The 72,089-nt window shown below is 40.6% G+C and overlaps 2 protein-coding genes across 2 annotated transcripts; both read right to left on the reverse strand.

Moving 5' to 3' along the window:
- Nucleotides 1-8,030: 8,030 nt before the first annotated feature.
- LOC143127858 (uncharacterized) lies at nt 8,031-30,979 on the reverse strand. Its single transcript, XM_076289574.1, has 28 exons — nt 30,976-30,979; nt 30,644-30,916; nt 30,160-30,438; nt 29,734-29,979; nt 29,500-29,616; nt 29,303-29,327; nt 28,948-29,093; nt 28,770-28,823; nt 28,619-28,669; nt 28,303-28,345; nt 20,876-21,479; nt 16,273-16,438; nt 15,608-15,868; nt 15,095-15,361; nt 14,719-14,991; nt 14,199-14,471; nt 13,592-13,714; nt 13,051-13,323; nt 12,681-12,959; nt 12,255-12,500; nt 12,030-12,146; nt 11,860-11,878; nt 11,594-11,643; nt 10,283-10,357; nt 9,777-9,839; nt 9,272-9,346; nt 9,060-9,134; nt 8,031-8,707 (listed from the first exon to the last, which is right to left on the reverse strand). Exons 1-28 carry the CDS (start codon nt 30,977-30,979, stop codon nt 8,634-8,636), a joined length of 4,551 nt encoding a protein of 1,516 aa, XP_076145689.1. The 3' UTR covers nt 8,031-8,633.
- Nucleotides 30,980-31,269: 290 nt separating this feature from the next.
- Nucleotides 31,270-40,420, reverse strand: LOC143127187 (high affinity immunoglobulin gamma Fc receptor I-like). Its single transcript, XM_076288523.1, has 6 exons — nt 40,234-40,420; nt 33,525-33,566; nt 33,069-33,347; nt 32,560-32,838; nt 31,917-32,204; nt 31,270-31,806 (listed from the first exon to the last, which is right to left on the reverse strand). Exons 1-6 carry the CDS (start codon nt 40,262-40,264, stop codon nt 31,337-31,339), a joined length of 1,389 nt encoding a protein of 462 aa, XP_076144638.1. The 5' UTR covers nt 40,265-40,420; the 3' UTR covers nt 31,270-31,336.
- Nucleotides 40,421-72,089: the final 31,669 nt, after the last annotated feature.

Below are 72,089 nucleotides of genomic sequence, written 5' to 3' on the forward strand. Positions count from 1 at the left end.
GGAAAATGTCTTTTTCAGTGAGAAAGTCTTATCATGTAACCATTTTCTTTTCGGTAGCTTACTCCTTGCTACTGTATATTTTGCATTTTGAGCTCATGCAACACCTTTTTGTGCCATCTCAAAAGTAACAAGCCTGTTTTGAAAATGTAAGGAGTAGAAGTAAAAAGTTGTCAGTAAAGTACAAATACTTAAAAATGCTACTTAAGTACAGTACTTAAGTATTTGTACTTAGTTACTTGACACCTCTGCGTGTAAGAATGGCTGTGACACACACAACTTGTAGCCAACTAAAACTACCATCAAAAGGTGCTAATTAGCATAGCACGTTTTATATGCGCCTACACTGTGCTGTGGTGTCTGTTCGTATGGGTGTTTTGTACACATTTAAGGTAGTTTGCTGAGCTCACTAGTTGTAGAGCAAAACTCCTTGCTACAGCTTTAAAGTGTTTCATTAAAACACATCAAATAAGCCTGTCTCCACGGCATGTGTTTCAATGCAGAAAAGAAACCTGGGGTCAATTTTCGCCAGAGTTACACTTTAAGTCATTTAAATTTATTGTAAATGTCTACTTGTAAGTAAGCTTAAATGTTTTCTTACCGTAGCACAGATGATCTCTTGTTGTGGACTGTGTGTCGTGCGTTGGACCCTTTGAAGACCCTCAGCTTTCAAAAATGAACTACAGTATTTTTAGCATTAACCACAGCCCAGCCCAGAAGAAGACGCATTCTAGCTAGTATAGCGAGCTATAAATTACATATGGCCCACATCCACAGGAAGCATGTGTTCATATGAACCAAAGTGTAAATAGTTCAAGTTCAATTTATTTCTTTGTCCCAAAAGGGCAATTTGATTGCAGACAGGATCACATACCACACAACAATAGACACAACACACTACAATACAGACAGATATGCACAAAATAATAATTTAGTTGTGATAAATAGGTCTGACGATGACTAAAAATTGTTGTGCTGTGCTGTGCTATGCTATAATGCTGCACTACTGTTCAATGTAGTGATTTATCCCCTAACACTAAATTGATAGCTTTTTACAGGACTAGTTATCTGGTTTATGGCACAAACCAACATGTAGACAACACACACACACACACACACATTTATATAACAGGACGTGAAAGGACACATGGGGACAGATGATGTTTTTAGTTGATGATGTTATGATGATGTGGTGTGACTGAAAGTAGTCAGTCAGAAGACCACTTCCTGTGTTGAAGAGTCAGCTCTCTCAGATCAGCCCCTCCCACCTTCACCATTATTATGGTATAACATATATTATTATAGTTCCAAATGTCCCAAGCCCAATAAAACATCCTCACAAGCAAATAATACTAATTCACATGCGTAGACACAGCTGTGAGCAAGGGAAAAATAGCTGCAAGTGAGGAAAAAACAGTACACAAAAAAAAACACCTGGGGGAACTCATGCTCTCGAAGGTGAGTTGTATCAGAGACTTTCTAATGAGGAGACACAGCACTCAAAACACCCTCCATAGAAATGCATGGGGCTAGTTTGTAACGCCAATATGGCCATTACTACACATATCACACCCCTTCCTCGGCAAAACGTTGACATGTGAATACATTGAGCCAATCATGTGGTGTGATGTGAATACATTGAGCCAATCATATGGTGTGTTGTGAAGACATCTTCCCAATCATGTGTTGTGAACTCGCCGCTGGAGCAAGATTGGTGTTGTGAAGCCTTGCGCACACGCATTTCTGCTGAATAGGATGCCCGATGAGTGCCCAAAAAGCGTTGCTATATGGCCGCCGAGTGGAGGGACTTGCCTTAAATGACTTTGGTTGTGTTTACCTCGCTTGCGCTAGTCGACCTCTAGCACGTGTTTGTGTTTTGACAGATTGTGAGAGGAAACCAACGCTGGCCCTCTTGTGATTGGCCATTTCCCTTACAGAAATTTGAGGCTTCTGGCGAACAGTTGCAGCAAATTTGCGGCAAGGTCATACTTTCACATGCAAATTAGGTTTCTACCAATACAGCAGAACATTTGGCAATGTTGCAGCAAATTTGCATGTCATATGCAAATTAGTTTTGTCACCAGAACTTTGTTGGAAGTTTGCCTCTAGCAGCCAACATTTGCAAACTTCTGGCAATATTTTCTAGTGAACTCATTAGTTTCCCACAAATCACTCACAAGTTTGCTGAAAATTTGCAGTGCTCCAACATTTCATTTTTTTAATCTTCTTGGCCTTTGATTGACAGCCATTGGGAAAGCCAATGAAGTAATTACATCTTCAGCTTATAGAAATGCACTGGAAGCCATGACTTTTGTCTGGTTTTATGGTTTAATGCAACAACGATACACAGACTAAAGGCTTGTATGCTCTATGTAATTATGTTAAATTAAATTCTCTCCTCCCGGCTTTTCCCTAAGCAAAGGATTTCTCCTTGTACACAGACCATAAGGACACAGCTCCACCACACTCTCCCTGCCCAGCATGTAATCACAATTCCCCTGGGAACATATTTACCACAAATACCAAAATCGGTGCTGCTGTGCATGGAACTGGAGGTCCTCAGTGACTGATCTAAACAAAAAAATTCCTGTCCCTAACCCTGTCGCCGTGCCGTCACTGTGCCCCTGTTCCCAGTCCCGTCCTAGGTTATGCCCATTATTAGATAAGTAAGTATATATACTCTTTTGATCCCGTGAGGGAAATTTGGTCTCTGCATTTATCCCAATCCATGAATTAGTGAAACACACTCAGCACACAGTGAACACACAGTGAGGTGAAGCACACACTAATCCCGACGCAGTGAGCTGCCTGCTACAACAGCGGCGCTCGGGGAGCAGTGAGGGGCTCGAACCGGCAACTCTCCGGTTACAAGTCCGAATCGCTAACCAGTAGGCCACGGCTGTCCAGTCCCCATTCCAGTCCCAGTAACTGTCCCTGTCACCATCCACCTTCCTGTCCCTTCACCTGCCACTAAGCCTGAGTCTTCATCTGCTTGTGGCCTGCCCAACCTAATTTTGACTATTCCCTAAAGTTATCTGCGTGTAGTAGACTGAAGCAACCTGAGGCGCCCACCAAACAGAGGCATAGCCTACTACTCGTTCAGGAAATAGCGGATAGGCTGTTGACCTTAGGCTACAACTGAGCCTGTCGTCATTTATCCTATTCTATCGCTAAAATCAGGTTTGCAAAAGTAATAAGAGCACTAAATTATTTCACATAATCACAATGATAAGGACTTTATGATAAGGACTTTATTTTTCAGGGGGTGCTGATATGAGATTTACTGTAGGGGCTTGAGCACCCCTAAAAATAGCCTAGAGCGGCCTATGGATTGGGTATTGGGTTGCTCTCTACAGTTGTAGGCTACAATGACACATGAGGTATGTTCAAATTTGGCAAACAATGTGTGTTGTGTGACCAGGGAGAAATTGAGCACAGCATTAGTTCTGGCAGGCCACAGAGTCAAGCCAAGCTGTCAGCTGGCAGCTCAGCTGGTTGATCAGCTGGCCTGTCAGCTGAGAGTACCCTTAGCTCGTCATTGGCTGAGAGGCAATTAGGCCCTACTTTTAAGCTGCTCTAACATGGCTGGGATTGCCGTTCCCTTTGCAAGCCACTCTGCTACCCACCTCCACCCCCAACTCCACCTGATTGGTTATTGTCTTTCAATGTTGTTGTCATTGATGCTTGTTCTGTTCTGTATTCCTTATGGGGGGATCTACTTTGCTGCTCTCCCTGCCTTAGGCTTTCTGTGTTGGCACACGGAAGGGTAGGGAGGTCCCAGAACAGAGCCATACCGCCAAATGTAACTTATTACATATCAATAAACAATTTTGACTAAAGTGGTCCTGAGTGAACAGTATTCTGTATATTCTTGTGTGTGTGTTGGGCATCTTTGCTTAAGGTATGTTAGCGTAAGCAGAACTAAACCAAACTAAAGCAGAACTAAACCAAACAGCATGCAAATTTGACTCCTGAGGCCTGCAGCCTCTCTCTCTCTCTCTCACATACACACACACAAACAGGCGCGCACGCACACACACACATAAGATAGATAAGGGGAAGAACACACTGGTAACGCAAACATAAAAGAGTATATGAAGGCAGAGCACCTCATTTGGGCTGAACTAGAGGTCAGACCAACAGACAGACAGACACACTAACAGGTTAAACCTCCTCCTCACCTACATCCAGCTACTGACCACTGGGCTCGTAAGGTGGGCTATATTTTATTTCATATCACATCATTATATCTTTATATGATATGTCAAGTGTCCTATGATTACTATGATTCTGGTCTGGTCCAGGGGTTTAGCTTGCACAGCCAGAAGGACATCTGTCTGGGACACACTGTTGTACTTTTGGAACTTATTTTACGTCTTTATTCCTGTGTGTGTAGAGTCCCATCTTGTGTGTGTGTGTGAACACAGTAGGTACTCCTTGGGGTGTGTGTGTAGAGCCCCATCTCATGTGTGTGTGTGTGTACACAGTAGGTACTCCTTGGGGTGTGTGTAGAGCCCCATCTCGTGTGTGTGTGTGTGTGTGCACAGTAGGTACTCCTTGGGGTGTGTGTAGAGCCCCATCTTGTGTGTGTGTGTACACAGTAGGTACTCCTTGGGGTTTGTGTGTCTCAAGTCTGTCACAACGGGCTCTTTGAACGTGAAAAACACTTTTCAGGATGAGAGCCCAATATTGTTCAATAGTGTAAAATGTTTTTAAAAGGATATCTTTTCAGATGGATCAGGATGTAATAGTTACCATAGTTATAGGAAACACAATGAAGTCTGTGTTGAGGGGGGTAATTTTGCATAAAAAAACACCAGGTCTGTTTATATGTCTTTTGCATAAAGAACACCAGGTCTGTAACTATCAGTAATAGCTGCACTAGTCACACCGGTGTCATTCTCACAGACAAGCAGCGTAACCAGAAGGGGTGATAACAGAGGAGCAACTCCAAAAATGTCTGACAGGTAACACCCCGTTAACTAATATAACTAAACCTTTGTGGGGAAAAGCAATGTCCAGTAATTAACACCGTTCTGTGTCCATGCTTAATTTTGTTGCACCAATTCTTGCTGGTCTTATTGGAATGAACTGTCTACGTCTCGGACAAGTTCCAACACTGTGGAAGACATCATGTCTCACCCCCGTCCCTAAGAAGCAACACCCCAGTGAGCTTAATGACTACAGGCCTGTCGCTCTAACATCACATGTGATGAAGACAATGGAGCAACTGGTCTTAGGTATGCTCAGACCCCAGGTACGCCATGCACTAGACCCGTTACAGTTTGCATACCAGGAGAAAGTGGACGTGGACGATGCTATCACCTACCTTCAACACAGGACACATTCTCACCTAGACAAGGGGAAAAGTGCTGTGAGAATCATGTTCTTTGATTTCTCAAGTGATTTTAACAACCTGATCTCATTAGGGAAACGTTCCCCTGGGAACGCTCGACTTCCGCTCCGAGGGGCAGCTGTTCGCAGGTTCGAATCCGGCTGTGTGCAGGGCCGAGCCGTGCAATTCAAACCAACGCACGAAGACCAGAGGACCAGGCTGCGCAGACTGGGCTTGCGACGAAGACCAGACTCAGCACACAGCCGGATTCGAACCTGCGAACAGCTGCACCTCGGAGCGGAAGTTGAGCGTGTTGACAACTGAGCTAAAATCCCCCGGGTTGCTCGCGAAAAAAAACCCCCACCAAGATGTGGCAGCTAACCATAGACGGCAGTTCAGGGTTTGTGGCCTTATATTTTGTGAAACGTAGCGAGAAATAGGCACTATTAATCCAAAACTTTGGTTTGCTAACCAAAGAATACTGCTGAGCTTGTGTAAGCTACAATTTAGTTCGACCAGACCTAACTGTAGTAAACAACGTCTAAACGTCTCTCTTTAGCACCCCCGCTGGGTTGCTTGGCTAGTTTGCACCTCAGAAATGTGTCTGGTGGAACGTTTGGCTGGGTTTGCCAAAACGTTCCCAGAGGAACGTTTCCCTAATGAGACCAGGTTGGATTTTAACACCATCCAACCCCTCAGACTGGGAGACAAGCTCTTGCAGATGGGTGTGGACGCTTACCTGGTAACCTAGATTACAGATTACCTGACCGAGCGACCACAGTTCGTCAGACTGAAGAACTGTCTCTCTGACACTGTGATCAGCAGCACCGGAGCGGCACAGGGAACTGTGCTCTCTCCAGTCCTGTTCACCCTGTACACATCTGACTTCTACAACACCGAGTCATGCCACATGCAGAAGTTTTCTGACGATACTGCAATTGTGAGGTGTATCAGGGACGAGCAGGAGGAGGAGTACAGGAGTCTGGTGGAGGACTTTGTGCAATGGTGCAAACTCAATCACCTTCAACTCAACACTTCAAAGACCAAGGAGATGGTGGTGGATTTCCGCAGGTCTAAGCCCGCTCTGCTACCAGTCTCCATTGATGGGGCCAATGTGGAGGTGGTAAGCACCTACAAGTATCTGGGTCTCCACCTGGACAATAAACTGGACTGGTCAGCCAACACTGACGCACTCTACAAGAAAGGGCAGAGCAGGCTGTACTTCCTGAGGAGGCTGCGGTCCTTCAATGTGTGCAGCAAGCTCCTCAGGATGTTCTACCAGTCTGTTGTTGCCAGCGTCCTCTTCTATGCAGTGGTACGCTGGGGAGGAAGCACAAAGAAGAAGGATGCTGGGCGACTTGACAGGCTAGTAAGGAAAGCTGGCTCTGTAGTGGGAGCTGAACTGGAGTGCATCACTTCAATATCTGACAAAAGGACCCTGAACAAACTGATGAACATCTTGGACAATGAGTGTCATCCACTCCACAGCACTATTGTAAAGCAGAAGAGCCTGATCAGCTGGAGACTTCGCTCACTGCCTTGCATAACAGACAGACTGAGGAAGTCATTTGTCCCCAGGGCCATTGAACTGTTCAATGCTTCACTTAAGGGAAGAGGAGAGATAGACTTCAATAGTCTGTCTGCCTCTCCACCCTCTCCATGTTTGGGTACTGTCTGTCCGCTAGCCACTTTTACCACTGTCTTACTGCCTCACTGCTTGCGTGCTATATTAGCACATATGCATAACCCCTCCCTTCATACCACAGCCGGATTGTGGCCACACTTATACCTTTTCTTAATATAGTTATATATGTGTATGTATATATATATATATATATATATTAGTTTTTTCTATAGATTTTTATATTACCTTGCCTACTCTCTGATATGTCCATATTTATTTTATGCTGGTCTCTAGACTTCATTCTTGCACTGTTGGACTTACTCATTTGTACCCTCATGACACTCACTCACACAGAGCACCTTACCTTACTATGCACAGAGAATCACAGGCTCAGTCCCTGCCTCAGTCATTGCAAATACCTCTTGATTAATCACCCACTATGTGGATATTGTTTTTAGAATTGATTTAGATTAAGTGTTATTTAGTATAATTTGCATTTTAGTATATTCTTTATCTTCTACTGTCCTTATTGCTTAGTTGTGTTTTTTTTATATTATATACTTTTAATGACTTTTTTTTGCTGTTAGTGAATGTGTGTGTGTGATGTCTGTATGCTACTGAGACCTTGAATTTCCCCTTGGGGATCAATAAAGTATCTATCTATCTATCTTTCTATCTATCTATCCTCTGTAGACTTTTTGAAGATCTCTAGCGTAACCCCCAAAAGGATGTGGTTTGATCGTTTCTCCCCTGAGCAAACCCACATTACCCAATGAAGGGATTCTAAAGACAAAACCTGAGTTTTCTTCTTTCTGGTTAGCTCTTTTGGTCTGATAAGGTTTTCTTCTTTTCAATGACTTTAGGGTAAACCTCTGAGGCAAACCAAAGCGTAGCATCCTTATATTTAATTTTCAAGTATGATGGATTCCGTTTGTTGATATCATGATCTAATGAGTAAGCTTTATTGAAGTTAAGTAAAAAAAAAACATCGTACAAAAATACACATTCATTTCATGTTTAAAATATACATATTTACATGAGACAAATTGGCAAATATTTTATCAATGTCCACAATTCAAAAAACAAACGATCAACACATTTGTAGCAATTTTGATAAAGATTTGCAAAATATGTATAGACTTTAAAGCTGTACTTTGAAATAAGCTTATACAGTTAAGCTTCCACACATTACAAACATCTCCCTTTTTCTAGATGCTGAAGTTGATAGTAAGTTCAGCCTTCATCTACAGTCAGGGATCACTATGTTACAATAGCTTGATGTCCTACAATCAAGCTGGGCCTATTGCCTTTCCAATATACAGTACATTGGGGATATTTTACTAATGAGGGTTAATTTATGAGAGTGATATTCCAACCTCTTTTGTGAAATATATAGTTTGTTGAGAATGCTTAAACCATTACATACCTCGTTTTGAAATATATGTGTGTTTTTGTGATGTATGTGAATTGCTGCTGTGACACAATTTCCCAATCTATCTATCTGCATGGGTCATTAAGTCTGAAAGATTTTCTAAATGAAGTTTTCCCAAATTAACTTCTTTATTTACTTTATTTACTTCGCACATGCACAAGAAACCCTTGCCATTTCCCCTGTACTTTTGTCCCACCATCACAGCCCATCTTTGCATCTTTACTGTCTTGAAATCTTGGAGGCCATTAATTCTTACTTGCTGAACAATCAAGCTTAACAGCAGAGTAAAGATGTTCCTCTGGTTTGTTTGTTGGTTTGGCTTTAAAAGAAAATGACATCAGCTCTTAGCCACTTATAGTCATTGCATGAGAGCTTCAGGTTGCACAACAGTAAGGCATTTTGGTTTAAAATAAGCACACTACATATAACTACCATAAGGCATGTAAAAAGCACAGCTGTCACTAAGAAAAGGCTTGCTATGAAAGTTGTTTCTTCCATTTTCATAAATCAGATGAATCACCAGATAATGTGGTGCATATACAGTAGGTCGCTTGTGGGAACAACTGGATTATAGTCCTTCATAATGAAGATACCAAAATCAGTTACCAGTGAAAACATGAAGTCATAAATTCCTGCATACTGTTGCTTTAAAGGACAGAGATATGACTCACCTCTACTGCCCAGTGGTTTCATCTTAATCTCTACATCAGCATACGTGACATCACTGGGGCCAGCTGAATCTTCATCTTAGAAAAGAAAACATGCAACCCTCCTTAGAATATAGTCTGCAAAGACCATTTTGCTGCTCTTACGAAGAAGGTTGAACTCTTCAGAAATGCCTCAATAATGTTATATTGAATTATACTCAGGGGGTCCACTTTACCTTGCTTCTTGTGTTTCTTTGGTTTAGCATTGGCATATGTCACATCACTGGACCCGTCCCCACCTCCATCTGAGACTGCAGAGACACCATGAGCAGAGAGAGTTATAGTCCTAGACTAACCATTCATGGAGAGTTTCATTGATGTTTTCTTTCAGTCTACTACTAAGCTTAATATATGAAACAAGAAAATGAGTCATGAGATGTTTTGTTTTTTTCATTTCTTCAAGGAATGTGCTAATTAACTCTGGGTGTGGTAGAGTAGTGGTAATGTCACCACCTGACATACAATTGGCCTGGGTTTGATTCCTAAATCCCCCTTTGTGAGTCTGTGTTCTGCTAAATACTTTAATTTTAGCTTTTTAACTTCATAAGTAAAGACACATGGGTCATTTAGAGCAAGAGTTTTGGCAGAATTATGAGCCACAAGAGAGCAGAACAAAGGCTGTTATGAACTTCATAGCATGTGGGCTATTGATGGGGACAGTGATGGCTCAGATGCTCTTACCTGGACTCTTCACTGGCCTCAGGAGGGAGTACAGCGTGTCGGACATAGTTGCACGCCTCTGGGCTGGAACAAGTTTAAAAACAAACAGGTCACACAAAGGTTGACTTACTTACACTGTCAGTTCCTACAAGGGCAGGGACATCCTTCTCCATTTTCAAAAAACTCCTGAAGACCCAGCTCTTTAGAGAACATCTCCTCTCATAGCACCACTTACAACAAGTCTTACTGATCCTAGCACTCACCAGCCGTCTTAAACTGACACGTAACTGTTAAAAACAGCACTCACTGATGCACTTATTCTTACTGTACTCTAATGCTTTTTAAATTGTCCTAAAATTGTTGAGAATTGCTCTAAAACTTAAACTGTTTACCATGTTGTTAGTCGCTTTGGCTAAAAATGCGTCAGCCAAATGCAATGGAATGGAATGTAACATACAGTACATTGCATACAACATACTAATCAGATGTCTTGAAGACGCATAAAATATACATTCTACATTACAGACCTTTCTTTTTGTTGTCTGTATCCTTCAACTCAATCTCGGCATAGACCACATCACCGGTTCCAGCCATAGCACCACCTAGTGGAAGATACAGACCACAACAAATTTGCTCCGTATGAGTGGTCAGGTAGGCTACATGGTCCAAAAATCAAGAAAGGCGTGTAAAGCGAAAGGTGTGTAAGTGTAAAACTGTTTTGTCGTTGTCTGAGACCACGGTAAGGTTAGTTTCAGTTTGCCTATGAGTGCAGATGCATGTAGGCTATACGCTGTCACACACACACATTTTAGCAAAGCAAGGTTTAGTGGAATCCTAGTGTTGCATAGTCTTGCATGCAAGTAGATAGTCCTTCAGATAAGCTGACGAATATGTTGTCAAAACACAAACACGCTGTTTGATGTTGCACTCCTTGCTTTTAAAGAGAACGCCCAAAACACACCCATGACTAATTAAGGAACATAAAAACAACCCTCTTGAGCAATGCACCTGTGGGGTATACTACGAAGCACGTTAGACATATCTAGTCTATGTAGACATTATCAAGGCTTCTCAAAGCCTTGACTCAGGGGTATACGTTAACTGATACTACAATAGCAGTTATGTGATACATTTGTCAAACTAGGCTTTCAGCTCAGATCTGTGCGCGTTCTCGGTGTTGGGATGATGTTGGACCATCGTGAAACTTGGTGACCCACAAGACCGCCTATATTAAAAAACAATTACTTCCGCATTTATGAGTGATAGTGTAATCTACACTGCGGTCATTTTTAGTGTCTAGCCTATAACATCAAATAAATCGATTGTCATCAGATGTTGTATGGTATGCACGTCTATAGTGGCATATTTGCACGCACAACACTATTAAAGCGCATTCGAGATCCACAATGTTTGTAGAGGCGGAGCTCCACCTGTAAGATATATGACAGAATCCTACACGTAAGATAACTTTGTTTTTCAAGACAATTGATTGGTTCGTGGGCGGTAGATTACACGATTTGAGTTATAACTTAGCACATAACCTCCTTCCGACCAGGTTTAGTTGCGAGCATAAGATACCATGGTGATATAGCGACGCTAAAACAAATCCACTTTTGTGTCACAGCATACCCTGGCTTTGAGCGCAACATACCTCGCTAACCCACGATTCCTAGTATACCCCACAGGTGTCTGGTGAATTTATTATGCCACCAAGACAGCGTTTTTGGACTGGACAAGCCCTAAATGTATTCAAACCATTCTTTTCAGATGGTGCGTTTCAGACTGTTAAGATAGGGCCCGAAGACATGAGTAAACATTATATAGATGAAATCTCTTACCAAAACCTGTCTGTGAGGTTGAACTGGGACTGTTGCTCTGCTGTGGACCACTAGAGGGAGACAGATCCTCTCATTAGTAAAAGAGGAAATTGTTTGTGTGTAATACACTGGTGTGTAATGTATGGATAGCAAGACCCATACAACACAGACACACACACACACAGACACACACAATGTATTGATGACTCTATATAGGGGATAAGAAACATATTCAGTCTTGGCTCCCCATTAATTAAAATGTAACATTATGAGGAAAAAATACTTACAGGTTTGACATCACTGAACCTAAATTTCAAAAAGAGAGCTTTTAGAATAAACATTATGATGTAACATGTAATCTTTTCTCTTTTTTGTTGAAAGTCTGCATATTTACCTCTGAAATGTGCCATGTGAAACACTGTTATTTTGATAAAATAATGGAAACTTGTTTTCTTACCCTTTGCTCTCTGGGAGCGATACAGCAGGACCAGTGAAATGACCAGAGTCAAGGCAACAAGCAGTCCCATCACCACACGCACTGCTACCACCAACATGGAGGACCCAGCATCTGAAACTTTAAACACAACACAATGAGCAATACACAGTGTTATGGCTGTAACTGAAAACTAAATGGCATTGATACATAACCAATACATAATTAACACATGTACAACTCTCCAACCTCTAACTGTGACCCGGCTCTCTGGTGACTCTCCTCTCTCTGGGTTGCTGCACTTATAGAGGCCTTCATGTGACCTTGAGACTGCAGGGATGGTCATCTCTCCTGTGGTGGAGGTCTGCAGGAGTGTCTCATCTTTATAGAAGTCAGCACTGATGTTTGATGGCTGATGGCGATATCTACAGCGCAGAGTCAGAGGATCTCCCTCAGTCACAGGATGGACAGGACTCTCCAGGATCGCATTTCCACCTGTAATAGGAAACACATTTCATACAGGTTTACAATAGTTCCTTCACTTCATGAACTGAGTATAATGAATGTCTGCTGAACCACCACATGGGAGAAAAAAATAATAGCCATATCAAAAATAAATATCCAGTAAATAACGTAATATAATGCGTAATGCATGTAAACAAAACTTCAACTCACCATGCACTGTGATTTTGACAGGATTGCTCTGCTCTCCAGACTCAGACTGACACCAGTACACTCCACTGTCTGATGGAGATGCTGAACTGATGCTGCAGCTGGATCCTGTTTCTGATCTCCAGTCAGTGGGACACTTTGATTCTCCTCCTCTGTCTGTGACCCACCTCAGTCTCCATCCAGTAGAGTTGCCCTGAACCCCACAGCTCAGGGAGAGAGGCTCAGATGTGAAGATCTGGGTCCAGTTGGAATGGATGACCACAGAAGCTTTAGGAGACACAACTAAGAGAGACACAATTTGGAATTGACATTAGTGGACTATAAAACACAGACATACTCATAATAACTTTATATTCTGATAAAACAAACTAACCTGTAACGTTTATCTCAGCTGCATCACTATATTGAGTATAGAAGACTGGGTCTCCTCTCCCAGCTCTGCACCAGTACTGTCCTCTATCAGAGACTTTAACAGAGCTGATGCTGTAGGAGTTTCCATCAGTCTGGTTCACAGGATCAGAGGTCTGAGTGTGTCTGTACCAGTAGAACACCAAACCAGAGGAAACACCCAACTCACATCTCAGAGTCACTAAGTCTCCTGTGAGGAGCTGGTGGCCTGGATGTAATGTGAGTTTGGGCTCTGGTGCTGTGGAGGATGGAAGAGAGTTATTATCAAACACATCTCAATCACACACAAACACACACGCACACACACACACACACACACACACACACACACACACACACACACTCAGGTAAATATACTTTACCTTTGACTTCAATAGTTGTTTTGCTGCTACTTTGTGATGAGGTTGGTCTTTCTCTCCTCTCTCCCTGACACCAGTATTCACCACGATGAGACTCACTAACTTCTTTTAGAGTAAATGTGCTTCCAGTAAATACAACTTTGTTACTCCTGTCTTTAAACCACTTATATGTCCAGCCACTATAAGACTTTATGTCACAACTCAGGGTGACTGACTCTCCAGTGAATACCGGACTCTGTGGAGTCACAGTCAGTGTAGCTGCAGGTAGGGCTGTGGGTGTAAATGGAGAGTGAACATGTTTTACTGGCACGAGTCAGAGTCATAGCAGCATGAAACCAGAAGAAACTCGCTCACTCATAGTAAAAGTACAATTGACAATTTTCAAACACAATCAAATATCATGTCAGGTCACTCGCTCACTTACATACTCAAAGGTCACCAGGTCAAATTCATTATCCCAGTAATTAAAGGCATTAAAAACAAATCAACATTCTGTAAATACAACATAAAGATAAACGCAGCACCGATCACAGGGCCAGATAATGCAGGATCATGCACACACACACACACACACACACACACACACACACACACACACACACACACACACACACACACACACACACATACACACACACACACACACACACACACACACACACACACACACATTGTAAACATGTTTATACATACAAGCTCTCAAGTAAGTATATATAATTATCATTGAAGATATAATTAGTGTAGCTGTATTCACCTCTTACACTGACAGAGACAGGAGTACTACGCTGGGAAGTCTTTGGCCTAGTTACTCTACTCCCTTCACATGTGTACAGGTACTGGACAGCTTGATCAAGGAGGTAGATGGTGATGGCTTGACTTCCCCTCTTTTTAATGTAATATCCGTCTTCGTACCAGGCATACCAATTCCAGTCTGTGTACTCTGCTATGTCACACCTCAGAGTGACCTCATCTCCAGGGTAGTATGGACCCTCAGGAGACTCTACAGTTACTGTAGCTGTGGGCAGAGCTGTGGAGGTTAACAGTACAGTAACAGTCACAGACTAATTTACTGACAGGCTTCTACTGTGTGGGTCAAGAAACATTAAATGCATAAAGAGCCATATGACAGAAAGATACATCTTATACATCTGTCATGACCGTTGAATAGCATTGTCTCTATTCAAATGCCTATACTCAAAATAGCACAAAAAGATAAAATCAATCCTTCAACACCCTCTCCCTCGCATACACACACTTATGCATACAATAGTTACCTTTGACATCAATAGTTATTCTCCTGCTTGGTTGTGATGCTGTGGGTCTGTCTCTCCTCTCCCCCTGGCACCAGTACTGGCCCTCATGAGACTCAGCAGCTGCAGTGATGGTGAATGTGTTGGTGTCCCCCTGAGAAAGTACATTTCTGTTCCCGTATTTATACCACTTATACTTCCAGAAACTCTCAGACTCAATCTCACACTTCAGAGTGACTTCCTCTCCAGTGAACACAGGAGTCTCTGGCTGCACAGTCAGTGTAGCTGTGGGCAGGGCTATAGGAATAAGCACAAGACTGATTAACAGCAAAATCATAATATGTTAAAAAGGAAGTTTAGTAGACCTTGTACTGAGCAAATTTCTTCTGGCTGTATTCACCTTTGACACTGATAGAGACAGGTGCACTGCTCTGAGAATACCGCGGCTGACCTCCTCTCCGCCCTTTGCATGTGTACTGGCCAGCATCATCAGGAAGAGAGATGGTGATGCTCTTCCTGTTCTGTCCAGATATCTGCTTACTGTCTTTATACCAATCATACTGATCCCTGTCTGTGTACTCTGCTATGTCACACCTCAGAGTGACTGTCTCTCCAGCATAGAAGGGACGCTGAGGAGACTCTACAGCCACTGTAGCTAAAGGGGGATCTGTGGAGGCAAATTACATGATACTGAAGACACAGGCCAAGATTTGAACATGATAGAAAGATGAAGTGCATCTACAGTAACTGAAAACACTTCATCATCATCTGCATCTTTGACCACGTATCTCATGATGTACAGACTGTTTTTAAACATATGGCCTACGCCCTAAAAGTAAATTAGGACATTACATACACAATCACACAGAGATATTTACACATGTATAGAATTACTCACAAAATATGTACTCACCTTTAACTTCAACATATTTTATTTCACTCATCTGTGATGATAGATCTTTCAGCTTTACCTGACACAAGTAATGCTTCTCGTGAGACTTGGCTGTGATGGTGTGTGTGTTCTCATCAGACTCACACAGTTTGTCATCAACCCTGTTTTTATACCACACATACTTCCAGTGCCTGGTAGACTCTACTTCACACTTCAGAGTGACTGTCTCTCCAACATACACAGGACTCTGAGGCTCTACAGTTAGTTTAGGTTTGGGCAGATCTGTGAGAATAAACAAAACATGAATAAACAACAACACCACCCCAGAGAGACATGGGCACTAACCTGGAAATTCAGCTCTCTATTATTTTACTTCTTGCACATCCAGTGGAGTAAAATGATTATGGTTCATTAAAAAGGATAAAGTTCCTGTGCACAACCTTCCAGGTGCTGGTGAGGTGCAGTGATCAATCGATTAAAAGGAAACTTTAGACTGGATTATATGGGAGCCCAGATTGTGAATTGTGTGGTATCGTGTACTAATTGGTGTGGTCACCTGGTAAATCACCTATATCACCTGTCAGTGGCATGTGGAGATTAAGAGTGAACCTGAAACGCATTATTCACTAAACAATAAAAAATAAACCAGCAAAGATTATGGTTCATGTTAAGTGAACAAAACTCACCTAATACTTGCAGTTTCACTCCCTCACTCTCTTTGCTGTAAGCTTTATTTTTGTAACCAATACAGGTGTAATCACCACTATGGGACACATCCAGAGGCTGTGTGTATTCATTCATGTTCTTCCAGCCTTCTTGTGTGTGAATATGAATGGGCAAACACAGCTGTTTCTGTAAAACAGCCAGAGTAGGTGTGGTGGACCAACTGAATGCACATTTACATAAGCATCCGCAAGTGAATGTTGCCTCATTTATAAACGTGTTGTCATTAAGAAAGAACACACCACTGCAAAGAAACACATATAGTATGACTATCACCACCAAATTCATTGAAATCATCATTGAAAATGTGCCCCCCATTTTAACCCCTATATGTGGTGCTTTGCAAGTGTATTAATATAGAAAATAGCATACATACTGTATATGGAATAAAGCTCTTAAAAAGAGACAACGTAATTGACCCTAGGATGAACCAAGACTGGCTGTAAGTCTGATCGGTGCCAGACTAGCTGCACAGAATAAATCCCCATGGTAAATTATGGGTCATCTCTTTTGTGAAACCAAGTCTATATTCAGCCAAGACAACCAGAACATCCCACCTTAATCCCATATCTAGGTTTTGTTACAAAACCCTCTGAGCTGCCTACGGAAACCATTTTATTTCCAGTGTACTCACAGGATGGCAAAAAATGTTCTGTGCCTGAAATTGAGTATGATCGCTGACTAAACCTTTAATAATCACTTAGAAAATATGCACAACATACATCAAGAACATATAATTTCTCTCTCATACACAAAACTATGCTCTCATTGCACCTTTATAATAATTCATTCCATATCACACTTAGTGAATTGAAAGTGACGCTTTCGAAAACTGTGAATTACACATTTTCTTACATTTTCCATCTACCTGTGTGTTTTGTATGTCACTGCTTACAATATAACCCACGTAAACCATATCCCTTTTAAGTGACAGTTATACGGCAGAGAATACGGCAATGGTGAATCTGTGTTTGATCAATCTTCAAAGCCACCTTTCAAGAGTAAGAAACAACGACCAGTAAATGGAAAATTATTGTGCTGAGGCCCCAGCACAACTACGTTACACCACTGAGTAGCAAAACCTAATCAGGCCCAGCACAACTACTGTACGTTACACCACTGAGTAGCAACACCTAATCAGGCCCAGCACAACTACATTACACCACTGAGTAGCAACACCTAATCAGGCCCAACACAACTACTGTACGTTACACCACTGAGTAGCAACACCTAATCAGGCCCAGCACAACTACATTACACCACTGAGTAGCAACACCTAATCAGGCCCAACACAACTATGTTACACCACTGAGTAGCAACACCTAATCAGGCCCAACACAACTACTGTACGTTACACCACTGAGTAGCAACACCTAATCAGGCCCAACACAACTATGTTACACCACTGAGTTGTGTAATGTCATTGACTTGCCAAAGAAGGTGATGTGATAGGAGCAGTGCTGGTTATGTTCTATGCACTTTTTGTGATGCCATTTAAAATATAACAGCCACAAAACAGGCATGACAAAAATGGCTCGTTACAAATGCGGCACTGGTAAGCCCTCTCAGCCTAACCAAGTAACTTCAAGTGCGGCTTGTCCTATCTGATAAATTAATTAATAATGTTGGCACAAGACCTAATGACAAGTAGCTAGCCTAAAATAATGACGACATTTACCACAATTAACTTCTATAGCCTACAGTCAGCATCGTAAAACTTTGTGTTTGTGTAGCATTTGATAAGTGTAATGGAAATGTATATTTAAGATCAAGTTATGGTTTTGTAGCTATAGCTATAGAGTATTGTCTTCTCTTAATTTCAACAACTTGATACTCTAGTTGTTACCCTTGTTTTCTCTGTTCTCAATTAACCTTATGTTGTCTTGATCTGCTTAGTCTTCTGTTAACCAAATGTACTTGTGAAGTTGGGGCCCACAACCTCTGCTATGGCCATATGTCTCAGACAACAGACTGCGGTTAGGGATAGTCAGCAAAACAACAGAAAACCCGAGTTATAAAAAAAGGGCTAATGGGTTAGACAGGCATGTCTCTGACTGCAAACACTTGTTGTGTTCAGGTGAGCCTTCTCTGCAGAGAACAAAGCTTTGTACCTTACCCTCGGTCTGAATTTACTATACTTAAGACACATTTCCTCAACATAAGGGATATCACGGTTAAACTGATGTGATTAATAAAGAGGGAATTCTGTTTATGTGAAAGCTTTCCATAGCTCAGTAAGAATACACTGCATGGGCTGCGTTAACCAAAAGTGCACATTTTGTAAATAAGTGGGTTGGGTAGCGGGTCAAGTATCATGTTGTCTTAATTAATATTCCCAGTTTGATTTGAGGTCGGGATGATTTAAATTCAGGCGAGTGTGAGGCACTTGTGAATGGACCCGAGCACCACTGGTACTTATATATTTAGCTTTACAACTACATCATTTGTGTTCTCAGAACTCTCATCCTAAAGAAATGCGATGGAAACTAACAGAATGCACACACATACACACACACACAACTCACCGAGCAGCAGGCCCACAGGAGAGAGCTCCATACTGTGTGTTGTCCGGTTACTGATCAAGTGAGATGGTAGAGTGTGATGAGAGAGAAAAACACTTGCAAAAGACAAACCACCTCCTTCTTCCTCCACAGAGAGAGTGAGAGAGTTTGTGTGTGTACATCTGTGTTTGAGAGAGAGAGAGAGAGAGAGAGAGAGAGAGAGAGTGTGAGTGTGTGTGTGTGTGTTCTGTTAGTTTCGTTTCTTGGTGATTTAAGCCCCCAACGTTGTCTTTCCATTTTTTTTTCTGTAGATCCGTGTCCAGTCACAACATTTATATATACAGATGATCAAATCAGAGGCTAACAATGTCTGTCTTTCGATTCATAATTCAGCCCTTCTAAAAGGAAGGTGTTTGTCTTCTGGGTGGAGGGGGTTAACCAGAGGAAGGCCTGAAACTCTCATATCACATACATAGATGCAACTGCTTTTGTATTTTGGTCTCTTTTTTATTTTTGTATCTGTCATTCTACATCACTGTTATCACATTAAGAAAGAAAGAAAACAGCTTGAATTCTGGTACAGAGCGGGTAGTAATGTTTTAATGAAATTTAGATTTTGGTTTATGTGTGCTACATTCTGTACAAGCCTGCCTCTGTGAATGAGGAAGCAGCAGCCAGACACATTTTGAGAACTGACCCATGTTCAGCTAAAAGCCACAAAGTCTTCACAAATAAATGTGTTGGTCACACATGTGTGAATTCATTTTTTCAATAGTGTGGTTTTAGTACTGTCATTTTGATAGATACAACATTTGAAGATAAACAAGCTTGTGGTATTTGAAGAACACCCCCTCATTATTTTTGTACAAGAATTGTCGTATCTTAGCAGAGGATTAATGCTGATTACCACTTTACTAACGACAGTATCGACATAAGAGTGACATGACACTGTCATGAACACATGAAACCTAATCCTAACCATAACTCTAAACCTAACCCAAACCCTAACTTTAACACTTACTTGTTATGACAAAAACGGAATGTCACTTAATAACAGAAGTGTTATGTCATAAAAGTTTATGACTTGTTTATGACACGTTCATGACAGTGTCATGTCACTCTTACTGTATGTCGACACTGTCAAGTAAAGTGTAACCCAATAAGGCCTCAGAAACGACATGCAGTATAAATTATTTGGTCTTGATCATCATCATCTTAATTTCCTTTAATGTTTGAAGTATCTGTTAAATATAATGTATTAATCAACCTTATCTAATTGGCATTGCTATTTTGCCATAGCTATCTTTTTGATGCATAAGTGCCGTTTAATGGTGTCATGCAGTATATTGTCACTGCAATTACAATCATCTGCACATGTGCAGCAGAGAGGAAATGGTTGGTCGGCGCCTTTTACACACAGGTCACAGCCTACAGAGGAAACCAGACCAGAACCACAATCTCTCACCTCCTCTTGCACAGCAATAGACACGTAGAAACACAAAGCAAAGGTAGAAAAGGTAGAAAACAAGTAAGTGAACAACTGATGAAGAGAAAATAAACAAATGAGAGAAAACAGCAATAGTGGCATAAAAAGATAGAGTGGGGAGGAGAGTGATAGGCAGATACCTCAATTTACCCCTGTCCCTCCTGCCTTCACTGGTGCCTCATTGTCAGATTGTCTTTCTCTGTGTGGTGATGTGCCCTTGTGCTTTGGTCTGCCTCAGGTTTGGAACTTCTGAGTTTATAAGTTTCACATTTTGTTTGGTAGTTTTTCCTGAACCTGCTTTTGGAATTTGAATCTGCCTGTTTTGGACACTACGATGCAGTGTCACAGGGTGGGGGGGGGGCGCTAGGGCCACCCCTACTTCTACCATCTACTGCTGGGGAGAAAACTGTACCCTTCAGTAAAGCTAAGTCAGAGACTTGGGTGTAAGAAATAGATTTATTTAAACATAAAATTATGAATTAAAATGCCACGCCAATATAGCCTACATTAAATAATGCCACTGTATCGTAGAGGGCCAGGAGGGACCAGGAAATGAGTGGTGCTCTCAGTCTCAATTACACATCCCTGCAACTGCCACGAAGGGATGGTAACAACTTCAGTCACTGGGGATAATAGCAGCGGCACAGTCACGGGGGATAATAGCAGCTTCACAGTCACCTGGGATAATAGCAGCTTCACAGTCACTGGCGATAATAGCAGCGGCACAGTCACGGGGGACAATAGCAGCTTCACAGTCACGGGGGATAATAGCAGCTTCACAGTCACGGGGGATAATAGCAGCTTCACAGTCACTGGGGATAATAGCAGCAGCACAGTCACGGGGATAATAGCAGCTTCACAGGTGCGGGGGAACCATAACAGCTTCAGTTCCTCAGTGGCATAACCACGGCAAACGTTACTTATCTCTGTAGGGGAGCACGTTTCCCCCTTGTAGCGTTCGAGGATGCAGTATTCCAGAGTGGGCTTAACCCAGCAGGATCGCACTTCACTGGCGAAGATCCCTGCAGACGTCTGTCTTACTCCGTCCTTGTCGTCGCGCACATCACTTCCCTTTCGTTCTATTACGAAGTTGCGCTCTCTGAATGTCACCTTGCAGCCAGCTAGACTGTAGCTTGTGGCCGTTCCCCTTTCCCGTGTTTCCCCCCCAAAGTCTCTCGTAAGACTGAAAGGCAGAGGCCTTAAAAACCCACAGCCCACCCAGCGTGTGCCAATCACTAACCATACATGCCGCTAAACACCTGCAAGTCATCAGCAAACAATGCGTGATAAGGGAGGCCATCATCTTAGTGCGCTACCAAAATAAGTCCCTGTGAGGACAAAATCTTTTCCATTTTAAGTTCCCTCCCCCACTTTTCCCCACTATTCTACCCCGTGACAGCAGCCTCTTGAACTTTACTGTTTTGGACTTTGCCTGGATGTTGGATTAACTGCCAATTGGATTTTCCTAATTTCTGTTTTCTGCTGTTTGAAGAACTGTTGGTTAAATTGTTTGAACTGCCTTATTTGCCTGTGGCTCTCCACAAAGTCTGCAAATAAATATTTTTTTCGTTCCATGTCCTTATGTTTTTTGTCTGTTCACCATTGTATTCTTTTAATTTTTTGTCCCCTGGTATGTTATATATGATCTAACTTTTGATAACAGTTGTTGTTGTGTGTGTACTGCACTATACACTGTACCTCTTGATGAGTTTGATTAATAATAAAAAATAAATAAAAAAAAGGACCCATCCTTGACTTTCAGAAAAGCCCCCAGTCGGCCCTTATTTTGTCTTGATTCATCTCGGGTTTGTTGTCACACCTCTACTTCCTGCCATTGCTCATCCTCACTTGTTTATAATCCTGATAGTACTGACAGCTCCTACGGCTCCATGAAAGTGAACCCAACAGTGAAGCAGAACAATACAGAAACTGGCTGACGTCTTTGATCAGTTGAGCATGTGAGTGGAAGTGGCGGTAAGAGGTTGTGTTTGTGTTTGTTAGTCTTCTGTCTGTGTACAATGTCAGGACCACTTCTTTGAAGGCTCATTGGCCTTTCATACGCAGCTTATGTGATTTTGCTGACAGATCAAGTGAAGTCTTTTCACTTCTACCCAGCTTATACTTAAAGTAAGTAAAACATCTTTCATCATAAACCACTGATATCCTGGATTAAGATAAGAGCTGTTATGTTCAAGAATTGTATTGATATGCATTAGTGTTGCACAATCTCTTATTTACCCTTAATAATGTGTGGTATATTCCTATATGTGACACCATTTAAGTTTTAAGGTGCATGTACAATCTAGACACAAGAAAATGTGGGGTCAGAGGGCTTTAAAATTTTTCAAATTGGGTCAGAGGGCTTTAAACTGTGTTACAGGAATCAGCATATTCTAAATGTACTTTCAGTTATTTTTTTAAAATATTTTTTTCTATCTAGACCAGTATGCACTAAACCACAATCTGACCTTGTTTCAATAAAAAGGGCTGATGGTGAACCTGTTGCCCCTCACATGCAACATGGACAGTGGTAAAAATAGAGACGAGAAGTGGGGTTTCAAATGAAACTGTGTGCAGGGCCCCTTTATGAACATGCAAATATGTGCCACTATTTAGCAATACTTGGGGTATAAGTTGCCATTACAAAGTACAAAGCAACAGGTTGGATTTATGAATTGTATTTATTTATTTTTTAGTGTTGCTCTCTTTCACATTTTACAGAATTGAGAAATATGTGAAACTGCTGTGTGAAAGGTTATACTGTATTAGTGAAAGGTTATATTGATATTGATTGAAATAAACCTGCATCACACTGACAGACTGTTACTCTAACTCTGATTAAGAGTTTATGTGCCATCAAAATGATTTTGGAAATTATATTTTAAGGTAAACAAAATGATTAAGGGCGCCTTTAAATTAATACTTTAACTTTCAAAATGTTGTGTTTAATGTTATGCTTTAAGCTGTTTTATGATATGCTATGATATAATGTTGTAGGTGCATGTTCAACCCCATATATGTCATACATGTTATATTGCTCACTTTCCACAGTGCTTCCACAAGCTAGGCTGACAGTCCTACATTGGCTGGAGATACAAGTGGTTCAAAAGGACCCGAGCTGTGGCCCTCGGGCGGTACAGCAAAAGTGGGAATGTTTTCACCATCAGGGGGGCTGCTGGAGAGGACAGCGCCCTCTACTGGTGTCAGGAGGAGAGCAGCATGGGCTCCATGCAGTCACACATCAGCAATGCTGTTCAGCTAGCAGTGACTGGTGAGTATGCTGTATACAGTATTTTGTTAATTTCTGCCATTCCATCAACTGATGCCTGCTAGCTGAAATAAATACAAAATGGAAAAAAGAAGAAGGGTTCTTCTTCAGTGAGTTTTTTTTTTAGCAGTTTGCAAACGGAGTGCATTACCACCACCATCTGCTTGACTGAAGTGTAATGGCAAGTGTACCCCTCAGCCTTGTAATGGCAAATAGCACTAATAGCCCAAAATGAGAAATAGGATGTACCATATACCATAATAGTCCATAATATAACACACACACACACACACACACACACGCACAGGTGTTAAACTCCCCTAAACCCCTCAGTCTCTAGTGATGTTTCTGTAAAAGAAAAGAAGTAAAGGCCTATTACTTCTCCAAATTGATGTGGTGTTAAAATGTGTCGTGACAAGCAATGCTCCTGTCAAGGACTGCTTGGCTCAAAGCAGACCTGGCATAAAATGGGGGAGACCACACCGTAGTGTTCTATATAAATACATAATTTATTAACATAAATAGAATAAGTCAGTATAATGTATAAAAGCAAAGTGTCGTGCAAAGTGTGTCTAGGGGAAATAAATAAATAAGGCAAAACGTGACGAAGACAGAGGGAGCTTCCAGCAAAGGGCTACACGACCGGCGAGGGCTCTCTCCAGGTTCTCCCCATCGGAGCAAGCCACCAAATGAGCGAATGGCCAAGCGCGCGTCCATGGGAAACCCGGCCTTCTTATAGTCCAGCCCATTAACTATTAGGCGCCACCCCTGCACTCAGCACCCTGCAGGAGACAAACAGGCAACACATAGAATAAAGGGGCAGAGCCCCAAGAACAGTCAACAGGGTCGTAACAGTTCCCCCCCCCCCCCCCCCCTTCGAAACAGAGAAACACCTAAGTGGGACTCTGCACTGGTCAATAACACCAAGAATTTACACTATAAAACAATAAACTATTTCAAGGCATAACATCAATCATGACTCCACCATCACATCGAACCCAAGACACCACTACAAAACTTTAGTTTAGATGTCACACCAATCACCACCAAGTGCATTACCCAATCTCACCTTTTTTCCCATACCCCCCCCCCAAACCTCCACATCCGGCTCCACCAGCTATCCAGGGCCCTTGGAAAGCACTTTAAGGAGAGACCAGGAGAAAAAGCAACAGGAGGGACAGAAGACATGAGACAGAACAATTATTCAATACTGCCACAGGATCGGGACAATGCGTCAGCAATCACATTGTCCATGCTCCTGATGTGACGTATGTCTAAATGGTAGGGTTGCAGAAACAAGGCCCATCGCATGATTCATTGGTTGGGGTTGTGTAGTGTGTGTGCAGGTACAGTGAAACTAACTTCACCGTGGTGTCATAGTCAACGACAAAACATTTATACACAGTTAATTACTTTCACTGTTGACCGACAATGGATTACCATTGAAAACTTAGCTTCACAAAATCAATACTTGCCCCAATAATGTTCAAATGACTGAATAAAAAACCTAAGGACATTTATCCTGCAGAGGAGTTGCTGCTTACTGCTTCTCGTGTCAGTGCGTCTTCAGCTGTGCTTCATATGCACCTTTCGCTATAGACAAGGTTTTCCCTGGTAAGTGCCGTAATGTTTTTTAGATGATGTAAGACAACGATTTTCATGTGTCAGACCAAATCTTATGTCGGTAATTGCCACACAGGTACATTGTTTAATAAAAGTGAAGTGTAATATAGGAAAAAGCTTTGCGTCGGGATAATAATACGCTTTACGCCGGGTTTGTGTCGCAAAATAGGGCCCTTTATCTCTCTTATCTGTATGAGAACTGAACTGAAATAAAATAGAACACAGGTTAATGCTGTTTCTTCATTGATGTTATGAAATGATTTTTGATATGGAATATGATAAATTATATGAATATATATTAAATTATCCAATTCAGTTTACCTTGATGCCTACAGAATTTTCTTTGTCAATTTCTTGTCCTCTTGCTGTAGACGTTTTATGGTCAGTTGGTGTAACCGATTTATGTCAGTTGGTGTAACCAGTATTTTGTCTAAAATACTAATATTGTACAAAAAAATAATATGGATAATGATTTAATACTCCACTACACTGTAATAATGTCTGTTTAATCCATTTTTACTCAAATGGTCAAAGAATAAACATAAAACGAGATGTTTTCAGCATATTGACTTGCTCAGTACAATGAAAACACCATATTTAAATTTAGAAATAAATATAGTACAACATATTCTCATAGGATATTAGTAAATAAACTACTAATTTCATGAGAGCAATTGCATGACCTCTAGGAGGTTGAAGATCATGAACATGTTACACCGTGGCCATACCTTCAAAAGTATGTCACTTTAGTCGAGACCAGCGAAAATAAATATATTTTTAGATGCCTTCTGTGTAATCCAAAGGAAAAGTTCCTTTTGACGTCAACGACATCCAACACAAACATACATACAAACACATGTTCGTGCTCTGATTTGTATTTATTTTTTGTTTATAGGACTATTGCTCAATGAAAAAATCATAGCCTTTATCTGACTGACAGTTGTGTTGATCACTAAAATTGCATTGACTTAGCATGCAGTTTGATTAACTGAAAGTAGCTATTAATGTAGCCTATCAAGCTACTTTTGACAGTTTGTAACTTAGCTTGCTACATTTTTATGGGTGGTAGCTTCTGTGTAGCGAAGCTGAATTTATTGTAGAGTAGCTGGTAGCTTAGCTCACTACACATATCAAGTAGGCTAACTTGCTCATCACTGTGCATGATTCACACATTTTCAACAGCAGCCTACGAACCACACCACAATAGGCAAGCAACATAATAGTCACCTGTGCAGTCCTCCACAATTTGGCAATCGACTGGGATGAGCCCCGTTTCCCTCAGCCACAAGGCCATTAATTCACAGGCATGTTCATATACTGTAGAAACCAGCATGTGGGGCCAAGTAAGTTTGGTTTTGAGAAATAGTGCCATCAATTACTACTCAGGTACAGAACTATTCAGCACCCTGGACAGCTCCAATACCTGAGAGAAGCTCCCACATCAGCCCTTTTTTAGGAACATCAAATAGACCTGAAATGCCGTCTCTTACTGAACTTCTCCAGGGTGTTATGAGCCTTGAGGCTCTGGGTTGTTGGTTTTAGGGTGAGGTCACACATGAAGTTTTGTTATCATGCTGGCCTGACACTTTTTTGGCTTTTCTTGCATGTCAATTCTTTGGACTGTAAAAATGTCCAAAATTAGAAATTAATTATTGTATCTGTGGAGAGAGAACTGACTGTTGTAGCTATCGCTATGCATGTTCCTCATCTGTAACCTCAAATATTATCATCCGTCTAAGGATGAATTGCAGATGCTAGTCAGTATAATAAAATAGTGTCAATATTTTATGTTGCATACATGAGGCCAACGAAACAAGGAATTATTTACTCTTTATTATTTTCTATATACAAAACATGTTATATAAAGAAAGACTATGTGGGTATATTTTAAAATGACTTTTAAGTGTGATATAAGACAAAAACTCACCAATTAAAAACATGTATTACAATAATTAAAGACATAAAGTCTACATGAGCTATATATTTACAGCAAGTTGTGCTCCTGGTCTATTTTCTAATGAACACACACTAGTTTAACTAATAATTTTGAGTTTTTGTCCCATAGAGAAAGTAATACACTGCATTTGAAAGGCATTGTCTACACATTTGAGAATACACATGTAGAACATACATAAATAAATTTACACTAAAGCTCATAATTAAAAACCATACATTTACAGTTTAGCTTAAAGGCATTATTATGATGTAATGGAAATCCTATGCCTTGGTAGATGGAGCTTTACGGACATAATTTACTTCATACTGCTTTTAGAATTCTTCATCCAGTGAACTAATACACCACGCCTCATTCAACTTTCAAATATTCATTGGACATTTCCTGTCCTTATCTCTCTATCTCACTCTCATTCTCTAGGTTACATATTTTGGTAACACTTTACTTGACGGGTGATTTCATAACACGTTCATAGCAGCTGTCATAAACGGCACATAAAGCATTCATGACTGTTTCATGAGACATGACTCAACATTCATACCAAACCTTTCATGAATGTGGAAGACAGAACGACGACAACTTGTCAAAATAAAAGTCCAACAATCGCAAAGCAGAATTGCCGTTTTTGTTCCAAACCTCTTACCTGATCACGTCACATCTGAGTCAATGGGCTACCCTAGTGCCAAAAAGACAGAACATGGTCAAGAAAATATTTTTGTTTCATAAAAATGTATTTGTTTTATGATGTAACCTTTGCAGATGATTTCTCATCTTTTGCTACTGGGAATGTCCAACCATTCCAGGTTACACAAATACGGGTCAGCTGAATGTAGTTTACCTCCCAGTGTTAAACTCAGTGACTACGAATACTTCACAACTTGTATAGTAAAGTGACAATCGATGTAGACTTCATAAGATATTCATGAAATATTTTACAAAGGCTGGAGAGAAAAACAGCAATGCTGCTTTGCGATTGTTGGACTTTTATTTTGACAAGATGTCGTCGTTATGTCTTCCACATTCATGAAAGGTTTGGTATGAATGTTGAGTCATGTCTCATGAAACAGTCATGAATGCTTTATGTGCAGTTTATGACAGCTGCTATGAATGTGTTATGAACTCACCCGTCAAGTAAAGTGTTACCCATATTTTTCATTTTCTTAAGTATCAGGGAGATCCACATCGTCATATCCCTCCTCATAATCTACATAGGAAGACAGAGATGAGGAGGAAGGTCATAAACTCCAGATCATGCATATTGTTTTCTACAAACATTGATACATGCTTTCCTTTAGTGAAATGTTTCACTGTCAGGTCCATGACGGGTGTATATTGTAGCGTTATGTATTTATCACAAATATATACTAGCCATATTAAAGACAATCCCTTTGGTTGAAATTGGTATGCATTATATTTACAAAACTGTGCAAAGCATCAAAAGTAATATTTAGATATTTAGATAACAACTTGTTCCAACCTTCTTGGGAGTCCTTGGATGATTTAATTGTTTCATAAACATCTGTAGCACCTGTTTAAGATAGAATTGATTGAGATTAAGTAAACCTAAATATAGAGGAAGAAGAATCAGATCGATATATCCAGATATTTCATAATGTGAACACACAGACCTTTCTGCAGTGGCACATACAAGGGTGTGAGGGTTTCATAGTCATCTGTACTTCCTATGTGAAGGAATGAGTGATAAATCATTACAATGACAGAAATGTATTTATTCTGCAAAAATCCAAACCATACATTGCATTAACATTATTTAAACAATAAAATCAACATAAGAGTCAGTCTTACTCTTCTGCAGGGGCATATACTGTGACTCAGCCCCCTCACTTCCTGTTGACCGTCTCTGATTCTGATTCCTCTGGTCCGGGTCTGAACTCTGATTGGTGGTCTGGTCTGGGTCTGAACTCTGATTGGTGGTCTGCTGTTGCTGGTCTCTACAGGAACAAAATTATCTGTTATGTGATGACAAAGCAATGATGTATGACTGACTGTTGAAACCTATGAAGAAAACAGCCAGTCTGTTTACACGGATAAAGACTAAAAATTCTTAAGTAATCTGTGTCTAAATTCAAATTCAAGGTTAAGGCATTTCTGAGTGGGTCACAGTTTCCCATTGACAATTTAAATTGTGAAGAAAACTTACAGGTTTCGCTTAACTGTACTGGAACCTGAGTGTCAGAACAGAAAATGTAGAGACATCAATCCAAAAGTCAAGTGCCATTTTTTATTAACATTTCATTTTCATTTTTATTAACAGTCTTTTATTTTCATATTAGAAATATTGGTATGTCAGATGCAATACAGGAGTGTTTTCCACAAACTGATAACTTTTACTCTTACTTTTAACTTTCTGGGAGCGATACAGCAGGACCAGCGAAATGACCAGAGTCAAGGCAACAAGCAGTCCCATCACCACACTCACTGCTACCACCAACATGGAGGACCCAGCATCTGAAACTGTACACACAACACAATGAGCAATAAACAGTGTTATGGCTGTAACTTAAAACTAAATGGCATTGATACATAACCACACATACATAATTAACACATGTACATATTAAACTCTACAACCTCTAACTGTGACCCAGCTCTCTGGTGACTCTCCTCTCTCTGGGTTGCTGCACTTATAGAGGCCTTCATGTGACCTTGAGACTGCAGGGATGGTCATCTCTCCTGTGGTGGAGGTCTGTAGGAGTGTCCCATCTTTATAGAAGTCAGCACTGATGTTTGATGGCTGATGGCGATATCTACAGCGCAGAGTCAGAGGATCTCCCTCAGCCACAGGATGGACAGGACTCTCCAGGATCACATCTCCACCTGTAATAGGAAACACATTTCATACAGGTTTACAATAGTTCCTTCACTTCATGAACTGAGTATAATGAATGTCTGCTGAACCACCACATGGGAGAAAAAAATAATAGCCATATCAAAAATAAATATCCAGTAAATAACGTAATATAATACGTAATGAATGTAAACAAAATTTCAACTCACCATGCACTGTGATTTTGACAGGATTGCTCTGCTCTCCAGAGTCAGACTGACACCAGTACACTCCACTGTCTGATGGAGATGCTGATCTGATGCTGCAGCTGGATCCTGTTTCTGATCTCCAGTCAGTGGGACACTTTGATTCTCCTCCTCTGCCTGTGACCCACCTCAGTCTCCATCCAGTAGAGTTGCCCTGAACCCCACAGCTCAGGGAGAGAGGCTCAGATGTGAAGATCTGGGTCCAGTTGGAATGGATGATCACAGAAGCTTTAGGAGACACACCTAAGGGAGACAGACACAAAGCAGAATTAAAATGGGAATGGAAATTATAGATATGTAATCATTGAATCTTAAAGATACAAAATACCAATTTGATATACAGTATATTTCAAACATGAATCTAATTTAAAAAAGTAAATCATTCACTTACATTCTTGAACTATAAAAACACACACAATAACTTTACATTCTAATGAAACAAACTAACCTACAAACTTTATCTCAGCTGCATCACTATATTGAGTATAGAAGACTGGGTCTCCTCTCCCAGCTCTGCACCAGTACTGTCCTCCATCAGAGACTTTAACAGAGCTGATGCTGTAGGAGTTTCCATCAGTCTGGTTCACAGGATCGGAGGTCTGTGTGTGTCTGTACCAGTAGAACACCAAACCAGAGGAAACACCCAACTCACATCTCAGAGTCACTGAGTCTCCTGTGAGGAGCTGGTGGCCTGGACTTAATGTGAGTTTGGGCTTTGGTGCTGTGGAGGATGGAAGAGAGTTATTATCAAACACATCTCAATCACACACAAACACACACTCATACGCACACGCACACACACACACACACACACACACACAAGGTAAAGGTAAATATACTTTACCTTTGAATTCAATAGTTGTTTTGCTGCTACTTTGTGACGAGGTTGGTCTTTCCCCCCTCTCTCCCTGACACCAGTATTTGCCACGATGAGACTCACTGACTTCTTTTAGAGTAAACGTGCTTCCAGTAGACACAACTTTGTTACTCCTGTCTTTATACCACTTATATGTCCAGCCACTGTTAGACTTTATGTCACAACTCAGGGTGACTGACTCTCCAGTGAATACAGGACTCTGTGGAGTCACAGTCAGTGTAGCTGCAGGCTGGGTTGTGGGTGTAAATGGAGAGTGAACATGTTTTACTGGCACGAGTCAGAGTCACAGCAGCATGAAACCAGAAGAAAACCACAGAACTGGGTCACTTTGGGGGGAAAATGAAACATGAAACACCTAAAACACACTAGGTCTGTGCTAGTCCAGTATTGCGGCAGGCATTGTGTAATAAAACAGTCAAAAATGTAAAAGAAATGGCAAAAAGTAACACTTCTACCTGACACTGTCAATTTGACCACATCACTGATCTCTGACCACTGTGTGGTGCTTCTCTGTACCCCTCTGCAGGTGTAGTCACCAGATTGGTGATAACGAGCAGATTTGATGTTGTACTCCTGACCAGTGGCTACAGGAGAGATCGGGTTACTGTTGAAATACCAGCTGTAGTCCCAGTCAGTGTTTCTCCCCTCTGGTATGTCACATCTGAGGGTAACAGAGTCTGTCCACCATATGTCTCTACTGTCAGGAGTCAGAGTCACTGCAGCCTTTGGTCTCTCTGCAAACACATGAAACAAGAATAATTTTACAGCAGATTAAAAAACAGAAGAGCACAGTACCAGAATGATCATGTTTTGTCCCCCTGCAATACAAAGATACAATACTCACTTGAAACAGTAAGAGTTACATCATCACTCTTTGAAGAAACCTTCCCATCTTCTCTTCTGCTTCCTTGGCATCTGTAGACCCCACTGTGGTCCTCCTGCACAGACTGCAGTCTGTATTCAACACTGTAACTCCAGCCTGTCTGTGGGTGAACCTGCTGCTCTCCTCTGTACCAGCGGTATCTCCAGTCTGATGAGGACCCTCCCTGTATGCTGCAGGTGAGAATGACGCTCTCTCCACTGAATACTGGAGTCCAGCTGGGGCTCAGAGACACAACAGCTTTGGGTCGCTCTGGAAACACAGGGAATAAACAAAATGTACTAGTAGATGACGATAACAAATACTTCATCCACACCATGATGGGAAAAAATATTACAGCAATGTATCTACAGCAATGTATCTACAGCAATACAAAGAAACTCATGGTGCTCTAATTTGAACTTGTGTTAAAAGATAAACAACAAAAGTACAAAAAACTTTACTTCCAGAAACAATGGTTGAGCCATATCACTAGCCTCTGGCAACTGTGAAGTGGTCTAATCCTTCCTTTACTGTATGTTGCTATTTCTCTAAGTGCACTAATAAATAGCACAAACACAAGCATAACAGCCCACAAGTGTAAATGAGCAAAAAGTAACATTTCTACCTGACACTGTCAGAGTGACCACATCACTGATCTCTGAACTCTGTGTGGTGCCTCTCTGAGTTCCTCTGCAGGTGTAGTCACCAGAGTGATGATAACCAGCACGACTGATGCTGTACTGCTGACCAGTGACTACAGGAGAGATCGGGTTTCTGTTGAAATACCAGCTGTAGTCCCAGTTTAAGTTTCTCCCCTCTGGTATGTCACATCTGAGGGTAACAGAGTCTCCTCTGAATATGTCTCTACTGGCAGGAGTCAGGGTCACCACAGCTTTGGGTCGCTCTGGTGGGGAAAAATAAAACATTTGAAACAGACATTGCCTGTGCTGGAAACACATTAAAGAAGAAAATAGCATATCATTATCTTTTAATCTTAAATTAAAATAAAAATGATTTCTGACTGAAGAACTTGACCATTTCAATGCAAGTGACAGAAGAAATAGAAACAAACCAAAGTGGCCAAAATGGTGTGCTGCTTTTGTGCTGCACAGCACTGTGTAGATGTTTACTCACCTGATATGTGGAGTGTTTTAATCCCACTCTGATACTGTTTACTGTCGTCATATCCAATGCAGGTGTAGACACCACTATGGGCCACCTGCAGAGACTTTATTGTGTACTCATTACTCTCAGTCCAGTGACCATCCAATGGGTGAACCTTCTGTTCACCTCTGTACCAATTGTACCACCATGTTGAGCTGTCCTGCTTTATGCTGCATCTAAGAGTGACAGACTCTCCAGTGTAGAACTGTGTTTGGTCAGGATCCAGCACCAGAACAGCTTTGGGAGTCTCTTTGTAAATCACAGGACAAACACGACATAAAGGTGTGAGGAAAACAGAGGGAAACTAGACGTACAGACATATAGTCTGAGAACTGTATGGGTGAAAACAGGATCAGTCTAGTCTGTGATGATATGTGGCGATATGAAGCGATAATACATTAAGGACATGATAACATTCACTTTTACCTTCTCCTGCTGCATGTCCAGAGTAGGAACACAAGATCAGCACTAGAACACAAAAACACACAGATCCAAGTTCCTCAGAGTTCTTCATACAGTTTTCATGAAGATACTGACACTATGATTTGTTATCTGAAATTTGCTGTCGGGTAAGAACATACAAAATTGGAAGGAATATCTGCACACAAGCTGCCATTCTTTTTGTTTATTGAAGTTACAGCAAAAGTACTATTGAAGTTACTTCTGGTGTAACTTCAATAAACAAAAAGAAGGAGAGCTTGTGTGCTGATATTCCTTCCTATTTTTTCACAATATCACTGTTTTATCCAGCACCTACATTTCAATGTGCGCACGTTACGTTTGTTTGGATTACTGTCGGGTAAGAACAGAATCTACACACGCTCAAGAGTACACTAAAGCACAATAGTAAGGAGATTTTACTTAATTTGAATGATTGCTGACTGTACCTTTAATCATCACTTAGAAAATATGCATACAAACAAAATGAATATACAACAATCAACAAAATATCCTTTCTCTTTCATATGTAAAGCTATGGTCTCATTGCACTCTTGAAAATAATATTTAATATTAGGCAATAATTCATTCAATATCACAATCAGTGAATTGAAAGTGACAGTTTTTCAAATTCCATTTTTCATCTAGCTGTGCATTCTGTATGTCACTGCCTATAAAATAACCCATGTATACCACATCCTTCTTAAGTGACAGTTTTGAGAATAAGACAATGGTGAATCTGTGTTTGATCCTCAAAACCACCTCTCAAGAGCAAACAAACAACAACAACCAGTAGAAAATGGAAAATGATTGTGCCAAGGACCAGCACAACTATGTTACACCACTGAGTAGCAACACCTAATCAGGCCCAGCACAACTACATTACAACTAGGGCTGTCAAAATAACTGATTAATTTCGATTAATTAATTTGAGAAAAAATAACTGATTAAAAAAATTAGTGCAGATTAATCGATTCCGTATGACCTTTGACCCCGAGCCGTTCTAGTCAGTAAAAATTAGACTGTAAAATGAAGGAGAGAGAAGAAAACGTGCTGCCTGGATCATTGATTGGAACATTTACTTTTTAAAAACGGCCTGATGGTGTTCATAAAAAATAAAGTGTTGAAAATAAAGTCCTCTGCAATGTCTGCAGCAAGGAATTTGCATATCACCGGAGTTCATCAACTCTATAGTCGCACATCAATGCAAAGAAATAAGTGTTGACATTGAGGGGAGAATTTTCATTGTGTCCCCTAGGTTATATATGTGGCCTGAAATGCCTTGTATGTGAAAAAAAAACTTCTTCCCGAAGCACTTTTGAATTTATTTCCTCAGCATATTAGGTCATATCTTAGATTATTATGGCAATTATTTGAACAGTGAAAATAATAATAAAAAGAGTTTTTGAACTTTAATGTTACTAATGCAGATTATTCAATGATTCATTTGAATTTAAATATTTAAAATACTTTCACAGCAAAAAATATATATGCGATTAATTTAGATTAATTAATCACAGAGTATGTAATTAATTAGATTTTTTTTTTAAATCGATTGACAGCCCTAATTACAACACTGAGTAGCAACACCTAATCAGGCCCAGCACAACTACATTACACCACTGAGTAGCAACAGCTAATCAGGCCCAGCACAACTACATTACACCACTGAGTAGTATGTTTGTGACAGACCGTGCTTAGGTCGATGGTGGTTGGTTAGGGCTTTTAGGGTTATGGTTCAGTCCACATCAACGGGACCGACCAACCTAACCAACGTAGACCATGCCTAGGTTGGTTAAGAGTATTTGGATATTTTATTGTGGTAACATGGTGGCAACATGGGGCGTAAGCTAAGGTAAGCTAAGTGGCTCATCTGTTTTGTGTTTGTGATGGGCTGTGCCTAGGTTGATGGTGGTTGGTTAGGGTTTTTATGGTTATGGTTCAGTCCACATCAACGGCACGGACCAACCTAGCCAACCTAGACCATGCCTAGGCTGGTTAGGTGGTAATATGGTGGCAGCATGGAGGGGAGTGTCTCCGGGACGCTGGTTTCACTGTTAAGCCTTCATGAGGTGCCGTGGGCCTAACATAATGAAACATTGTGAATGAGGGTGTCCACTTGATAACCCCAATGACATGCCGCATACTATATACTGCTGTTGGATGGGCCATTTGTCTTGTGTTTGTGACCATTTGTTGGCAGATTTGTGGGTAGTGTGCTTTTTAAAGTTATTTTGAGTAGGGACTTCTGAATGTGTTTTTACCTTGGATTTTGGCACAAGGGATTTTAACATCTAATCCTGTGTATTAATGTAATGAGTAGCAACACCTAATCCTAACGCTCCATTATTCATTCTTACCACTAGAAAATGCTGCTCTACTAACTGTAAGTGTTGAAATCAACATAAAATGTTTGGTGCTTCCTAACATTTTAGATTTCTGGGCTGACAGCATTTGTAGCTGCAGTGCCACATGGGTGGCGTGAACGTGGCATGTCTGTTACGTGACAGTTGCGTGGCGGTTGTGTGGCATTTTCTATGTCTAAACCACACCACAAATGTGTCTAACGGCCTCTCTGCCTATTAAAACATCTCTTAATTTTTTTCTTCACTGTTTTGTCTGGTGAGTATAGCAGTCCGGATCAGCATGTAGCCTCTGACCTACTCCCAGACTAGTAACAGGATTGTGTTCAGGAACCTCCAAAATTAACCGGCAGTGGCGGAGAATAGGACCTATAGCATTATTCATAAGAATAAGAAAACGAGTGGGCATTTCTCATTAACAGTATTATTGTGGGTAGGCCTATACCAACCTACTATGGTTTTTGATATTATATTGAACTAAAACTTTTTCATATTAAAGCGGAGTCAGATTTATTTGGTTATTTTATTGGGGTTCTATAATCATTTGTCATATTTCCAACAGCACACGGACAGCTTCACAATTTCCTTCGACCACTCTTAGTTCCCTCATTGGTCCTGGAGAGTGACGTCATTTACAGTTTTGAATGGAAACGCTTCCAACACGCTTGCCATGTCGCTTGAAAAAGGCATCAGTCCTATTTCTAGCATGCACATGTTTTCGGCACGGCTCGAGTCACGTCTGAGACGTACATGAAAAACACAGACACAGAAAAGCAAACACTGAATATTTGGTAACACTCTACGGTAAGGGTACATGAATTATCATGAATTCATGCATTAATTAATTCATGATTTATGCGCTACTTCATTCCTTGATATCTAATGAATCATGAGGAATTGACATACGTTCATAGTCTCTCATTCATGCCCTCATGCATGAACAACACATCAACTAAAGCATTAGGTACGTTGGGTACATCATTATGATTTATGATTTCTTAAGCATGATCATCATGATTACATGAATATAAGGTTAATTACTCATAAGCTCATCATGTTTGAGGCCCCTCAGCTAAAGTGTGAACAATAACATGTGTTTAGAAAACTGCACAAGTTTTATTCAAATCACAATTTGAGTAGTGATGACCACATTTTTGCCAGAAAAAGAAATGATCATGATCATTCTTAATAAATCATAATGATGTGCCCACCATAGTTAATGCTTTAGCTGATGTGTTATTCATGTATGAGGTCACAAATGACAGAATATGAACTCATGGAAATGAATGATGATTCATGAGATATAAAGGAATGAAGTTATACATCAATCATGAATTAATTCACACAAGAATTCATAATAATTCATGTACCCTTACCGTAAAGTGTTACCGAATATTTACACTACAGTACCATGCATTTTCTTTACAAGTCATGACAACACAGCCATTCAACAAAATAGGTCCAAGATCCAGAGGTCTTTGCGCTCAACCATTAATACAAAAGCTGGCAAAGGCTTAAGTAAAGATTTTAAAAATAGCTCTGAGGATATTAAGTGACATAAAATGTTTTAGCCTAAAAATTTGCGTGGCATCGCTTAGAGCACCTTTAAGATCAAGTTTTGGTTTTGTATCTATAGTCCTGATTAGTGAAACTCAGCCCACAGTGAACAAACAGTGAGGTGAAGCACACACTACTCCCGGCACAGTGAGCTGCCTGCAACAACAGCGGCACTCAGGGAGCAGTAAGGGGTTAGGTGCCTTGCTCAAGGGCACTTCAGCCATGCTGGTCGGGGTTGTAACCAGCAACACTTCGGTTACAAGTCTGAAGCGCTAACCAGTAGCCCACGGCTGCCCCCAACTTCAACTGATACCCTAGTTGATACTCATGGGGCCCTATCATGACATTCTAAAGTGCATCGTCACTCGTCAAGAGCTTATTCAAATTTAGTAGGAAGTCCAGTCCACATTGGGAGGGGTTTTGTTATCAAACGTCGAGCGCATGGTGCAACAAGGTGTTTCTAGGTTTTTTTAATCAGTCATATGGGTGTGTTTGGGGCGTAACATCATTTAAACTAATGAGAATGACATCTGTCATTCCCTTTAACGGCGCAAAGCGTGATATGTCAAATAAATGCATCGGTATTTTGGCATTCAACGGTGCATTTGAAGGAGGCTGCTTGCAAGACAATTCCACTAAACCATGCTTTACTAAAACCTAAATTGTTTAAAAAATAAACGTGCAAAATACCGAATTGAACTTTGCGCGGGTGGAAAACGAGTTTCACGCCATGCGCCAGTGTGCAAAATACAGCCCTTATTTTCTCTGTCCTAATGTTCTCTTCTGCTCAGTCTTCTGTTATGTACTTGTGACTTTGTGACCCACAACCCCAGTAGATAGATAGATGATAGATAGATACTTTATTGATCCTCAAGGGGAAATTCAAGAACTGAGAAATGAAATTCAAGAAACTCAGTAACTGTCTGCTATGACCATATATGTCTCAGACAACAGAATGCGGTTAGGGATAGTCAGCAAAACAACAGAAAACCCGAGTTATAAAAAAAGGGCTAATAGGCAGGTGCTTCTCTGACTGCAAACACTTGTTCACACTGAGCTCGGGGGCCCCCTAAGGCTGCGTGCTCAGTCCGCTGCTCTTCACCCTGCTGACGCATGACTGCACTGCAACCTACAGCAACAACCACATAGTGAAATTTGCTGACGACACAACTCTGGTGGGTCTCATCACCAAGGGCGACGAGACTCAATACAGGTTGGAGGTCGACCTTCTGACCACGTGGTGCAGGGACAACAACCTCCTGCTGAACGTCAGCAAGACCAAAGAGATTGTTGTTGACTTCCGGAGAGGTCACACCCAACACCTGCCACTGACCATCGACGGTGCTGTGGTGGAGAGAGTGAGCAGCATCAAATTCCTGGGGGTGCACATCAGTGAAGACCTCTCCTGGACCACCAACACTGCATCACTGGCGAAGAAAGCTCAGCGCCGCCTGTACTTCCTATGGAAACTCAGGCGAGCAAGTGCTCCACCAGCCATCATGACCACATTCTACCAAGGCACCATTGAGAACATCCTCTCCAGCTGTATCGCCGTGTGGGGCGGAAGCTGCACTGAATACAACAGGAAAGCCCTGCAGCGCATAGTGAACACAGCTGGAAGGATTATTGGTGCTTCACTCCCCTCCCTGAAGGACATTTACACCTCCCACCTCACCCGCAAGGCGACCACAATTGTGAGTGATGCAAGTCACCCCGCTCACAATTTGTTTGATCTACTGCCCTCTGGGAAGAGGTACAGAAGCCTGCACTTCCGCACCACCAGACTCACCAACAGCTTCATACACCAGGCTGTTAGGATGCTGAACTCCCTCCCCCCTCCACCCTCAGCTACATAACATCCTGGACTTTGGACCCACAATGGCTGCCTTGCACTACTCCACTTGCACTACTCCACTTGTACACTTGCACACTTTGCAACTTGTTGTTGTTGTCCTGTTGTCCTGAAAACACTTCTGAACACACTTCTGCTGGTCTTACATAACTTGCACCACTATGCCACTTGCATACTTAGGTCAAACAGAACTACCTCAGCCATTTATTGGCTGTATGCACAATTGCACAATTTCAACCCAAATTTTGCTGCTCTTATTTCTTCATTGTATGTGCCTTCTTATTTACTTTTTATATTGTTTACTTGAATGTTATGTTTGTCTGTGGACCTAATTGGTAAAATATGTCTTGTCTCCACCGTGGGATAGTGGGAAACGTAATTTCGATCTCTTTGTATGTCTTGACATGTGAAGACAATTGACAATAAAGCAGACTTTGACTTTGACTTTGATTTTGCTGTGTTCGGATGAGCCTTCTCTGCAGAGAATAAAGCTTTGCACATTACCCGCGGTGTGAATTTACTATACCAGTTAAGACAAATTTCCACAACATAGGGATATCACGAATAAACTGATGTGATTAATAAAAAGGGCATTCTCTTCTTGTTTTGTGTGAAAGTTTTCCATAGCTCAGTAAGAATACACTGTATGGGCTGCGTTAACCAAAAGTGCACATTTTGTAAATAAGTGGGTTGGGTAGCGGGTCAAGTATCATGTTGTCTTAATCAATATTCCCAGTTTGATTTGAGGTCGGGATGATTTAAATTCAGGCGAGTGTGAGGCACTTGTGAATGGACCCGAGCACCACTGGTACTTATATATTTAGCTTTACAACTACATAATTTGTGTTCTCAGAACTCTCATCCTAAAGAAATGCACAGTGAAACTAACAGAACACACACACACACACACACACACACAACTCACCAAGCAGCAGGCCCACAGGAGAGAGCTCCATGCTGTGTGTTGTCCGGTTACTGATCGACTGAGATGGTAGAGTGTGATGAGAGAGAAAAACACTTGCAAAAGACAAACCACCTCCTTCTTCCCCCACAGAGAATAGGGGAGGAGTAGTGGTAGAGAGAGAAAGAGAGTTTGTGTGTGTACATCAGTGTTTGAGAGAGAGAGAGAGAGAGAGAGTGAGTGTGAGTGTGTGTGTGTGTGTGTGAGTGTGTGTGTTCTGTTAGTTTCATTTCTTGGTGATTTAAGCCCCCAACGCTGTCTTTCCATTTTTTTTTCTGTAGATCCGTGTCCAGTCACAACATTTATATATACAGATGATCAAATCAGAGGCTAACAAAGTCTGTCTCTCGATTCATAATTCAGCCCTTCTGAAAGGAAGGTGTTTGTCTTCTGGGTGGAGGGGGTTAACCAGAGGAAGGCCTGAAACTCTCACATCACATACACATACAACTACTTTTGTATTTTGGTCTCTTTTTATTTTTGTATCTGTCATTCTACATCACTGTTATCACATTAAGAAAGAAAGAAAACAGCTTGCATTCTGGTACAGAGCGGGTAGTAATGTTTTAATAAAATTTAGATTTTGGTTTATGTGTGCTGCATTCTGTACAAGCCTGCTTCTGTGAATGAGGAAGCAGCAGCCAGAGACATTTTGAGAAGCGACCCATGTTCAGCTAAAAGCCACACATGGTGGTCACACATGTGTGAATTCATTTTTTCAATAGCGTGGTTTTAGTATCAACTGTCATTTTGATAGATACAACATTTGAAGATAAACAAGCTTGTGGTATTTGAAGAACACCCCCTCATTATTTTTGTACAAGAATTGTCGTATCTTAGCAGAGGATCAATGCCACTTTACTTGACAGTATCGACATAAGAGTGACATGACACTGTCATGAACACATGAAACCTAATCGTAAACCTAACCCAAACCCTAACTCCAACCCTAACCCTAACCATAACTCTAAACCTAACCCAAACCCTAACTCTAAACCTAACCCTAACCCAAACCCTAAACTTAACCCTTACTTGTTATGACAAAAACCGAATGTCACTTAATAACAGAAGTGTTATGTCATAAAAGTTTATGACTTGTTTATGACACGTTCCTGACAGTGTCATGTCACTCTTGACACTGTCAAGTAAAGTGTAACCCAGTAAGGCCTCAGAAACGGCATGCAGTATAGATTATTTGGTCTTGATCATCATCATCTTGATGTTTAATGGTGTCATGCAGTATATTGTCACTGCAATTACTATCATCTGCACATGTGCAGTAGAGAGGAAATGGTTGGTCAGCGCCTTATACACACAGCTCACAGCCTACAGAGGAAACCAGACCAGAACCACAATCTCTCACCTCCTCTTGCACAGCAATAGACACGTAGAAACACAAAGCAAAGGTAGAAAACAAGTGTGTGAACAACTGATGATGAGAAAATAAACAAACGAGAGAAAACAGCAATAGTGGCATAAAAAGATAGAGTGGGGAGGAGAGTGATAGGCAGATTGAGGCAGATGATTGAGATTGTGATGGAGGCATTGTGAAACACTGAAACCAATGAAGACCCAGGTGACTAATTAAACACCACGGACAGCACCCACACTTGGGTCAGTGCTTCATTGTGTTTCTCATGCTGACTATAAATAGACCTGAAACGTCCTGTCTTCTGAATGCCCTCCCTCAAAATGATCTCGGTCTCTCTTGGTTGAGTTGACACAAATATCATCTTGGACTAATACTTTTTTTAGGTGGTTCTCACACAAGCCAGTTTTTTCTCATGCAAGCCAGTTCTCTTCTACATGCTGTACGTGGTTGCAAATGGTTCTAGCTGTGGCAGGAATTTACAACCATATTCTACATAATAATCTATAATAATACACATCCTGTTTCATGAACCTACTTGTCTTTAGTTTCAGTTAATAGGATTTGGATGGTTTTCCTTCAGCATGAACTATCTTCTTGCATAACTCAAACCTGTCAGTACTCTGCCCTAGGACTCTGTTTATTTGTAGCCCTCTGCTAGTCTGCTTCTGTTTTGTCACTGCATGATTCATCGGATCCTACCTGATCGAGCGGGTCCTGGGTCCTTCAGTGGTCCGGCTTCAGTTACCCCTGTCGCTCCTGCCTTCACTTTCCGAAGACTGTTGGACGTCCAGTGCCGGGGGCAGGTTCCCCAGTTCCTGGTCGACTGGGAGGGATACGGAACGCTCCTGGGTGCCTACTCGTCAGTTGCTGGATAAGACTCTTATTCAGGATTTCCGTCGTCGGCACCCCCACCACCCTGCTCTGACGCCAAGAGGTGTGGCCAAGAGGGGGGGGGGGGGGGGGGGGGGGGGCTACTCTGCCCTAGGACTCTGTTTATTTGTAGCCCTCTGCTGGTCTGCTTCTGTTTTGTCACTGCATGTTTTTGTTTTGGCCCACCATGTGCTTTTTGCCATGCCCCTACTTCCTGTATTTGTTCTCTTTCCTGCCATTTTTTGGAACTCACCTGTTTCTTATTTGCTTGTATTACCTGCCCTATTTATTCCCTGCCCTGCTGGTGCCTCAGTGTGGTGATGTGCCCTAGTGGTCTGCCTCAGGTTTGGAACTTCTGAGTTTATAAGTTTCACATTTTGTTTGGTAGTTTTTCCTTAACCTGCTTTTGGACTTTGAATCTGGCTGTTTTTGACACTACGATCCAGCCTCTTAAACTTTACTTTTTTGGACTTTACCTGGATGTTGGATTAACTGCCAATTTGATTTTCCTTCTGTTTACTGCTGTTTGAAGAACTGTTTTTGGTTAAATTGTTTGAACTGCCTTATTTGCCTGTGGCTCTCCACAAAGTGGTCCCTCTGTCTGCAAATAAATCTGTGAACAGCATCTGCGCTTGGGTCCAGTCTCTGAAGTTCACAAAACCAAAGAAACAAATAATTTTTTGTTATGTTTATTTTTCATATCTGATCCAGATTCAATAAATAAACAATAAATAAAATAAGCATTCTGGTTTAGAGTCCTTATGTCATGTTGTGTGTAAGTGTCTGTTTCTGTTAATGATATTCTGCCTTGGTGTGGATGTGGTGTTGGACTGCAGTTGTCTCTGTGTGTTTGCTAGTGACTGACTGAGGAATACTATTATATAAGATGTTTGCTTGAGTGAAGAGAATGTTTCTGCCTGCATTTTTTTCAATGTGTTAAATTAGGTTAAGGCCTGATTCTATTAGTGAGGATACATTGGGCAGAGACTGTTTGAAAGCATATCGACTCTGTCCGAAGCCACAGAATCTTCAAAAAGATGTAAGATAAAGTATTACACAAGTGTGAACTTCACAAGTGCACACTGACTTTTCTCATGACGTTTTCTTCAGTTCCTTGTTTTTTTTTTTAGTAAAAACTGCAAATGATTTGATGATAAACAAGCTTGCTGCTAGTGATCCCTGCATGGCCACATTCTACAGCAGTCACAGTATTTGGGATAAGAAATGCACCAGCAATATCCCTTTTCAGCATGAAGGTAATAGTGTTGGGGATGGTCAACATTGTAATATGCATCTTGATAATGTGGTAATTCTCAAATGACAGGGGAAATTATATTAAGTATAAGTATAAGTATATAGACTCTGTGAAGTGAAGCACACACTAATCCCGGCACAGTGAGCTGCCTGCAACAACAGCGGCGCTCTGGGTTAGGTGCCTTGCTCAAGGGCACTTCAGCCGTGCCCTCCGGTTACAAGTCCGAAGCGCTAACCAGTAGGCCACGGCTGCCCCTCTATTGCCAGTTTGAAGGTCAGGATTCATCACACGGCTAATGCCTCCCTGACCCTTTTAACCTGGCTAAGTGTGAATTTGGTAAGGGAACTGTAAAAGATTAATAGTGGAGCTGCTAATAGTGGAGCTGCTCCGTCTGAAGCCACAGAATCTTCATAAAACTTGTCGCTGCCACAAGTGTGAACTTCACAAGTACACACTGAATTTTCTCATAACACACCCCTTTGGTGGTTAAGTTGTAGCCTAGTTTTCTGCAGTGCCTTCAGTTCACCTTTTTGCTACATTGTGTTGTGTGTGAGGTGTGATTGGCTGTTAGCTGCTTGAGATATCAGGAAGTTTTATCAAGATGGATGAACAAGCAAATAAGAGTTTTGTCAATTATTAAAATCTTTATCTGATAGTCTCATAAACTATTTTGATAAAATCTGATAAAGAATTTCATGAAATGTGATTTCAATACCCTATGATTTTTGTCATTTAAATGATCCCCAATGACAAAAAACTGCATAAACAGTATGCATCTCTTGCAGCACACTTGTGTACCCTGGCAGACAGTTAGAGCATCACAGATACTTGTGATCCTCCCTGTTCAGACTGCTGCTCCTGCTGGTTGTTCTGTTTAGGTTGTCCCAGGGCTTTTCTCAAAGTCAAGGATTTGTGCTTGGAGTAGAACGAATCCTGCCAAGTCGAATCCTTCACAGACGAAGCAAGGCTAGTAAGTAAGTAATTCCGTGACCAGACGTCATGAAAGTCAGTTTACAAAGTCTACTATACAACCTTATCTGTAGCCACTAAAAGGCTGACAGTAGAGAGAGGAGGAAGAGTAGCAGAGTAGCAGAAAGAGAGGTAGCAGTAATAGTCCTGGTCATTCCTCACCTGGTCTCGTTCCTCTTTGTTTTAGGTCTAGGGTTTCAGTTCAACCCAGCTTGTACTCAAAGTAAGTAAAACTTACTTTCATAAACCACTGATATTCTGGATTAAGAAAAGAGCTGTTATGTTCAAGAATTGTATTGATTTGCATTGGTGTTGCACAATCTCTTATCTACCCTTAATAATGTGTGGTATATTCCTATATATGACGCCAGTTTGAAGGTGCATGTAAAATCTAGACACAAATGTCTTTAAAGGCATTTCAAATGTGGTGTCCTTTCAGTGGGAGTTTTAGCTACAGTGGGCATCGCTTTCAAATGGCCACTTCAGTCGCGCATTACGAGGCGTGAAGCTGCGTGAAGCTTTAGTACCACTTTCAGCCACTGTGCGTCGCTCTGCCACTGTACATCGCTCTGCCTGCCGCCCCTTCTGAAAAAGCTCGATTTACCTCGATTTAGGCTACTTGGGTATGGCTTAAGGCTTGACTACACGGTGGTAACGGAAATCGAAATTTGCTGTCTACATTATTGTCAGTGTTGGGTTAACGCAACTACGCAAATCAAAACAGTGGTGTGATAATTGAGCCAGTAGAGAAATAACTGTTCAGAATTAATCTGTAGCCTTTGGTAGGCTTCTGCGACGTTTTTAACAGGCTACGCTATAGAGGCTTAGACAACTATGACCCACGTTTTGGTTTCGTAAATTAATTTGCCCTACTTCTTGACTGCAATGTAGTCAATTGACTGCTTGACATGTCATTTTTATTTTTCTGTACAATAAACAAATACATCTGCTTTATGCCGCAGAATTACATTCATATTTGGAACTTACATAGTCCAATGCATCGTTACACTACGTTAGTGTTTCCCAAAACCATAGTAGCAACGAACGTTCGCAACCACTATCGTAAAGTTGTGTAGTTACAACTACACCTCTCGACCTGTGGTAGAATGCTAGTAGAAGCATAGTTCCAGGGATCTTCATGTCAAAGACGTCACTGACGCCAGTTATTTGTTTGCAAATTAATAATTATAAATATATTTAGGTTTCTAATTGATATTTACACTTCTAACCACCATACATCCATATTTTAAAATGCCCAAGGCAGAAAATACATAAATTAAAAGTAAATTTGCAGCCATGTGCACGTAAGTAAAAGTCACAGACCTGCAGATAATGGTGCGCACTTTTTGACGAGTCAGCTGAGAATATGTAGCCTTTGATTTTCATGGAGGGGGGGGGGGGTCCTTGTTAGTTTACGCAAACTAAGCCAAGAAGGCTGATTCTGATTTTGATAATATGATCTGCACAAAAGATAAACTTAGGTAAACAACGATGTCAATATTGTTGTCAAAATCTTAACCCAGATTCGAACTCTTGGACAGGGGTCTGTTAACTGCTGTGCAACGGCGGCTGTCATCTGCCGGCCTTAACGCAATGCGCCACAGAAGTATGTGCAGGTGTCCGTTCACGTGCTACTAAGCGTCATTAACCACCTTAGTCCAGACTACTGAAGTTTGGAAACTATCATGGTCCAAACTTACAGTACTATGTAAGTACGACAGTTTTGGGAAACAGTCGTAACTTACATGTTGGTTAGTTGAACGATGCATCCTGTTAGTAAAAAGCTCCGTAGTTGTACGGGAAACGCATCCCAGATCAGCTTGTAGGCCATTAGCAATCTGTTTATTTTATTTTATGAAGCCTACACAGTAGATCACATGCCACATTCTCACTTTCAATAGACAGATGCAATAGCCATTGGTCAAGTATTGAGTATAAAGCAATTAAGATAGTACCCTATACAAAAAGTACTTCTATCATATATACTATCATAAAAATTTGTTAAAACGAATAGCATTTTGCAACTTGACAAAACACTGGATTAAATATTGTAGGCACAGGAGAAAACTTGTACATCCATTGGCCCGTGGGGAGATCACATGCCAGTTGCCTCTCCCTTCAGTGACTCGTTCAGCTGTGAGCTTGTTTCGCCAAAAAAAAACTATTGCAGATATCAATGCGTCTTTGTTCATGGGTTTGGCCTCACAGCAGAGGCTTAGACAACTATGACCCACGTTTTGGTTTCGTAATTTGCCCTACTTATTGACTGCAATGAAGTCAATTGACTGCTTGACAGGTTATTTTTATTTTTCTGTACAATAAACAAATACATCTGCTTTATGCCGCAGAATTACGCACTTGGCCAGCCTATAGAACGGGCACATTTTGGAGAGAATAGAGAATGTACGCACGCAAGAATCTGTATTATGCTATTTGTGGCTGGTTACCAGCAAACAATGTTTAATGCATTAACTCAAGACGTCAAACATTTTCTAAACAATACAAACAGAAAGGATGCAGCAGGCAGCAAATGTAGAAGAGTCATTTCCAGTGGAAGAACAAAATGCTGAATGAAGCCCAAAGATATGAATACTGTATCTGGCAAGTTGTTATTTTTTGAAGACGTAAATGGTTGGGCTATAGGCCTAGTTTGCAAGAAGGAGACATAAAGCGTGAGCATGCCACACTATCCACAGCTGTGGTAGCGGGGGGTAGGAGGATTACTGTTAGCGCAGGATTTATATAAAATTCTTCAACAGAAGGCCTGCCTCGAATGCAGGCTTGCCCAAAAAAAGGCCTGTGGTTTGCGCAGCCTACAGTAAGTAGGTCCTAGTGAGTTAGGAGTCCTCTAGACCAGCGGTCCCCAACCACCGGGCCGGGGGACATTCCTAACCGGGCCGTACCCTACGACATGAGTTTAAAAAAAATGCATGCAAACTAAACTAAATTGAATTCGCAATAATGTCACGTTTTTACATGGCATAGGCCTATATGCAGTTGTTTGATTGCACGCATGTTTGCATTTTGCAAGGTCTATTTACGTCTGTCTGGCCCGCCTTCAACACTTTTACATATTGCCTTCAGCGCTGCGCAGCCTCAGGTCAGCTCACTTCACTTGATCAGTTCTTGGCGAACGGTATGTCACACGAAGTTAGCTAAACTGCTAGAATGAGCAACAAAAAACAAGCATCTTTAGCAGGTCACTGGCCAGAGTGTTTGAGTTAAGAGAGCCGCTGCAGAGATTTCTTACAGAAAAAAAGTCACCGTTAGCTGCACATTTTAGTGATTTGTGGGGACGACGACTGGACCGGGGTGTATTTGATATGTTCCAAACAGTAGTGGGGGTTTTGGGAGAGACTGAGGCAGGGTCCTTTCTCTCGCAGCTGGTGCGCGATCACCTTGTTGCACTTCCCATTCTCCAAAGATCCACGGCAAACCAATGAGTAGGTCCGCAACCCATTTGTCAATATCCCGAATAGTCCTAACTTGTCAGCGCAGGAGGAAGAGCAGTTGATCGAAATTGCAAATGACGGTGGTCTTAAGAGTGTCTATAAGGAAACCTCTCTGGCGGGTTTTTGGATAAAAAACAAAGCAGAATATCCCGAGATAGCCGCAAAAGCGCTGAAAACGTTGCTACCATTTCCCACCACATCTATGCGAGGCCGGGTTTTCGGCAATGACTGCAACTAAGACCAAATTGCGCAATCGACTGGACATTTCAAAAACACTGAGGGTGTCACTGTCTTCCATCACCCCCAGATGGAACCTTCTTGTTGCAGGGAAACAAGCAGGGCTCCCACTGATTATATTCGTAATGCACGTTTATAGTTCCCATGTTTTGTTCCCATATTTTGTTAAGCATGTTCACACTTATAGATGTAGCTTCAAGTTGTTCAATATTCATAGTTCATATTGTTCAATTTTCACTTCTTCAAGTTCACGTTTTTCACATGTTTAAGAGATCGTTACCTTCACTGTTCATACATAACTGGAGCTAGTTCTTTTCAAGTAATGCATGCACAACACATATGGAACATGGAACCCCCGAACGCCCCCCCCCCCCCCCCACGCCGGTCCGTGAAAAAAAAATTGGAATCAAACCGGTCCATGGTACATAAAAGAACCCTGCTCTAGACTTCTTTTCAGCTGTCTCAGAGGTGGAAAGTTGCGTTCGTTGGGGGCAGGGCCGGATTAACAATTCATAGACCCTTGGGAACAAATGTCTGATGGCCCCCCCCCTGCACCACAGCCAACGTGAATCGGGCGGTCAGTTAATAGGCCTATCGTGAAGATTTATATTGCCATTTAAGGCACGAGCACATCTGTGAGGCCAAGCCTCACCAGTAGCCCTTTGTTTACAACTAACATTACATTTAATAGTTGCTATAATGCGTGTGAAATAGCACCATTGAGTAGCCTATGCGAAATAGCCTTAAAATCGTTCTGGTGTTGTGTGCCTTCTGGTTTCTCCACCTACTGGTTTCCTTGCGCGTGCATGCGCTGCAGCAGTTGTCAGACATTCACAAACAAGTTGTTTTAGGCGGTTTGAAGTCGCTTTTCATACGCCATGAGCGCTCGGCTACATTACAGCCACTCGGACAAAAGACATGTAAAAAATATATGTTTTAAAAACTAGCATTAAACTGGATTTCGATCCCGCAAAAGCAACACACGCGTGACTCTCTCCATCCTGATTCCCTACTCTTTGAGCCAACTAATATGTTACGCAAATCAATTAACTATTGTAGGCTGCCATTACTTAATAACGTAGGCAACACCAAGGTAACATGTTGTCCAGGCTATCTGAAACAAGGGGTTGCCTCTCATCTACAACAACTGGTTACCTTGGGCTGCTACAGTCGTCAGTGCACTGTGCACAGTAGGCCTATGCTACTCTTTGTGGTTGATCAACTAAAAATAAAAGATGTATTTGGTGATGACGTTATTGTAGGCCTAGTAGACCTAAATTCTGAGAAATTAAATGGTACAAGAAACGATCTACATAGCGCACCAGACCGCAATGTCTTCAAGGGTTGAATGAAGGGAGTTTGCAAAAATTTGTATATTTTTCAAGTCAATAAACATTCTTAATTTTCGAATGTCTTTGTCAGGGAACATCTGACTTTTAAAAACCATAGGCCTGGTAGTCGCTCGGACCTAACATAGTCAAAACTGCACGAAATTGGAAGTGTAGGATCATTATGACACCTTCTGAATGCACGCCAAGTTTCGTGGAATTCCGTTCATGGGGGGCCCCACAAAAAATTAATTAATGTTACTATACACCAACTGGCCTGTAGGTGGCCGGAGACAGTTTGCTGTGAATATCTCGAGAACCGTAGGGCCTAGGAGGTCCACCTTTTTTTTGTATGTTGGTCTTAAGGGGGCATGTCAACCCATTACCACGTATTTCCTGTATAGCGCCACCTACTTAAAAATTAAAAAGCAATAAATTAGGTGTTTTCATCACAATATCTCTGGCTGACATGGTCAAAACTGCACGAAATTGAAAGTGTAGGATCATAATGACACCCTCCGAATGCATGCCAAGTTTTGTGAACTTTCGTTCATGTGGGGCCTTACAATAAAATAATTTATGTGTACATTTAGTGACCGTACACCAACAAGGATTCCCGGGACACTGAAAGACCGGGGTACACGAAACTTGGTGGGCATGTAACCCCACATGGATAGCATGGAACCATCGTTTTTCGTTTTGATCTGTAGCCCCTCCGCTGGACTGGACCCCCCAAAAGGAGGGTAGGGCAGACACAGTTTTCTGTGAATATCTTGAGAACCGTAGGGCCTAGGATGACCAATTTTTTCCGTATGTTTGCCTCCAGGGGTCATGTTAACTCATTCCATGTGCACACATGCGCATAAACAGATACACACGCACACACATACATTCACAGTAATCATACGTATGACACATAAGTCCCTTGCCGACCAAAGAACTTTGTTGGTGTTGCATCGTGAAGACACAGCTGTGCGCAGTTTTCACGTGGGTCATCTTTGCCCTTGGACATTCTCAGCCGTTTGGAAATTGGACTAATTTTATTTTTTATTTTTATTTATTTTATTTATTAATTTGTTTGTTGTATGTCTTGTATGTCTTGGTGTCACGGGTACGCTGGCGACTACGCTGCTCCGTCCGACATCTTTTGTGTTTGTTATTTCTTAAATGTATGTCTTGGTGTCACGGGTACGCTGGCGACTACGCCGCTCCGTCCGGCATCTATTGTCTTTGTTAGTCTGTGTCAATGACAATGTCTTATATGTGGAGCGCTTTGGGTTGTACTCTGTGCATGTTAAATGCGCTATACAAATAAATCTGACTTGACTTGACATACTCACACAGTAGACATATGTACGCATGCATGCACATGCACAAACACACATACGCAGGCAAACACATAAGCACGCACACACACACACACACACACCCACACACATAAACATAAACGGGTACACGCACACATGCACACAATTCAAGAATTTCTCAGAATTATGAACAGGCAAGATGGGGGTGGGGTTGTGTAATGTGTTAGGATCTTCGAAGATGGAGAGAAAACGGAAAGGAGGTGCAGAGAAACGGCGAGACAAAAAGAAGCTAGCTCTTCAAGCCAATGCAGCCAAATGCGCAAAAAAATCTGCAACTGCCCGCTGCTACTCTGTGGGGTGAGGCTAGTCTACTTGGAGAAGGCTACTTTTTAGGTCTGGAAAAAAATGAGTTTGGGGAAGTTTTTATGTAGCCTAGGGTTAGGCTGGCTAAAAACAATGTAGCCTAGGCTATAGTGAAAGAAAATCACTCTTTTTAAAATGGCATCATTTTGTTCATTGACATGTTATGCCATTGCAGCTGTGTGTCTGTTAAACAGAGAATCCAATACTTGTGGACCTGACTGCATCCTTATGCAAAAAAACGAAAAACCTCACCCCATAGTCTCTATTCATGTTTTGTTGAGCTAGGTTGAGATTTCATCCCCAGAAGAGGAGAGTGTTAGTGAGAGAGAAGAGAGAGTCAGCAAGAGAGAGGAATGTGTCTGCGAGAGTGAGGAGAGAGTCGGCGAGAGTGAGGAGAGCAGAGAGCAGGAGGACAGATTACTTTGCCCGTCCTGAGCCTTCTATTTTACAGAGCTTTTTTGGATCACCACCCACAACCAAATGCCAAAAATCCAGTAGTGCAAAGGGTATTAAAAAATGGAACCAACAGGAGGTGGCTCACATATTGTGATAGACGTCACGCATTGTTTTGTTTTGTGTGTATGGCTTTTGGGAAGATCAGTGACACAAGCATATGTATTACTGGAATGTCTGATTGGACCTTTTTTACCTTTATTACTGGAATGTCTGATTGCACCTTTTTTACTAAGGTGCTCAAATGCAGATATCAGCAGCATATTTGCTGGTAATCAGCTGTCTGCTCATAGGGAACAGGTCAGAAAGAGACGTCGGGTATTGGAGCGTGTCGTGGATGTGGTTAAAGTGATAGGGAAGAGGGGGCTGAGCTACAGGCATAAAGAAAATGAGACAGCCTACACACTGAGTGATGACACAATTGACCATGGGAACGTTTTGGAGCTTACCCTTTTATTAGGAAAATATGATGTCTGCCTAAAAGAACACCTTGACAATTGTATTGAAAAGAGCAAACAAATACACAAATCCAGTGGAACACGAGGTCGAAGTTCTCTTATAACCCTGCTCTCTAAAACTACAGTTAATACAGTTATTGATACAATTGGAAATCTCATTCAAAACTGCATTTCAATTGAAGTACAGAAAGCTGGAATGTTCTCCATTCAGCTGGACACAACACAGGACATCACCTCTCATGATCAGTGTTCAATCATTTTAAGATATGTTACTGACACTGTACACGAGAGGCTTGTTGCCTTAGTGAGGTGTGAAGCATCCACTGGGCAATACTTTTTGAACTTGGTCACAGATGTCTTGGACCATCTGAAGCTAAACAAAGACATGTGCATAGGAAATTCCACAGATGGGGCGGCAAATATGCAAGGCCATTATAAAGGATTTTCAGCACTGATGACCTCTCAGTCACCCACTCATGTCCATGTCTATGCACATGTTCTGAATCTTGTGCTGTCTGACACAACGCAAATTGTAATTGAAAGTGGATCACTGTTCAGTCTACTGAATGACATTGCAGTCTTCATTAAGGACTCCTATCAGGGTCAGTCTGTGGGAGAACCAAGCACAAGATAAAAGCCACAGACGCCTCTCTCCAATTGGGGAGACAAGGTGGTGGTCCAAACATGATGCTCTCAAAAACGTGTTTGGACATTTTGGGAAACCACAGAATGGTTTGTTCACAGATGCGGTCCTGACACTGGCAGCCATAGAAAGCAAAGATCATGAAAAAGCTACTGTACGTGCCAAAGCACGTGGTTATAAAGAGGGTCTCTTGAAATATGAGACCATATTAACAGCTCAGATATTCCTGAGAGTATTTGAGTTAACAACACCCCTGTCTAAATACCTCCATACAGAAGGCATTGATATCCTTTCGGCCCATCATATGGTGATTGCCACGCAAGAGGGCCTGAAAAGCATTACCAGAGATTTTAAAAGTGTGAAAGCAGCTGCAGACACCTTTGTGCAATGGACAAATGAGAATATTGAGAAAAGAGAGGAAGAAACTGATGTTGAAGTTGAGAGTGCATTGCCACAGAAAAGAGGAAAGAAAAAAAAAACAGAGTGGGAAAAATGGCTCAAGATGAGCCTCTAATGGATGCTGAGAGAGCATTTGAAGTCAATGTCCACAATAGAATTACTGCACACTGCTCTTGAGGCCATCCATAGAAGGTTTTTGACACATGGCACTCTTTTCGCCGAATTGGCATGGTTGGACCCGAGGAGCTTTGAACAGATTCGGACCACTACTCTTCCCAACAATGCTTTAGATGTCTTGAGCAGATGTCTGGTGAAATTCGACAGTAGTGCAACAGTGGACAATCTTCAATCAGAGCTGAAATGTTTAGCAGGACAGTGGAACAGAAACTGGACTGAAAGCATCCCATCTCAACTCAACTCCCTGCTCTACAAGATATCTATTCCAGAAGAGTACTCCTAAGAGCCCAAAAGATTCTGAAGGACTCTTCTCATCCTAACAATAGATTATTCCTACCGCTGAAATCAAGAAGATGCCTATGTAGTCACAAAGCCAGACCTGAGAGACTCAGGAGAAGTTTTTATCCCCAGGCCATCCGAACTCTGAACTCACACTATACTGACTTTGCACACATTCACTCCTCAGCACTCTCAAACATTTCCCAACTCCGAACTCACACTATACTAACTTTGCACTCATTCACTCCTCAGCACTCATGACCCCCCCCCCCCACCTACATGACTTTTAGCACTTTTACATCCCTCTCCCTATGCTACAGACCTTTTATTAGGGCCCGAGCACCCGAAGGGCGCAAGGCCCTATTGTTTTTGTAAGGATTATTATTAGGGCCCGAGCACCCGAAGGGCGCAAGGCCCTATTGTTTTTGTAAGGATTATTATTATTAGGGCCCGAGCACCGAAGGGCGCAAGGCCCTATTGTTTTTGTAAGGATTATTAGGGGTCCGAGCAGCGTAGCTGCAGGAACCCTATTGTTTCTGTACCGTTCATTTTTTGGCCAAAATTCTGTAAAAATCATACTGCAGCCTAAACCGTAACTCCAAAACTCTTGAAATTTTCAGGTATGGTTACCAGTACCCCCCTCTACCCATAACCCAAAATTTGGGGTACTGCACCCAAAGGTGGCGCTATTGAAAAAAAAAGTTAATTATGCTTATTTCTCCTTACCAGATTCACCTAGACTCAAAATTCTTTCAGAATATTAATCTCTAAACTCAGATGCATCTTTTTGGCCCTGGTCTTATGGTCTACAAATGTTTACTTTTTCCACAATTTCATGGAAAAGCCAAACTATAAAAAGTTTCACACTCTTCAAAAATAATCGAATCTTCACCAAAATTCTCACAGACAATGTTTAGACCAAGCCTCACAAAAGTTATCGCTCAGAATTTTGATATTTTGTTCCATTTCAGAGATATAGGCCAATAAAGTTAGACCACTTAGGCCTTTTTTCCTAGATCACCTATATTCCTATAAACCGTAAGTCCTAGAAACTTGACATTTTCAAGTATTGTTACCAGTACCCCCCACTACCCATAACCCAAATTTGGGGTACTGCACCCAAAGGTGGCGCTCTTGTCAAAAACGCTTATTTCTCCTTACCAGATTCACCTAGACTCAAAATTATTTCATCATATTAATCTCTACATTCAGATGCATCTTTTTCACCCTGGTCTTATGCTCTAAAAATGTTTACTTTTGCCACAATTTCAGAGAAAAGCCAAACATCATAAAAAGTTTCACAGGCTTCAAAAATTATCAAATCTTCACCAAAATTCTCACAGACAATGTTTAGACAAAGCCTCACAAAAGTTATCAAAATAATTTGGATACGTTGTTCCATTTCAGAGATATAGGCCAATAAAGTTCGACCACTCAGCCCATTTCTCCTATATCACCTATATTCCTATATGAGTAATTTTTTTTTCTTGGATAACAACCATACAACCATCATTAGGTGGATACCATTAACAGTGCACATTTTCAGATATGTACTCTTTTTTATAAAGCCCTTAATTCTATTGTCAAATGTATGCTAGGAATTTTCTTGATGTTGTGTGTTTGCCAACACACATTTTCACCATTTGAATGTGACTGCTCAATGTGTATGATTGTCAGTGGCTGAGTGGGATAATGCCTAGTGCTGGTGTTTGTTAGGTTGAGAGTTCGAATCCTGCTAGAGCTTTAGGCTCAAGATGCACATGCTATTGGTTATTGAAGATTCACACTATTGAACAGCACCTGAATGACATCAGACAATTAACATTCACACTCATTAGTTGCCAAGAATCAGAATGCCGACACACTCTATGACATATAGGGGAACTTCTTTGTTTACTATTTTTCCTTCATCATTAAGTCTATCATATTTATATTTCATCCATTACTGTTCTTCTCTATAAATGTATAATTGCCCCAGAATATCCAAAAGTTTTCAGGTGTACTCTTTCAGGAAAGCCCTTCATTTTATTGTCAAATGTATACTTGGAGTTTTTCTTGTGTGTTTACCAACACACATTTTCACCATTTGAATGTGACTGCTGAATGTGTATGATTGTCAGTGGCAGAGTGGGATAATGCCTAGTGCTGGTGTTTGTTAGGTTGAGAGTTCGAATCCTGCTAGAGCTTTAGGCTCAAGATGCACATGCTATTGGTTATTGAAGATTCACACTATTGAACAGCACCTGAATGACATCAGACAATTAACATTCACACTCATTAGTTGCCAAGAATCAGAATGCCGACACACTCTATGACATATAGGGGAACTTCTTTGTTTACTATTTTTCCTTCATCATTAAGTCTATCATATTTATATTTCATCCATTACTGTTCTTCTCTATAAATGTATAATTGCCCCAGAATATCCAAAAGTTTTCAGGTGTACTTTTTCAGGAAAGCCCTTCATTTTATTGTCAAATATATACTTGGAGTTTTTCTTGTGTGTTTACCAACACACATTTTCACCATGTGAATGTGACTACCCAATATGTAGGATTGTCAGTGGCTCAGTGGGATAATGCCTAGTGCTGGTGTTTGTTAGGTTGAGGGTTCGAATCCCCGGTAGTGCTTTAGGCTCTAGCTCGAATACTATTGGTTATTGAAGATTCACACCATTGAACAGCACCTGAATGACATCAGGCAATCAACATTCACACTCATCAGTTGCCAAGATTCAGAATGCCGAGACACTCTATGACATTCAGGGGAACTTCTTTGTTTACTATTTTTCCTTCATATTTATCATATTTATCTATCATATTTATATTTAATCTATTAGTGTTCATCTCTACAAATGTCTAATCGCCCCTCCATGCTTGGAGTTTTTCTTGTGTGTTTACCAATACACATTTTCACCATGTGAATGTGACTGGCCAACATGTAAGATTGACAGTGGCTCAGTGGGATAATGCCTTGTACTGGTGATCCTTAGGTTGAGAGTTCAAATCCCACTTGAAGCATTAGTGGGTTGTGGATGTTAGCATACTACAATAGAATGCTGTTGGGTTGTGGAGGTTAACACACTATAACATTACAGCTACTTGTCAATATGGACTTGTAGTGCAAGGCAAGTATTACTGTATAATTATAAGCTGTAGCCTATAATTATTTGTTATTCTTATAATATTTGTCATTTCTTATACATATTTAGTCGGCTCTTCCACTTGACAGAACAACTCTATATCGGTTAAGGATGTCACGCATGAAACAATGCTGCAGAAACACGAAAATACGACTTTGAGTTTAGTAGGCTATAATTTTCAGTTCCTGTTTATCTATTGCACAATGGGTAATAATTTAAAGGAATCGTGTTGCAGTCTTGTAAATAGTGACCCTGCAAGATCCCTAGTCATTGCAAAATCATAGTCTGTGACTTAAAACTCTACTACTTGTCTTTAGATGTGAGAGGGTCTGAGACTGTAGTCTTTCAAAAATCTTTTCCAAATCTTTGCAAATCTTTCCAAAGTTTACCTGCTGGGAAACCCTGTAGCTCCGGAGCAGGGGCTCAGACCAGGATAAATTGTTTGCTCGCCCTCAGTTCGCTCTTTTGTTCATCTCAACCCAGCACTCCAGTGTGTCCTGCTCTGTGTGCGTCTTTAAGTTAACGTAAGTCATCACTTTAATCACCCTCACTATGACTTTTGTGATGTTTATCAGTTTGTAGAGTAGCTCTGCCATCATGTGTAAAGTTAAGGTCTTTGTTTGTTGGTTTGGTGTGTTGGAGTCCCATGTGAGAGATGATTAGGTGATGTTGGTTGACTTGGGATGTCAAGTATTGTTTAGTTGTACCTTATATAGCCATATGATTTCAGTTTATTGTTCAAATGTCAATTGGTTTGTTTGTGAGTTGGGATCTGTACTGATTTACCCCATTTCACTGATTACTCCATTTTCTGTTTGTTTCCTCTTTGATGCAGCACACATACAAGTAAAGAACAAAAGAACAGATGAATTGAAACTCAAATAAAGTTAACTTGTGTTGCACCGAAACCTGCCATCTCCGTGTCATCACTCCATACCATTGAGCCTTCTGAGTCACACCATTGAACAGCACCTGAATGACATCAGGCAATTAACATTCACACTCATTACACACTGCTGGTGTTTGTTAGGTTGAGAGTTCGAATCCTGCTAGAGCTTGAAGCTCAAGATGCACATGCTATTGGTTATTGAAGATTGACACCATTGAACAGCACCTGAATGACATCAGGCAATTAACATTCACACTCATTAGTTGCCAAGAATCAGAATGCCGACACACTCTATGACATATAGGGGAACTTCTTTGTTTACTATTTTTCCTTCATCATTAAGTCTATCATATTTATATTTCATCCATTACTGTTCTTCTCTACAAATGTCTAATTGTCCCAGAATTTCCAAAGGTTTTCAGGTGTACTCTTTCAGGAAAGCCCTTCATTTTATTGTCAAATGTATACTTGGAGTTTTTCTTGTGTGTTTACCAATACACATTTTCACCATGTGAATGTGACTGGCAAAGATGTAGGATTGACAGTGGCTTAGTGGGATAATGCCTTGTACTGGTCATCCTTATGTTGAGAGTTCAAATCCCACCTGAAGCATTAGTGTTAAAATACTGTTGGGTTGTGGAGGTTAGCACACTATAACATTACAGCATTACAGCTACTTGTCAATATGGACTTGTAGTGCAAGGCAAGTATAACTGTATAATTATACGCTGTTTATCTTATTGACTCCGACACAGAACCCACCACCACAAATACAATTCAATTCTGTGGGAAACACTGCCTTCCATTATCAAACCCTTCACCTTATCCACAACAAATAAATAGTCCTGTAGAATCAAGTATTGTTAGAATACTGTTGGGTTGTGGAGGTTAGCACACTATAATATTACAGCACAGGGTAATCCTAATTTTATGCATCAAATTTATTCCAATCCAACTCAAAAGTTTTGAACGACACAAAGTGAAGGTTTTATCCAGATCAAAACCAAGAATAGATTATGTGATCTAATCCAATTTCAGGATCCTTGTTTCCCTTTGAACAACCCATTTTCAAGATTTGATCGATCCAATCCGATAGCTGAAATCCGGTAACTGAAATCCGATCACGTTTCTTTTGAACAATTGTGCCCAAACAATCAAAGCATATGTAAAACTAAAAAGCTATGCTATCATGTTCGTTTTGCTCGGACCCCGTAAATCACCGCTTGCGGTTATATTTATTAGGGGTCCGAGCAGCGTAGCTGCAGGAACCCTATTGTTTCTGTACCGTTCATTTTTTGGCCAAAATTCTGTAAAAGTCATACTGCAGCCTAAACCGTAACTCCAAAACTCTTGAAATTTTCAGGTATGGTTACCAGTGCCCCCCTCTACCCATAACCCAAAATTTGGGGTACTGCACCCAAAGGTGGCGCTATTGAAAAAAAAAGTTAATTATGCTTATTTCTCCTTACCAGATTCACCTAGACTCAAAATTCTTTCAGAATATTAATCTCTAAACTCAGATGCATCTTTTTGGCCCTGGTCTTATGGTCTACAAATGTTTACTTTTTCCACAATTTCATGGAAAAGCCAAACATTATAAAAAGTTTCACACTCTTCAAAAATAATCGAATCTTCACCAAAATTCTCACAGACAATGTTTAGACCAAGCCTCACAAAAGTTATCGCTCAGAATTTTGATATTTTGTTCCATTTCAGAGATATAGGCCAATAAAGTTAGACCACTTAGGCCTTTTTTCCTAGATCACCTATATTCCTATAAATCGTAAGTCCTAGAAACTTGACATTTTCAAGTATTGTTACCAGTACCCCCCACTACCCATAACCCAAATTTGGGGTACTGCACCCAAAGGTGGCGCTCTTGTCAAAAACGCTTATTTCTCCTTACCAGATTCACCTAGACTCAAAATTCTTTCATCATATTAATCTCTACATTCAGATGCATCTTTTTCACCCTGGTCTTATGCTCTAAAAATGTTTACTTTTGCCACAATTTCAGAGAAAAGCCAAACATCATAAAAAGTTTCACAGGCTTCAAAAATTATCAAATCTTCACCAAAATTCTCACAGACAATGTTTAGACAAAGCCTCACAAAAGTTATCAAAAGAATTTGGATACGTTGTTCCATTTCAGAGATATAGGCCAATAAAGTTCGACCACTCAGCCCATTTCTCCTATATCACCTATATTCCTATATGAGTAATTTTTTTTTCTTGGATAACAACCATACAACCATCATTAGGTGGATACCATTAACAGTGCACATTTTCAGATATGTACTCTTTTTTATAAAGCCCTTAATTCTATTGTCAAATGTATGCTAGGAATTTTCTTGATGTTGTGTGTTTGCCAACACACATTTTCACCATTTGAATGTGACTGCTCAATGTGTATGATTGTCAGTGGCTGAGTGGGATAATGCCTAGTGCTGGTGTTTGTTAGGTTGAGAGTTCGAATCCTGCTAGAGCTTTAGGCTCAAGATGCACATGCTATTGGTTATTGAAAATTCACACTATTGAACAGCACCTGAATGACATCAGACAATTAACATTCACACTCATTAGTTGCCAAGAATCAGAATGCCGACACACTCTATGACATATAGGGGAACTTCTTTGTTTACTATTTTTCCTTCATCATTAAGTCTATCATATTTATATTTCATCCATTACTGTTCTTCTCTATAAATGTCTAATTGCCCCAGAATATCCAAAAGTTTTCAGGTGTACTCTTTCAGGAAAGCCCTTCATTTTATTGTCAAATGTATACTTGGAGTTTTTCTTGTGTGTTTACCAACACACATTTTCACCATTTGAATGTGACTGCTGAATGTGTATGATTGTCAGTGGCAGAGTGGGATAATGCCTAGTGCTGGTGTTTGTTAGGTTGAGAGTTCAAATCCTGCTAGAGCTTTAGGCTCAAGATGCACATGCTATTGGTTATTGAAGATTCACAATATTGAACAGCACCTGAATGACATCAGACAATTAACATTCACACTCATTAGTTGCCAAGAATCAGAATGCCGACACACTCTATGACATATAGGGGAACTTCTTTGTTTACTATTTTTCCTTCATCATTAAGTCTATCATATTTATATTTCATCCATTACTGTTCTTCTCTATAAATGTCTAATTGCCCCAGAATATCCAAAAGTTTTCAGGTGTACTCTTTCAGGAAAGCCCTTCATTTTATTGTCAAATGTATACTTGGAGTTTTTCTTGTGTGTTTACCAACACACATTTTCACCATTTGAATGTGACTGCTGAATGTGTATGATTGTCAGTGGCAGAGTGGGATAATGTCTAGTGCTGGTGTTTGTTAGGTTGAGAGTTCGAATCCTGCTAGAGCTTTAGGCTCAAGATGCACATCCTATTGGTTATTGAAGATTCACACTATTGAACAGCACCTGAATGACATCAGACAATTAACATTCACACTCATTAGTTGCCAAGAATCAGAATGCCGACACACTCTATGACATATAGGGGAACTTCTTTGTTTACTATTTTTCCTTCATCATTAAGTCTATCATATTTATATTTCATCCATTACTGTTCTTCTCTATAAATGTCTAATTGCCCCAGAATATCCAAAAGTTTTCAGGTGTACTCTTTCAGGAAAGCCCTTCATTTTATTGTCAAATGTATACTTGGAGTTTTTCTTGTGTGTTTACCAACACACATTTTCACCATTTGAATGTGACTGCTGAATGTGTATGATTGTCAGTGGCAGAGTGGGATAATGTCTAGTGCTGGTGTTTGTTAGGTTGAGAGTTCGAATCCTGCTAGAGCTTTAGGCTCAAGATGCACATGCTATTGGTTATTGAAGATTCACACTATTGAACAGCACCTGAATGACATCAGACAATTAACATTCACACTCATTAGTTGCCAAGAATCAGAATGCCGACACACTCTATGACATATAGGGGAACTTCTTTGTTTACTATTTTTCCTTCATCATTAAGTCTATCATATTTATATTTCATCCATTACTGTTCTTCTCTATAAATGTCTAATTGCCCCAGAATATCCAAAAGTTTTCAGGTGTATTTTTTCAGGAAAGCCCTTCATTTTATTGTCAAATATATACTTGGAGTTTTTCTTGTGTGTTTACCAACACACATTTTCACCATGTGAATGTGACTACCCAATATGTAGGATTGTCAGTGGCTCAGTGGGATAATGCCTAGTGCTGGTGTTTGTTAGGTTGAGGGTTCGAATCCTCGGTAGTGCTTTAGGCTCTAGCTCGAATACTATTGGTTATTGAAGATTCACACTATTGAACAGCACCTGAATGACATCAGACAATTAACATTCACACTCATTAGTTGCCAAGAATCAGAATGCCGACACACTCTATGACATATAGGGGAACTTCTTTGTTTACTATTTTTCCTTCATCATTAAGTCTATCATATTTATATTTCATCCATTACTGTTCTTCTCTATAAATGTCTAATTGCCCCAGAATATCCAAAAGTTTTCAGGTGTACTCTTTCAGGAAAGCCCTTCATTTTATTGTCAAATGTATACTTGGAGTTTTTCTTGTGTGTTTACCAACACACATTTTCACCATTTGAATGTGACTGCTGAATGTGTATGATTGTCAGTGGCAGAGTGGGATAATGTCTAGTGCTGGTGTTTGTTAGGTTGAGAGTTCGAATCCTGCTAGAGCTTTAGGCTCAAGATGCACATGCTATTGGTTATTGAAGATTCACACTATTGAACAGCACCTGAATGACATCAGACAATTAACATTCACACTCATTAGTTGCCAAGAATCAGAATGCCGACACACTCTATGACATATAGGGGAACTTCTTTGTTTACTATTTTTCCTTCATCATTAAGTCTATCATATTTATATTTCATCCATTACTGTTCTTCTCTATAAATGTCTAATTGCCCCAGAATATCCAAAAGTTTTCAGGTGTATTTTTTCAGGAAAGCCCTTCATTTTATTGTCAAATATATACTTGGAGTTTTTCTTGTGTGTTTACCAACACACATTTTCACCATGTGAATGTGACTACCCAATATGTAGGATTGTCAGTGGCTCAGTGGGATAATGCCTAGTGCTGGTGTTTGTTAGGTTGAGGGTTCGAATCCTCGGTAGTGCTTTAGGCTCTAGCTCGAATACTATTGGTTATTGAAGATTCACACTATTGAACAGCACCTGAATGACATCAGACAATTAACATTCACACTCATTAGTTGCCAAGAATCAGAATGCCGACACACTCTATGACATATAGGGGAACTTCTTTGTTTACTATTTTTCCTTCATCATTAAGTCTATCATATTTATATTTCATCCATTACTGTTCTTCTCTATAAATGTCTAATTGCCCCAGAATATCCAAAAGTTTTCAGGTGTACTCTTTCAGGAAAGCCCTTCATTTTATTGTCAAATGTATACTTGGAGTTTTTCTTGTGTGTTTACCAACACACATTTTCACCATTTGAATGTGACTGCTGAATGTGTATGATTGTCAGTGGCAGAGTGGGATAATGTCTAGTGCTGGTGTTTGTTAGGTTGAGAGTTCGAATCCTGCTAGAGCTTTAGGCTCAAGATGCACATCCTATTGGTTATTGAAGATTCACACTATTGAACAGCACCTGAATGACATCAGACAATTAACATTCACACTCATTAGTTGCCAAGAATCAGAATGCCGACACACTCTATGACATATAGGGGAACTTCTTTGTTTACTATTTTTCCTTCATCATTAAGTCTATCATATTTATATTTCATCCATTACTGTTCTTCTCTATAAATGTCTAATTGCCCCAGAATATCCAAAAGTTTTCAGGTGTACTCTTTCAGGAAAGCCCTTCATTTTATTGTCAAATGTATACTTGGAGTTTTTCTTGTGTGTTTACCAACACACATTTTCACCATTTGAATGTGACTGCTGAATGTGTATGATTGTCAGTGGCAGAGTGGGATAATGTCTAGTGCTGGTGTTTGTTAGGTTGAGAGTTCGAATCCTGCTAGAGCTTTAGGCTCAAGATGCACATCCTATTGGTTATTGAAGATTCACACTATTGAACAGCACCTGAATGACATCAGACAATTAACATTCACACTCATTAGTTGCCAAGAATCAGAATGCCGACACACTCTATGACATATAGGGGAACTTCTTTGTTTACTATTTTTCCTTCATCATTAAGTCTATCATATTTATATTTCATCCATTACTGTTCTTCTCTATAAATGTCTAATTGCCCCAGAATATCCAAAAGTTTTCAGGTGTACTCTTTCAGGAAAGCCCTTCATTTTATTGTCAAATGTATACTTGGAGTTTTTCTTGTGTGTTTACCAACACACATTTTCACCATTTGAATGTGACTGCTGAATGTGTATGATTGTCAGTGGCAGAGTGGGATAATGTCTAGTGCTGGTGTTTGTTAGGTTGAGAGTTCGAATCCTGCTAGAGCTTTAGGCTCAAGATGCACATGCTATTGGTTATTGAAGATTCACACTATTGAACAGCACCTGAATGACATCAGACAATTAACATTCACACTCATTAGTTGCCAAGAATCAGAATGCCGACACACTCTATGACATATAGGGGAACTTCTTTGTTTACTATTTTTCCTTCATCATTAAGTCTATCATATTTATATTTCATCCATTACTGTTCTTCTCTATAAATGTCTAATTGCCCCAGAATATCCAAAAGTTTTCAGGTGTATTTTTTCAGGAAAGCCCTTCATTTTATTGTCAAATATATACTTGGAGTTTTTCTTGTGTGTTTACCAACACACATTTTCACCATGTGAATGTGACTACCCAATATGTAGGATTGTCAGTGGCTCAGTGGGATAATGCCTAGTGCTGGTGTTTGTTAGGTTGAGGGTTCGAATCCTCGGTAGTGCTTTAGGCTCTAGCTCGAATACTATTGGTTATTGAAGATTCACACTATTGAACAGCACCTGAATGACATCAGACAATTAACATTCACACTCATTAGTTGCCAAGAATCAGAATGCCGACACACTCTATGACATATAGGGGAACTTCTTTGTTTACTATTTTTCCTTCATCATTAAGTCTATCATATTTATATTTCATCCATTACTGTTCTTCTCTATAAATGTCTAATTGCCCCAGAATATCCAAAAGTTTTCAGGTGTACTCTTTCAGGAAAGCCCTTCATTTTATTGTCAAATGTATACTTGGAGTTTTTCTTGTGTGTTTACCAACACACATTTTCACCATTTGAATGTGACTGCTGAATGTGTATGATTGTCAGTGGCAGAGTGGGATAATGTCTAGTGCTGGTGTTTGTTAGGTTGAGAGTTCGAATCCTGCTAGAGCTTTAGGCTCAAGATGCACATGCTATTGGTTATTGAAGATTCACACTATTGAACAGCACCTGAATGACATCAGACAATTAACATTCACACTCATTAGTTGCCAAGAATCAGAATGCCGACACACTCTATGACATATAGGGGAACTTCTTTGTTTACTATTTTTCCTTCATCATTAAGTCTATCATATTTATATTTCATCCATTACTGTTCTTCTCTATAAATGTCTAATTGCCCCAGAATATCCAAAAGTTTTCAGGTGTATTTTTTCAGGAAAGCCCTTCATTTTATTGTCAAATATATACTTGGAGTTTTTCTTGTGTGTTTACCAACACACATTTTCACCATGTGAATGTGACTACCCAATATGTAGGATTGTCAGTGGCTCAGTGGGATAATGCCTAGTGCTGGTGTTTGTTAGGTTGAGGGTTCGAATCCCCGGTAGTGCTTTAGGCTCTAGCTCGAATACTATTGGTTATTGAAGATTCACACCATTGAACAGCACCTGAATGACATCAGGCAATCAACATTCACACTCATCAGTTGCCAAGAATCAGAATGCCGAGACACTCTATGACATTCAGGGGAACTTCTTTGTTTACTATTTTTCCTTCATCATTAAGTCTATCATATTTATATTTAATCTATTAGTGTTCATCTATACAAATGTCTAATCGCCCCTCCATGCTTGGAGTTTTTCTTGTGTGTTTACCAATACACATTTTCACCATGTGAATGTGACTGGCCAACATGTAGGATTGACAGTGGCTCAGTGGGATAATGCCTTGTACTGGTGATCCTTAGGTTGAGAGTTCAAATCCCACTTGAAGCATTAGTGGGTTGTGGATGTTAGCATACTGCAATAGAATGCTGTTGGGTTGTGGAGGTTAACACACTATAACATTACAGCTACTTGTCAATATGGACTTGTAGTGCAAGGCAAGTATTACTGTATAATTATAAGCTGTAGCCTATAATTATTTGTTATTCTTATAATATTTGTCATTTCTTATACATATTTAGTCGGCTCTTCCACTTGACAGAACAACTCTATATCGGTTAAGGATGTCACGCATGAAACAATGCTGCAGAAACACGAAAATACGACTTTGAGTTTAGTAGGCTATAATTTTCAGTTCCTGTTTATCTATTGCACAATGGGTAATAATTTAAAGGAATCGTGTTGCAGTCTTGTAAATAGTGACCCTGCAAGATCCCTAGTCATTGCAAAATCATAGTCTGTGACTTAAAACTCTACTACTTGTCTTTAGATGTGAGAGGGTCTGAGACTGTAGTCTTTCAAAAATCTTTTCCAAATCTTTGCAAATCTTTCCAAAGTTTACCTGCTGGGAAACCCTGTAGCTCCGGAGCAGGGGCTCAGACCAGGATAAATTGTTTGCTCGCCCTCAGTTCGCTCTTTTGTTCATCTCAACCCAGCACTCCAGTGTGTCCTGCTCTGTGTGCGTCTTTAAGTTAACGTAAGTCATCACTTTAATCACCCTCACTATGACTTTTGTGATGTTTATCAGTTTGTAGAGTAGCTCTGCCATCATGTGTAAAGTTAAGGTCTTTGTTTGTTGGTTTGGTGTGTTGGAGTCCCATGTGAGAGATGATTAGGTGATGTTGGTTGACTTGGGATGTCAAGTATTGTTTAGTTGTACCTTATATAGCCATATGATTTCAGTTTATTGTTCAAATGTCAATTGGTTTGTTTGTGAGTTGGGATCTGTACTGATTTACCCCATTTCACTGATTACTCCATTTTCTGTTTGTTTCCTCTTTGATGCAGCACACATACAAGTAAAGAACAAAAGAACAGATGAATTGAAACTCAAATAAAGTTAACTTGTGTTACACCGAAACCTGCCATCTCCGTGTCATCACTCCATACCATTGAGCCTTCTGAGTCACACCATTGAACAGCACCTGAATGACATCAGGCAATTAACATTCACACTCATTACACACTGCTGGTGTTTGTTAGGTTGAGAGTTCGAAGCCTGCTAGAGCTTGAAGCTCAAGATGCACATGCTATTGGTTATTGAAGATTGACACCATTGAACAGCACCTGAATGACATCAGGCAATTAACATTCACACTCATTAGTTGCCAAGAATCAGAATGCCGACACACTCTATGACATATAGGGGAACTTCTTTGTTTACTATTTTTCCTTCATCATTAAGTCTATCATATTTATATTTCATCCATTACTGTTCTTCTCTATAAATGTCTAATTGCCCCAGAATATCCAAAAGTTTTCAGGTGTACTCTTTCAGGAAAGCCCTTCATTGTATTGTCAAATGTATACTTGGAGTTTTTCTTGTGTGTTTACCAACACACATTTTCACCATGTGAATGTGACTGCCTATTATGTCGGATTGTTAGTGGCTCAGAGGGATAATGCCTAGTGCTGGTGTTTGTTAGGTTGAGAGTTCGAATCCTGCTAGAGCTTTAGGCTCAAGATGCACATGCTATTGGTTATTGAAGAGTCACACCATTGAACAGCACCTGAATGACATCAGGCAATCAACATTCACACTCATTAGTTGCCAAGAATCAGAATGCCGACACACTCGAAGACATATAGGGGAACTTCTTTTTTACTATTTTTCCTTCATCATTAAGTCTATCATATTTATATTTCATCCATTACTGTTCTTCTCTACAAATGTCTAATTGTCCCAGAATTTCCAAAGGTTTTCAGGTGTACTCTTTCAGGAAAGCCCTTCATTTTATTGTCAAATGTATACTTGGAGTTTTTCTTGTGTGTTTACCAATACACATTTTCACCATGTGAATGTGACTGGCAAAGATGTAGGATTGACAGTGGCTTAGTGGGATAATGCCTTGTACTGGTCATCCTTATGTTGAGAGTTCAAATCCCACCTGAAGCATTAGTGTTAAAATACTGTTGGGTTGTGGAGGTTAGCACACTATAACATTACAGCATTACAGCTACTTGTCAATATGGACTTGTAGTGCAAGGCAAGTATAACTGTATAATTATACGCTGTTTATCTTATTGACTCCGACACAGAACCCACCACCACAAATACAATTCAATTCTGTGGGAAACACTGCCTTCCATTATCAAACCCTTCACCTTATCCACAACAAATAAATAGTCCTGTAGAATCAAGTATTGTTAGAATACTGTTGGGTTGTGGAGGTTAGCACACTATAATGTTACAGCACAGGGTAATCCTAATTTTATGCATCACATTTATTCCAATCCAACTCAAAAGTTTTGAACGACACAAAGTGAAGGTTTTATCCAGATCAAAACCAAGAATAGATTATGTGATCTAATCCAATTTCAGGATCCTTGTTTCCCTTTGAACAACCCATTTTCAAGATTTGATCCAATCCGATAGCTGAAATCCGGTAACTGAAATCCGATCACGTTTCTTTTGAACAATTGTGCCCAAACAATCAAAGCATATGTAAAACTAAAAAGCTATGCTATCATGTTCGTTTTGCTCGGACCCCGTAAATCACCGCTTGCGGTTATATTTGGGGGCCAAGCAGCGAAGCTGCGCGGCAACCCATAGTGATTCTACCTTTTCTTATTATTATTATTACACATCTTTCCGCTGCCATTGAAGTCTATGGCAGCCCATAGAACCGTACAGTAAAAAGTTTTGAAATTTGGCACATTCATTCCATACATTCCCATATTCCATTTCACAAATTTTCAAGTCTGAACCCCAGGCAGTCTAGCGCCACCAATGGGTCAAAGTTGGCGTTGCATCCATGCACTTAACTTTTGAACCGTATGTCCAATTTTGAACATTGATAAATAGTTGGAACCCCTTGACGGACCTGAGTTCAATGACTCCTATTACGTTACTTTCCGCCATATTGTACCTCCGCCATATTGGATTTCATCAAAAACACTTAAAAGTTTTCATAGGTCACAAACTTCATCCAATTTTCACGAAACTTGACACAGATGATCTTCAGACCATGTCTCATAATTGCATTGCCTTTGACACCCATACTCACAACTGGTCGCCAGTCACGACCAATCAAAATTGGCGGCGAAGCCGCCAAACAGGAAGTGAAATCAGATCTCGGCAAGGCTTTCACATATCAAAACCAAACTCACTACATGGGCTCAGGACCCAATTAGGAGGAGGCTCAATAAATTTCATGACTTTTGACCTACAGGTGGCGCTATAATTAAAAAAACTACGTTTTGGCCTGTATGGGGTGATGTGTTTGAAATTAAAACATATTAGTGATCTCTGTTAATACTTTGGGAGGTCCTTAGGCTGTCCCATATCAACTTTTGACATTAACATAATTGATTGGACCGCCATATTGGATTTCATCAAAAACACTTAAAAGTTTTCACAGGTCACAAACTTCATCCAATTTTCACGAAACTTGACACAGATGATCTTCAGACCATGTCTCATAATTGCATTGCATTTCACACCCATACTCACAAATGGTCGCCAGTCACGACCAATCAAAATTGGTGGCGAAGCCGCCAAAGAGGAAGTGAACTCAGATTTCGGCAAGGCTTTCACATATCAAAACCAAACTCGGTACATGGGCTCAGGACCCAATTAGGAGAATGCTCAATAAATTTGATGACTTTTGACCTACAGGTGGCGCTATAATTAATAAAAGTACGTTTTGGCCTCTATGGGGTGATGTGTTTGAAATTAAAACATATTAGTTATCTCTGTTAATACTTTGGGAGGGCCTTAGGCTGACACATATCAACTTTTGACATTAACATAATTGATTGGACCGCCATATTGGATTAAATCAAAAACCTTTAAAAGTTTTCACAGGTCACAAATTTCATCCATTTTTCACGAAACTTGGCACAGATGATCTTCAGACCATGTCTCACAAACGCATTGCTTTTTTGACCTTTATTCAAAACAGGTCGGCCGTGACGACCAATCAAAATTGAAAAGCCACCAATCAGGAAGTGAACTGTTATCTCAGCCAAGATTTCATGTATCAAAACCAAACTCGGTACATGGGCTCAGGACCCAATTAGGAGAAGGCTCAATAAATTTGGCGACTTTTGACCACTATGGGGGCGCTATAATCACAGGAAGTAGGCTCATATCTCAGCAACACTTTCACATATCAAAACCAAACTTGGTATATGGACTTGGAACTCCTCCCTGAGGACACACAATCAATTTGGTGACCTTCGACCACTAGGGGGGCGCTAGAGTTACAGGAAGTTAGCTCCTATCTCAGCAACGCTTTCACATATCAAAACCAAACTTGGTTCATAGACTTGGGACCCCATCCTGAGGACACACAAAACATTTGGTGTACTTTGACCACTAGAGGCGCTATAATTAGCAATACTTTCTCGTATCAACCTCAAACTTGGTACGTGGACTCGTGGTCACAACCTGAGGACGCACAATACATTTGGTGACTTTTGACCACTAGGGGTGCTATAATTAGCAAGACTTTCTCGTATCAACACCAAACTTGGTACGTGGACTCATGAACACATCCTGAATAGCTACAATACATTTGGTGTCTTTTGACCACTAGGGAAAACTATGACATGAATTAGGCTCATATCTTACTAACGCTTTCATGGATTGAAACCAAACTTTGTACATGGACTCAAGACCCAATCCCAATCCAATCCAGTCCAATTCAATCCAATCCAATCCAATCAACAATCACATGAAGTAGGCTCACATCTCAGCAATCCCAATCTAATCCAGTCCAATTCAATCCAATCCAATCAACAATCACTTGAAGTAGGCTCATACCTCAGCAATCCCAATCCAATCCAGTCCATTCCAATCCAATCCAGTCTTGTCCAATTCAGTCCAGTCCAATCCCAATCCAATCCAATCCAGTCCATCCCAATCCAATCCAGTCCAGTCCAATTCAATCCAATCCAATCCAATCAACAGTCACATGAAGTAAGATCATATCTCAGTAATCCCAATCCAGTCCAATCAAATCCAATCCATTCAAGTCCAATCCATTCCAATCCAGTCCAGTACAATCCAATCCAGTCCAATTCCATCCAATCCAATCAACGATCACATAAAGTAGTCTCATATCTCAGCAATCCCAATCCAGTCCAATCAAATCCAATCCAACCCAGTCCATTACAATCCAATCCAGTCTTGTCCAATTCAGTCCAGTCCAATCCCAATCCAATCCAATCCAGTCCAATTCAATCCAATCCAATCCAATCCAATCCAATCAACAATCACATGAAGTAAGATCATATCTCAGTAATCCCAATCCAGTCCAATCAAATCCAATCCATTCAAGTCCAATCCAGTCCAATCCATTCCAATCCAGTCCAGTACAATCCAATCCAGTCCAATTCCATCCAATCCAATCAACGATCACATGAAGTAGTCTCATATCTCAGCAATCCCAATCCAGTCCAATCAAATCCAATCCAATCCAGTCCAGTCCAGTCCAATCAAGTCCAGTCCAGTCCAGTCCAGTCCAGTCCATTCCATTCCAATCCAATCCTGTCCAATTCAGTCCAGTCCAATCCCAATCCATTTCAATCCAGTCCAATTCAATCCAATCCAATCAACAATCACTTGAAGTAGGCTCATATCTCAGCAATCCCAATCCAATCCAATCCAGTCCATTCCAATCCAATCCTGTCCAGTCCAGTCCAGTCCAGTCCAGTCCAGTCCAATCCAATCCAATCCAATCTAATCCAGTCCAATTCAATCCAATGCAATGCAATTCAGTCCAGTCCAGTCTAGTCCAGTAAAGACCAGTCCAGTCCATTCCATTCCATTCCATTCCAATCCAATCCTGTCCAATTCAGTCCAGTCCAATCCCAACTTCTGCTTATTTGCTTGGCCCCCACATTGCTGCTTGCAGCTATATTTAT

This window comes from Alosa pseudoharengus, unplaced genomic scaffold, assembly GCF_046254945.1.
Source record: "Alosa pseudoharengus isolate Yale_2024_CS ecotype anadromous, Long Island Sound unplaced genomic scaffold, YU_APseudo_1.1 YU_APseudo_1.1_scf_17, whole genome shotgun sequence".
NCBI classification, from domain to species: domain Eukaryota; kingdom Metazoa; phylum Chordata; class Actinopteri; order Clupeiformes; family Clupeidae; genus Alosa; species Alosa pseudoharengus.

Bases quoted from the DNA above. Each gene is read 5' to 3' on its own strand.
- LOC143127858 (XM_076289574.1), bottom strand. The intron at 29,980-30,159 runs GTGAGTTGAAAT...TTCCTATTACAG, and splicing joins TGTCAAAATCACAGTGCATG to GTGGAGATGTGATCCTGGAG. The intron at 16,439-20,875 runs GTAATTGAGACT...GCTGTTTTACAG, and splicing joins CGTGGCAGTTGCAGGGATGT to AAACAGCTGTGTTTGCCCAT.
- LOC143127187 (XM_076288523.1), bottom strand. From the start codon at position 40,264: ATGGAGCTCTCTCCTGTGGGCCTGCTGCTTG. The intron at 32,205-32,559 runs GTAGAAATGTTA...CTGTGTTTCCAG, and splicing joins GGTCACTCTGACAGTGTCAG to AGCGACCCAAAGCTGTTGTG. The intron at 31,807-31,916 runs GTGAGTATTGTA...ATGTGTTTGCAG, and splicing joins TGTAACTCTTACTGTTTCAA to AGAGACCAAAGGCTGCAGTG.